At 46.5% G+C, this 71,276-nt stretch overlaps 1 protein-coding gene, 1 long non-coding RNA gene and 1 other non-coding gene across 4 annotated transcripts; 1 reads left to right on the forward strand and 2 right to left on the reverse strand.

Annotated features, from left to right (window-relative positions):
- The first annotated feature begins 2,406 nt into the window (after positions 1 to 2,406).
- On the forward strand, positions 2,407 to 18,460 carry LOC132654261 (uncharacterized). 2 transcript variants are annotated; one of them, XR_009591922.1, is made up of 3 exons: positions 2,407 to 2,486; positions 16,296 to 16,505; positions 17,789 to 18,460. It is a non-coding gene; the product is annotated as an uncharacterized LOC132654261 (long non-coding RNA). The 2 variants fall into 2 exon arrangements; XR_009591921.1 differs by lacking the exon at positions 2,407 to 2,486 and adding an exon at positions 4,212 to 4,331.
- Positions 3,290 to 26,173, reverse strand: Tmem72 (transmembrane protein 72). The gene is made up of 5 exons (XM_021663243.2): positions 25,774 to 26,173; positions 9,842 to 9,908; positions 7,516 to 7,587; positions 6,052 to 6,191; positions 3,290 to 4,801 (listed from the first exon to the last, which is right to left on the reverse strand). Exons 1-5 carry the CDS (start codon positions 25,841 to 25,843, stop codon positions 4,323 to 4,325), a joined length of 828 nt encoding a protein of 275 aa, XP_021518918.1. The 5' UTR covers positions 25,844 to 26,173; the 3' UTR covers positions 3,290 to 4,322.
- Positions 26,174 to 57,497: 31,324 nt separating this feature from the next.
- On the reverse strand, positions 57,498 to 57,628 carry LOC132654431 (small nucleolar RNA SNORA17). Its single transcript, XR_009592081.1, has one exon. It is a non-coding gene; the product is annotated as a small nucleolar RNA SNORA17 (small nucleolar RNA).
- Between the last annotated feature and the right edge of the window lie 13,648 nt (positions 57,629 to 71,276).

Here is a 71,276-nt window from a genome sequence, read left to right on the forward strand (position 1 = left end):
TTAAACTTTGCTTACTTGGTAAAAGTTGCTGTAAATGACACCCTTTGAGCAATGTGTCTTAGAGAGCACTGAGTCCTATATCCGGCCGTTGTGAGGACATTCAAGTGGGGAGTGGGAGTCTCCTTTTGAGAAGGACAGACCACCACCGTGGATCAGTAATGTCTTTCCTCCCCACGCTCTCTCTCGCCCCCCTCTCTCTGCCAGCACTTACATGTAAATGAAATGTGTACCATCCTTGTCTTTATTTAATGAACTCGATAGCTTTGCTCCACTCCCATGTCCTGAAATTGTTTATCGCTGTGGAGTCAAGCTCTGCGGCTTTATCTGAATGGAAGCTGCTGAAGGAAGATGCTTTCAGGCCACTGACTAAAGAGCTAAGCTCCCCGCCTGAAGTGTAGCACCTGTTTAAATGACAGGAACTTCTGGGTGCACTCAACTTGTGTCATAAAGTTATATAAGTTGAGATATAGTTGAGAATAAGGAAAAAAAAAGATGTGTTTGATACGGCCCATGTTTTACTGTAGGAATCTGCCTCTCATTCTGAGCCCACGTCACAGAAAACCGTATCGCAAGCTCAGCCTTGACTGCTTTGCCTCATCTGACTCCTGCTTAGAGGCTCCACACTGGGAAGAACAAACCCAGGAGGCTGTCAGAGCCTGCTCCCTCCTATGCTTACCCATCTAGGAAAGGTGTCTATCTCCTAGGGAAACAGGCCATCATCCATCATGCCTATGCATTGCTGCTGAGGAGTTGCCCAGGAAGAAAGAATGAAAAGCTCAGAGATCCGACCCCATTCAGGACAGGATGTGAAGAATTTCATTCCATGCCGAGTTCTCAGAAACATTGTAAACACATCTTGGGGTGAATAAAAAAAAAAGGGTGTTCAGAATGCCATGGCGCTAGCAGCAATAAACAAAAATGTTGAACCTTAACCCTTGCTTAATAGAGAACTGAAGACACAGACGGTCTTGGGATCAGCGTATCTGAACCCATTCTGGAGCAGCCGGGGCCAGGGTGTAGGCTCAAAATTATTGCATTTGCATGTAGATTCCTTAACAAAGGGCCCATGATCCATGGGCTCTAAATAGGTTAAGTACAGTCTCTGGCCAAATACAGATTAGGAACAACTCCTAAAACTACGAAACTTAAACCTAAACCGAGCACTGCTTGACTCTCCAGCACAGAAGTTCCTGTCCTCTCAGGAGTCAAAGAGAGGCTATGGAGCTCTTCGTCCCTGACGGAAGGCAGGGGCAAACAAACTTGATTTATAACAGATGACTCCAAGCCCTGCTTCCTTCTCTATTTCAGTGGCAAAGGGTATCTAATTGGTCCAAGGGATTAATCATAACTGCTGGCCAATAAATGGCTTTTGCAGACCCAGGAGAAACTCTAGGTAACCATGCTAAAAGATCAAAGGCAAAAATCCAAATAGGGACATCAAAGGATGAACACTGTGTAAAAAATGGTTTGAATTCACAGAACTAGTCCAGGCAAGTCAGTAAAATAAAGGAATAAAGGAACCAGATACTAGGTGGAGAGGAAGGCAGAACCAGCATTCAGAGTTGCAACATGCAGCCGCCAAGATGTCCAGGTGCTCAAAAAGAATTTTCAGATACGCAAGGAAACAAGAAAATGTGATACATGATCAAGAGATGCGAGCAAGAGCTGTGGCTTTTAAGAAGCCCCAGATGTTGGATGTAGTTAACCAAGACTCCAAAACTTCCATTGTAAATTTGTCCGAGAAGCTAAAATAAATCATATTTAAAGACTAAAAAAGGACGTATGGTGCAGAGAGAGAAAGCTGGTGAAGAGAAAAGGGTGGTGTGTGCTGTAGAGTGGGCTGTGATTCAAATTAAGAAGTGCTCAGAATCGTGAAAGTTACAAAGATACAAGGCAGATTAGTGGTTTCATAGGCCAGAAACTGGGAGGTGAGGGTTGAGTCTTAATGGTTACCAGGCTGGATTTCTTTGGGGAGGCGGAGTTGATGAGTGTATTATGATCGTAAGATAGTGGAGAGTATAATGAACCCAGATTATAAATATACTAAAGCCCATTTAACTGTATACCTTAAATTAGTCAACTTTATGACAACGAATCATATCTTAATAAAGATGTTTAAAAAAAGGTAAGAAAAGTTAACCAACCAACCAACCAAGAACCAAAGATTTCTAAAAATATACGTGCTGATGAGAGAGAGACTGCGGTGATTTCGGTGAGAAAGGTCACCCACAGGTTTATGTATTTGAACACTTGGTCTCCAGTTGGTGGCGCTGTTTGGGAAAGTTGTGGAACCTTTAGGAGATGCAGCCTTGATGGAGGAAGTGCCTCACTGGGGGTGGCCTTTGAGGGTTGGTGACCTCATGTCATCTCTTGTGACTCCTGCTCCTTGCCATTTCCTGTGTGTGGATGAAATGTGGCCGGCTGGCTTCCGGTTCCGGCTGCTGGCCAGGCCTTCTCTGTCATGGTGACTCTAGCTCTCTGGAACTGTAAGTGGCATGCATTGTTTCTTCCTTAAGTTGCTTTTGGTCATGGTATTTTATTGATACGGGGGGAGGACACCAAGACTCTCCTCCTGGTTGTGGTTTGTTCCCTCTGGCCCCTGTGTTCGTTCCGGGCGGAAGCTCTATTCCTTGAGCTCCAGCCCTGTAATCCGGAGTTAAGAATCACCTGTTGGGTTTGCTCTGGTCTTGCCTCAGACGAATTCAGGGTGTCATGGTGGTGTTTCGTGTAGTAATAGGGACACACCCACCCACACCTGTATTCCATAAATTTTCTTTTCCCCTGACTGCACTATCTGACATCCCTGTCAAAGAAACAGCTTAAGTGCCCCCGTGGCCAAGGGCGTACAGTAACCCATTAGACGTCTATCTTTTGACTTGAGAAATGAGTTGAGTAGACCTTGCCTACCTACTCCAGCCCTCTTGGCTTGCTTTCTGCCTTCACTCCTCACAGTCTTAGCAAACACATCCTGTATTGAAAGAAGTGTTCTGCACGTCTAGAACACTGGCTATGCTAAGCACTAGGCTGACTCCAACTTCTAGGTTTCCCCACTAAAAAAAACAACAACAACTCATAGCTGCTGAAAACTGTACAATGAATGTTATTTATCTAGACTGTGAAGTGTGTGCTTTGAGGTTCACTCATCAGAGAGCCCTGCAGTGATCCCCCTCCCCAGACACAAACTATAAGAGTCTTCCCTCCTGTTGGTCACACACTGATGTCAGCTATAAGGAATGTGTATCTCTTCTTCCTGGCAATAATCCTGTGGCCCAAACATTGTATTTAGAACTAAAAGGTATTTTATAATTTTTTTTTTTTTTTTTTTTTTTTTTTTTACCAAGAAGTCTCTATCTCAGATTCACTGTCACCTCTGCAGCTGCAGGACGGAAACCATGCCTTCCTGATCACTGTCCTCTCCCTTGTGTCCTTTCCTCTTCTTTCTTCCTTCCTCCCTATTTTGAGCAAACATTCATTTATCACCCATCTTACTTCCAGGTTCCTAAGCATGGTAAAGCTACTTCCCTGTGTCGTGTGGCTCTCTGGAGGCAGTCTCCTGCATCCTGGGTCCTGACCTATAGTGATTATTCCATGCTACACCCTGGCCATTCCTGCTACAGATGGTCATGGGCTCTCAGACTCTTTTAGCTAGCAGATCTCCTTGGGATCTGAACACTGCCCATACAGTGGGGCTGGGGTGGGGAGGGCAGGAAGCCCTTGGCTATCCTTCTGGAATGAGAGATGCTCTTCTGGTCAGCTTTCCCGGCACTGAGCACAGAGTGGCATTGTTTCCCGGGCGATTCTGAAATGCCTGCTGCCTAGCCCAGTCCTAGAGTATGCTGAGAATGCGGCCCACTGCCAGGCTGTCCTCACTTGAGATATGAAGCTTTCTTTCCCATGTTTACCCTGAACTATCTTGCTTGTGCTGCTGACTCACCCCTGGTCCTTTGGTGCCGGTAATGCACTGCAGGGTCCTTGCTGAAGGCTGCAAGGGAGCCTGGATGCAAGGGAGGCTGAACTGATGTCTTCTGTCCCTTTAAGGCTTAGCAAGTTGGGTTAGAAGCCTTGTGGAGCTGTGCTCTCTTTTTCCCACCCCTGGCCAAGGAGGAGGAGCCTGTGCTGATTCTGTATGGCAGGGCTTCATTTGTGCCCCCCTGGAGGTCTCCACAGATCTGGCTTGGTACACCATCTTGTTGTTCCGAATACCCAGCCACCACTGGGATATGAGTAGCTGGTGAATGGAGACCCTGAGTTCCCTGCAGGGGCCATGGCTATTAGAAGTTTTCTGGAAGGTCTCTCCAGCTGTAGATCTCCAGATGAGAAGCTCAGAACAGGTCGGTGGCCATGAGAGAAGGCAGGAAGAGTGGCGTCCGGGAGGGAGGGATAATGGGGGTCGTGTCAGAGCTCATTTCCTCTGGCCCACTGTCACTGTCACCCTGACCTTCGGTGAGGGATGGGATGATCCTGACTACATTGTCTTCAAAGTGTACCTGCTTCTTCTTGGCCAAGGAGTCGGCTGGCTCTAGTGCCAGTTCCATTAGGGTATCTTGGGGCTGTAGGACACGTGGCTTCTTGGTCCCCTTCAGGATGCTCTTCATGTGGACGAAGAACGAGCCAGGCCCCTCCTTGAGGGCCCCATGGAAAGTATAGGTTTGCTCAGTGTCCCCAGAGCCTGTGGTGCTCACAACGCTGCTGGAAGGGTCTGTGTACTGCTCCGTGGGCGCCAGCACCTCTGGAACAGCCTTTCTTTTCTTCCGCTTGCTCAGCAGGAAGTAGGCCAGGGCAGTGACGATTAGCATGGAACCTGGAAGAGATCTGGGAGGTCAAGATACTGCACAGAGGAAAACCAGAGGCTGAGCAAGCCTTTCTCTCCACAGCACCATTGCCTTACCACACTGTACAGGTATGGTTGGTACCTTGATAGGTCCACATCAGACTCAGAGGATGACATGACAAGGCTAAAAGGTTAAAATAGGTCCAGTGGCCAGGGTACCAACGAAGGGCTCTGTCTGCTTCTTGAGGGATCCTTCTGACTTCTATGCCCCAAGTCCCCTTCATGTGGAGAGCTGGTCTTGGTCCTGACTGCCTGACTTTCATCACCACCACCAGCTTCTCTCTGGGGGTAGAGGCCAGGCATATAATGGATTTACTAGTATTGATTCTGTTGTAGATAATTTGTTGGATATCTTCCCACTCCCAGAAATGTGGAGATTCCCCTAGGCCCCACCGAGAAAACTTGGGGAGATGTGAATCTCTCATGGTCGGTACCCATGGCTCATTGGGCTAGCCTGTGGACTCTCAGCTATGATCTCCTGCAAGGAACACAGATCATCTATGGGAATCCAGGAACCTGACTATCAATGCCCACCAGTTCCAGGGTCTCTTCAGTCTGCATCTTCAAGGATCAGGGCTTGTGGCCCACTCAATGTCAGGGTGAATCCTTCTATGACTTTCTTCAGGGGCCATGGCACATAGGCTAAAGAAGAAGACAGTGTAGTCTTCATTGGTGGGGAATGTTTTGGTATTGGAGATGGTCTCTGGGAGAGGCACGATGTGTATATAAATAAAGGGGGATGAAGAGAAGGGTGGTAGAAAAGAAGGGAAGAGACAGATGTGCAGAGGTGAAGACGTCAGGTCAGGGGTTAGAAATTGAGCCACCCTGCAAGGTACGAGGAGGAGGAACAGGAGATAAGGCTGCCATGCTGTTTGGAGGTCCCATAAAGGTGCCTGGAGGTTAGAACAGAATGGGTAGGCATTGACGAGATGCAGAAGGGTCTGGGTTGAGGACCCTCTCTCATTCTTTGAAAGTGGTTGGTGAGAAGACAACCCGGGGTCCCATTAAGGGTCCAACCTCTGGATGGCTATGTCCATGAGGACTTCACCTGAGGGTGTTCCTGCTGCTTGGTCAGCATAGTGGACATCTCGTAGCTATGCTCACATACTGTGTCAGAGAGGGCATACAGGCTGGTGGGAGCTTGGGGAGACAGCATCTGGTCCTACTGCTTAGATCACATCTGTGCTGCCTCCCCCCCCCGTTCCCCTAGGTGCTCCTACCTGGAATGGTCACATGCCAGACGAGGACAGGGTGGAGGAAGCAGGCCACAGACAGCAGCATGTAGGCGAGGAACTTCTGGAAGCAGCCCAGCCAGCAGGCCTTCTCCCTTGCTTTGTGTGCCAGAGACCCCGGCTGACACCTGGGGGAGGGGGCTTCAGGGTTAGCAGGCTCATAGAAATCATCCCATGCAGGTCCCAGCTTCTTAGAAGAATATGGGAACCGGAGGCTGAGCCCTACAGTATTTGTCATCTCTGTAGTGGTCCCTGGCTGAGTATCTTCAAGGACTGGAGCTACAGAATCCCAGGGTCCCCACTGTGGGTTCTATGGTTAGGAGGCTTGCTTGAGACACTCCAGGGGTCCACAGGCTTTCCAAAAGTGGTGGTTTTGGCCAACAGGAAAAGAAAGTTGATGGAAGTCTTGGGGCTTTGGGGGGAGTCTTCCATGGACCAGTAATGGTATGCAGTATAGAGGACTGTTCCCTCTGCATTGTGGGGACTGAACATCGCACAAAGAACAGGCAAGAACAAGGCTGGAGTTCAGTTGTATTGTGCTTGCTGTACCTCGCCAGGCACAGGACAGAACTGGCCTAGAAAACCTTCTCTCTTTCTTTTTTTTTCCCTGACACGTAAGGACTACCGTGTGTCCCCATGATACTGAACAGATTTCTTCAGGTACACTCCCCCAGGTCTCTAAGTAAGACAATGGCTGTCCTTGGACCCTTCATGCTCTGAGAGCATGGCTGTCCACCAGAACTACGTACAGCTCATTGGTGCCCTCTGGTGTCAGTCTGGGGTATATGTGTACATGGACACAGAGGAGCAGATGTGTCCTTGTGTGTTGGGAGATGGAACATTTCTGCACATCCTTGAAATGTCAAGAATCCTTTGAGGTAGAATTCAGTAGAAAGGGAAGCAAGCTGCCACCCAAAGGCTAAGCCTAGGAATCAGCTATTGACCCCCGCTAGGTGCTGAGATCTGGCTCTCGCTGACCATTTGGGGACCGACTATCTAGGCTCTGTTAGCCAGAGTCCAGGGTCTGAGCCCTTACCACACTGATGACCGTTTTGACACCCTGAGCATTGGCTGGACAACAGCAGGGCCTTTATGGCCCGAAGGTTGGAAGAGGCAGAGCTGGTTCCCACACACAGCTCAGTTTCCCACGTGCTGAGCCTCCTGCAGGGTCCTCAACCGATAGTAGACAGTCTGGACACGTGCCCAGAGACTGAGTGCCCTGGGGTAGGGAAAGCTGACGTTGGCAGGGAGTGTAGGTAGAGGCAGGCTCTGACTATCTAGCCAAGAACAGCAGAGAGTGGGTGACTGCGCTGGGCGGAGTTGCTTCTGGAAGGAGAACCAGTTCACAGTGGCCCCAGAAGCAGGACAACCCAGCCATGGCGCCGCAGGTGAGGTATTTCTCTGGAGCTGGGATGGTAAGGGACGTAAAGTTCACTTCTGGGGGCTACTCACCTGAAGCAGATGGCCAGCAGTTGAGCCACAAAGAAGGCCCCTTCACACATGGAGATGGTGACTCCTGTGAACCTGTGGATAAACAGAAAGGCTGGGAGGCCAGCCCTGTTGGTCCCCCATGAATTTATCATGGCTGTCTACCTGCAGCTCCTTTGATTCTCAGACATCTCCACTGACACACTGGCCAGGCTCCCTGCCCCCATCTATTTGTGTCTCCATCAAATATCCCTCTAGTACTGCCTGAATGACATGAAGGTCTGAATTGGAGTGGCCTTATATTTCTTTATAAGTACCCACATTGTTCTGAGTATACAGGAAGTTGGCAGGCTCCACAGGTCCTTTGCACAAGCTAGACCTTCTTGGAAGACCTCCCTTTCCCTCTGTCATCTGTTTGGTGAAGTCTTGTTATTACAATGGCAAAGTCACTAGTCTAGGAGCTTCCTAAGGCTTCCTCTGTATAATTGCCATGTGAGGCCTGGGCCCACCCTGGAGAGGACTCATTTATGGGAGAGTGCCCTGTGACTACCCATCAGAATGAAAGCTAGTGAGAGTAGATGGATGCAACAGGGCACTCAGAACCCACGGTCTGCTAAGGGTCACTGGTCCTGCTTGTTACCTACTGATGTGCATGCAGGTAGAAAGCTGGACTTCTTGTGACTCAGTTTCTCATCTGTAAACTGGGATTAACTATAAGGCTTCACCAATGAAATTATCACAAACTAGATGAGTAGATGTCTATAAGTCCCTTAGAACTGTACTTAGAATGTAACTACCCTTACACAGATGCTGTTTTTCCTCTCTCTGTGATTATAGTATTTAATCTCTACTTTTGCCTGCTCTCCCATGCTCTCATAACTGCATAATTCTTACCTTTTAGTTTTAAAATGAACATAATGATTGAAATGTGCCAATCACAGTTCTAGAAGCCTTAAAGAAACCAACTCCTTTGGTTATTGCAACATTTTTTATGACCAGCAGGTATATTAATATCAGTTATGAACGAGAAAGCTGAGGGTAAGAGCCTTGGCCAGGGAGGTACAGGTCACAAATGGCAGGTACAAGATGGGAGCAACCCCCAAATTCTGGAGATCATGTGACTAAGAAGTACTGAAAGGTATACGCTTTGTAGAAACTCTCAGTAGAGCCATTTCCTACATCCTGGGGCAGAGGGGAATTGAGGCTTGGTGAGTAAGTGACTCATTCAGAGTTTCTGTAAGGTGTTAGTGAGCCAGGGGATTGAGACTGGTGCTGAGCTATGAGTGTCAGAGAACAAGGCATGAGTAGAGGAGTAACTGAGTGAGTGTGAGGGGCGGGAAGACTTAAGGCTGGAATGAACTCAAGAATGACCACCACTGAGTCCCCCCAAGATAGGGCAGAGCCCCAAGGAAGAGGTGCATTGAGGGCACAGGGTGGCCATATTGCCCGACTTGAAGTACACTGGTGAGTTATCAGTGATGGAGAGGAGCCAGGCTCACCCTGGCTGTAGGGACCCAGAAAGACAGTGCCTCAGGGGCAAGGAGATGTGGTGTGTGCTCCATGGGTAGACACAGCACGGAGGCCATAGAGAGAGCCAGAAGTCTCCAGATGCAGCCAAGGGTCAAGAGGTAAGTTAGCAGTATAGACATGAGCTCTGAAGGTGGATCACAGCTAGGAGGTGGCAGATTCCAGGGGCAACCGGGAGCCTGCATTGTGGTAGGGGTAGAATGACACCCAGGGCAAAGGTCAGCCATCAAAGGGAGGGATAAGTTAGTGAGGTCTGGAAAGGTCAAAAGGTCAGAAAGAGGCAGTCAAGACGTTCTATTGCGGGGACACAGAGGTTTCCTCTAGCCTTGGCAGGAAGCTGCTAGAAGCTCAGGGCAGGACTGCAGAGATGCTGAGTTATAGGCTCAGGGACCCCAACTTTCTCACTGATTGCGACACCCCTGTATGGCCATCTATCTCATGCCAAGGTATATTGGTAGGCACAGATGTGGTGGAAAGGTAGAGTCAACTGGGGAGGTCGAGTCCAGTGTCTGAATGTGCGACCGGATACAGGCTGGCTGCTTAGTCCTGAACTTGATCATCTCTACAGCTAGTGCAGTGTACATCTTTCAGGATGCTAAGCTAAATGACAGTGAGTTGTACTTATCACGAAGGGGAAATATATATATATATATGTGTGTGTGTGTTATAATTATATACATAATTAGGGGATATATACACATATTAATATATAACATATTAAATATGTCCTAATTGTATGTGTGTGTTTGCTGAATAAGGAAGTGACTATAGGGATGCACGATGTGTGACTGGGAGGGTTGATGGGTAGATGATGCATACTCACAGCAGATAGAAGGCCAGGCTTTTGAACTTCCCTCGCAGGAAGGTCTCTGTGCCCACTCCAATCAACACTGCAGGGGAAGAGGAGAGGAGAGAGTGGGTCTGGGTACATCACTCCATGGCACTGTCCTGTGAGGGTTCTTGGCTGAGGCATGAGTTTCTTCCTGAGGTCTGAGAGCCAGGGTGTTTTCCTTCCATGAGTGCTGACAGCTGTGGTTAGGTAAAGAGAGCAGGAAGACTTCCAGGTCATCTCCGAAAACCCCAGGGAGAGCCCGGAGAACTCCCCAACCCTAGAGCACAGAAGCCATCCTCCATCCAGGTGCCCTAGAGACTGCCTGAACTAACTAAGGCCAGTGGCTCTTCAGGTTATTGGCTAGTCTCTGTGACGGCTTTCAAGACGCTTGCCGTCCTGGGCCAGGCCAGGGCATGTGCTTTGTGCCTTGCTATGGGTTGAAAGTTATCTAAATGCTCTTGCTTGGATCACTGAGATAGTGGCTGGTATGTAGTATCCCTAAAATTCAGAAGTTGCTCAGCCTAGAATTAAGCAGGTATTCCTTCTGAAAGTGGAGATAGAAAGACCTGGAGAACTCCACAAGGAGAACAACAGAGCCAAAATACCTGGGTTTAGGGGGCCCTGCAGAGACCGATACTCCAACTAAGGACCATGTATGGAGAGAACCTAGACCCCCTGTTCAGAGGAAGCCCATAGACTGTTTAGTTTTTAAGTGGGTTCCCTAGTGAGGGGTACAGGGGCTGTCTCTGACATGAACTCAGTGGCCGGCTCTTTGATCCCCTCCCTCTGGAGGATGCAGCCTTGCCAGACCACAGAGGAACACAATGCAGCCAGCCTTAATGAGACCTGATAGGCTAGGGTCAGATAGAAAGGGAGGAGGTTCTCCACTATCAGTGAACTAGGGAAGAGGCATAGGGGGAGAAGAGGGTGGGTGGCTGGGACTGGGAGGAGACAAGGGAGGGAGCTGCAGCAGGGATACAAAAATGAATAAATTATAATAAATAAATATATAAACAAAATTAAATTAAAAAAGAAATTACTCATTCAGAATTTAAAAGAATGCTCACTGTAACTTTTTTGTTTTGTTTTTGTTTTTTGAGACGGGGTTTCTCTGTGTAGCCTCGGCCATCCTGGACTCACTTTGTAGACCGGTGAGCCTTGAATTCACAGTTATTTCTCTGCCTCGGCGCCCTTGAGTGCTGGGATTAAAGGAAGGCACCAGCACTCCTGGCTGCTTACTGTAAGTTTAAGGAGATATTTACTCTCATGTTAGACTGAGCCCCTCCCACCCCTGACCTCCTAACAGAGTGACAGAGTGCAAAACACAAGACATGGTGAGAAGGACTGGACTGGGTTTTTGGACTACTTGTGTACTGACAAGGCTTCAAGGAGGACCTGAGAAAGAAAAATCAGTGCGTGGGGCTGGAGGGATGGCTCAGAGGTTAAGAGCACTGGTTGCTCCCCCAGAGGTCCCAAGTTCAATTCCCAGCAGCCACGAGGTGGCTCACAACCATGTATAGTGAGATGTGGTGCCCTCTTCTGGCACACAGGCATACATGCAGGCAGAACACTGTATACAAATAAGTAAGTAAATAAAATAATGAGCAACATCATTGCTGAGTGGGGCAGGAACAAGTCCTTTCCTCTTGGGAGGGTAGAGAATGGATTAGTTCTTACCATAGTTCCATTAGCCATTGTCTCTGCCCTCACAACACTCCATCAGGTGTTAAAACAGAATGCCTGTCTCCACTGTGACACACGCTATGTGCTTTTCAAGTGCGGGGCAGAGACGTTGACCCAGTTGGTAGGCACTCACTGAGATGATAAGGTTTATTAGCCTAGAGGAAGATGCAGAAGATTCCAAGGACACCCTGGAGGCTCCCTGTGTGCTGAGGTTCGCACGACAGACACAGGTGAGCAAGGACGGCAAAGCAGCATGGGAAAGGTCTGGATTTATGGTAGGAACTCCTGGCCACTCGGTTGGAAGAGTTTTCAAGGAAACCTTGGCATTTAGCATTTAGTTCTAATCAGTCTGTTTGGGGAGAAATCACCTGTTTTGTCCTAGACTTTTGTCCCTCCCCACCTTTTTTTCTTCTCTGTGCTGGGAAGCAAATCTAGGGTCTTGTATATGTTAGGCAAACTCTTGTCCACTTATCTACATTACCAGACCACTTACTAGATTCTTTAAGTCTGATCCAGAGGCGAAAGACACCATTTGAGGTATCTGTTTTGCCGTGAGCTCAGGAGCAGTTCCTATGATAGTTGCAGCTTTGTCCCTGGCCACACCCCTCATTATGTGACTTAGCCATCCCTTGTCGGTGGAAAAGTCACAAACTGACCTTTTCTGAGTAATGGGATTTTGTAGGCAAAATGCAAGTAGAGACATACAGTGGTCGTGAGGACTGACCCTTCTTTTGTGTCTCTGCCACCACCCAAATTGCCCGGTCGTCTCAGCCAAGGCCAGTCTAGCTAAGCCATCAGTTGTCTGGCCTCTAGGTAGGGAAACAAAGCCAGCCAACATTAACAGAGCTGCCTAGCCTACTCACCTGCATACAGGATAACCTAAAGCTTATTGTTGTACGCCACTGAGGTGTCCAGCTGTTCGAGGACATCATTTTAGCAAGATGACATGCACCTTCGGGGACATACTTGACCTGTGGCAAATCGCACATGTTTCAGGTGCAGTTTGGTAAGCACTGACGTATGTCTGTCTGCAGCCCTGAAAGCATCACTCCGTCAAGAGAATGGGCATTGTTATCGCCCTGAATGCCTCCAGGTACCACACCTGGTACCAGACGTCTTAGCTTCTCTTTCTGTGGTCCACCCCTAAGCAGCTGGTGATCTGCTTCTATCACTAGAGACTAGTTTATGCTTCCTGTGAGCTAGGAGAAATAGCATCGAATGAATGGTGTGTACCCATGTTTGGCTATGTGTTACCTTCAGAGAGTTATTTCCAGGTTCATCTTAGCTGTAGCATGCATTAGTAGCTCGTGCCAATCTATGGCTGACTGCTATTGCTGACGACGGGGTTGCACCTCAGTTTGCTTGTACTTCACACGCATATTATGAATTGAGCTGCCATGGGCGTTCACATGCAGTCTTTCAATGGTTATGTACGTTCTCTTCTCCTGGGTAGATGCTTGGCAGGGGGATAGATAACCAGATCAGATGGCAGCTGCATGCACAACTGCCGAACCGTTTCAAAGCGAGTGCACCGTCTGAGTTCCCACGAGGAGTGTGTGCAAGAATTCCACGGCCTTGCCGACGACGATTCTGTCTTTTCAGTTCTAGTCTTCCTAAAACACACGCATAGTTTCTCGTTGCGCCCCTCACTTGCATTTCTCCAAGGATGCATGATGTGGAACGTCTTTTCGTGTTTGCAAAAAGACATTGTGTTTTGTGTTGGCTTCCAATACTATATTTTACAGGGAAATGTTTTAAAATCTTGAAGGTATCCAATCAGAAGAATTTTATTAATTCTGTCACTGCAGTCTGAACTTTTGGTATTGAAGTAAGAAATCTCAGCCCAACGCAACACAGACTTTTATTCCCATTGTCTAGGAGTGTTATTGCTTTAAGATTTACATTTTAGATTTATGATTCATTTTGAGCCTTTAAAAATAATTTTAGGTAATTTTGTAGAAATGAATATTTAATTGTTTAGGTATCATACATTTATATACTAGTTGCTTTTGTGATTTTGTTGTTGTTGTTTTTTTCTTGGCAAGCTGATCGTTCTGTTTCTCTTCATTGCATTGCTGTGCTGGCTAGAGCATCACAGTGCTGGCTATCTGTGGTAGGGACGGACATCCTTGGCTTGCTCCAACCTTGGGAGAAAGGCCTCCAGCCTTTAACTTTCAAAGAGGGGCATGATTTTTGTATTTATTTATTATTTTTTAATGTGCATTGGTGTTTAGCCTGCATGTCTGTGGGAGGGTGTCAGAGCTTGGAGTTACAGACAGTGGTGAGCTGACGTGTGGGTGCTGGGAATTGAGCCAGGGTCTTCCTAAAAAAATCAGTCAGTGTGCTTAACTGCTGAGCCATCTCTCCAGCTGCTGTTTGTTTGTTTTTATACTTTCTTTTTTTCTGTCTTCCAGAAACATACCGTGGGGCTGGAAAGATAGCTCAGCAGTTAGCAGCACTGGCTGCTCGTCCAGACGACTGGGATTCAAGTCCCAGCACCCACATGGCAGCTCACAACTGTCTGTAACTTTATTTCCAGAGGGTCTAACACTCTCAGACATTAAAGCAGGCAAACCACCAATGCACATGAAAGAAAAATAAATAAATCAACATTTGAAAACAGAAACATATCTCATGACTAGTGATAAACAGCACTTCATAATAAAGTGTACTAAAATCTTTAAGATGCTGAAAAAAAATCAAAGAAAATATCAGAAGATAGAAAGATTTCCCATTCTCATGGATTGTTCAGATCAACATTGTGAAAATATCCATCCTACCAAAAGCAGTTTACAGATTCAACACAATTCTTACCAAAATTTCAATTCAAGTTTTCCTAGGAATTAGAAAAAGAAAGCAGTAACAACATACATTCCATGTATGAACAGGAAAGACCCGGTATAGCCAAAATAATCCTCAACGACAACAGTAACAAAAGTGCTGGGGCTATCAGTGCCCTAGATTTCAAGTCATTCCACAGAGCTGTAAGAATAAAAACGGTATAGTATTCATGTAAAAGCACTCACTGAACAGTGGAATAGAATTGAGGACCCACAAAGAGCCCACACTTCAGTCCTCTGATTTCTGACGAAGAAGCCAGTAGTACAAGTTGGAGAAATGACAGCATAAAAAGGTTTTGTACATCAAAGGGCACCACCGCTAGACTGAAGAGGAAGCCTACAGAACAGACGAGTTCTTTACTAGCTATACACTGGCCAGAGAATTAGTATTTACAACATATAAATAACTCGAAACTTAAGAAAACAAAAAACACAACTGAAAAGGGGGCCCAGGACTAACAGAGAATTCTCAAAAGATGAAATACAAGTGGCCGAGAAACAGTTGTTAAAAATTGTTCATATCCTTAGCCAAGGAGCAAATGCAAATTAAAACTACTTTGAGATTCCTACTTACCCCAGTCGGAATGGCTAAGAATAAGTGATGACAAAATCTGGTATGAATGTGAGGAAAGAGGAACACTTATTTACGGCTGCTGGGAGTGCAGTCAGGTGTAGCCACTGTGGAGATCAGTGTGAAAAGCCAGTAAGAAGCTAACTACAGCTCTACCTTAGCACTCAGCAATACAGCTCTTGGTCACATACCCAAAGGACGCTATCCTGCTACAGAGACGCTTGCTCATTTATGCTCGCTGCGGCTCTATTCACAACGGTCAGGAAATGGAAACAGCATTTAAGTCCATCCGCTGATGGATGAATAGATAATGGAAATGTAGTGAGTATTAAGAAAAATAAAATCGTGGAATCTGCAGCTACGGGTAAGGCTGGAAACAACAATTTTGAAGGAAGAAATTCAGGCCCAGAAAGACAGATGCTACGTATTTCTGTCATTTGTGGATGCTAGCTTTGACTCTTTACATGTGTGTGCTTTATTTGACACACGGGAGTCAGAGGATCATGAAGGACCCGCAGGGAATAGCTTTCAGGGAAGAGGAGGTGGAGTGCACTGATAAAAAGAGTTAAGTGGGAATTATGACAGGAAGAGATAAACTGCGATGGGGAGGGACAGCAGAGTAGAAGAGGGAAAATGGAAGGGATCTGTAACTCTAAAGGCTTCAAAAAAGCCACATGGAAACCCGCTCCAACAGAGACTTTCTAAAATATATCTATACACATACATAAAAAGAGTCCAAGTGGAGTTCTCTTATAATGGGTAGACAATTCCCCTACTAGATACGAGAGGCTAATGAATTAAAAAGCCCATTGCCATGAATGAGTTACTTCTTTTTCATTTGTTGGCCAGTGAGTGTCTATAGGTCCACACCCCTTACAAGTTATTGCCAGTGCTCTTGGTTACCAAAACTTAATGTCAAGGCCCTACTGCTGAAGAGACCACATACATGAGTCATACACAGAACATGAGGAAATCAAGATGGTGCTCCTGGAAGCTTCATTCCTACTGGCTAGCATTCATAGCCTGGAAAATGCTTTTCATGCTACCAAAGGAGACAAATAATCACCCATCTTACCTAGGTGTGTTCTCTGTGGCCTACAAGACCAACAGGCCTGGCAAAGTGTGCTTACTGGTCCTAAAGTGGCAGAAATGTCACAGGAGTAACCATCCACTTTTTTATTTGATTAAAGGTCTGTTCCGCAAGGTGAAACCCATTCCTGGTACCATTATCAGGACAAGGACCTATAGCTAGAGAGATCATAAACCCTAGGAGAAAGAACCTACAAGTATTAATTTGATATACAGACATAGCATTATATCGTTTCCTAATGACCTGCTATTATTCCCATAGATTAAGGAATCTTTCAGTCGTCATCCGGGAAGCCTCTGCTTGCAATAGATGATGATCAGCACAGGAACCCCCAGCTTTCAAAGTGCAGAGAATAACAGACTTCAGAATGTCCCGCCCTGAAGGTAACATATGTGTGGAAAGCCCTGCTCTAAAGGCTCAGGGATCATTGTGGAAAAGCTGTCAGAAAGGTCAACAGTCGGAAGATGCTGGGTGAGTATAAGGAAACAGTATCTTCTGAGCACAGCAGGGAGGCAGCACTGTGAACCCACTGCAGCTGTCACACCATGCACTAGACACGTGCAAGGCTGAACCAGCTCAAAGCCCAGCACAGAGAGGGGAGTTGCTTATGTCGTTCCAGCCGAGGAGCTTAAGAAATCTTGACAATATTCTTAGTTTTTGTGAGAGGAAGGGTCAGTTTTCTCAGAAAGTGTAACCCCTGATAAGTCATCAGTGCTCCAGTGGAAGGGCACACATTTGTAAAAATTCAGGCCTTAGTGGGAGGGGGCACAAAATTGTATGGGAAGAGGTAGGGGTGGTCCATCTGAGAAGAGTTAGGGGCGGGGAAGTGAAAGATGACCAAAACACTTATGAAATTTTCGAAGATCTGATAACCATAAAAAAAAATCATAAGAATTAACAGGAGGTGCATAGACAACAGACAGCCAATTATAAATGGATGACTTAAAGGTTAAGACAAACTGCAGCAAATTTCCCTTGGTTCTGGCATATTATTCTTCATATATATATATATATGTTTGCTGCAAATGTTCAGAATGTTTGCGTCTGTGCAGGGGATTAGTCCCTAGCTTTCTTATTATATAACATCTTTGTCTAATTTTGGTGTCCATGTTGTTCTAGCTCACTTTCTGGTGCAGTTTTAAAAACAGGACCCCAAATCAACTTGAGGGTAGGAAAGGGTTTGCTTTGTCTTACGGCTTGCATACGGTCACTGAGGGGAGCTGGGACCAGAGGACGGCTGTTCACTGGCTTGCTTTTAGGCTCGTGTTCAACTACTTTTCTTATACAGCCCAGGCCTACCTGCCCACGGATGGCACCACCCTCCGTGGTCTGAGTCGTCCTGAATCAATCACCAAGCAAATGTCCCCCACCCACCCACCCAGACATGTCTACAGGACAGTCTGACGGAGGCACTTCCTCCATTGAGGTTTCCTCTCTCCAAGTGTGTCAAGTTGACAACTGAGATTAGTTGTCACATGGGTAAAGACCAAGTCTATGAACTAGGTTGGAGATTACTCCCTGCTTTCAAGTTTCTGTAGCATCTTAGACAGAATTGTATTAGGTCTTCATTGAAGGTTGGTAGAGTTCTCCTGGGAAGCAGTCTGGGCCTGTATATCAGATTTTAGAGGTGAGACTGCTGTGTGAGAGTCCCTGTGAGTCCTCAGCACTGCCGAGGGAACTGTCTCCAGTTAGAACAGCATCTTCCTTGTGGTGATTCAGCAAACATTTTCTTCTTCTTGTGATACATATAACAGGTGCTGCTGCACCCCTGTTTTGCTCAGACAGCGGAAAGAACTACCAGCTCGGGAAATGCAAATCCGGATCACATAAAAATTCCGTCTCACTGCAGAGAGAATGGCCATCATCAAGGAAACAAGGAAACGCTGATGAGGATGTGGAGAAAGAGAAGCGCTTACGTACTGCCAGTAGAGCCCCTGTGGAGATTAGCATGGAGGTCCCTCCAGAAATCCCAAGTAGAACACCGCATGATCTATTCAGATGCACTGTACGTTACCCCATCACGGAGGTAATGTGTATACATGCTTATTACCGGGCTACTCACAGAAGCCAAGGTATGACATCAGCCTAGGTGTCCATCCATACATGAACAGATAAAGAAAGTTTGGTACATGTACACAATGGACTTTTGTTCAGCCTTAAAGAAGAATTAATGGTATCATTTCTTGGACAATGGATAGAATTAGAGACTATAATGTTAAGCTAGATAAACTAAGATTAAGAAGAGAAAGATATTTTCTTTCATATGGGGAATAACACACACACATACATACACAATGGGAAAACACACACACACACACACACGCACACACACACCCACCCACACGATATGAAAATAGAAGGGGATGACTAGATGGGGAAAGGTAGGGATCCAGGGGACAGACAGGTCCAAGAAAAGACAAGAGAGATTAATAGGCCCATGGATATAGACAAAGTATATAATATAAATACATAAAATGTTATGATGAAACCATCATTTTGTTCAATGAACACATAAAAAGGTGACTAAAAAAGAACTGTAAGCCCATGAAAACAAGATCAGAGCTGCCTCCTTCTTTCTCGCTTACACACTGCACGTGCTATAGATTTAGCTACACCCTGTGGAGGGTGGTGGCCACGCCTTTACTCCCAGCACACATGGGATTGAGTGAGTGATTGCCAGAACTCTGAGTACAACTCAAGCTACACCGCAAGTTCCAGAACAGCCTGGACTCCAGATCCCGTCTCAAAGCCACCATTGTAGCTGCTGCCGCCGCCATCACCACCACTCCAGCTCAAGCTGTGATGGGAAGCATACAATTGGATCAGGCCTTCTAAAGCTCACCCCCCCCTCCATCCTAGTCTCCTGGGTCACTTGTTACTCCTTTCCCCTGATTCCTCTTCATCCTTCAAGAGGGGCTATTTCGTTCTTGTCTCACAGACATTGTCTCCTGAACCGGCTTCAGGAATTAGCCTGCTCTGAGCTGGAGCTGATGGCAGCAGTTTTCACTTTGAGCCATTGCTTCACTGGAGTCTCAGGGTAGGGCCAACGGTTGTCCCTATTCTGGAGATGGGAAACTGGAGCTTAAAGAGCTTGTTGTGAGAAGCGTAGCACAGGTCACAGAAGCATGAGGCGTTTACTAGTTTGCCTGCCTCCCTGCTCAGGTCACATGCAGTGCCCTGGGGTGAAGGTCTTGGCTCCTTAATATGTGGGTACACACAGGATAAGACGGAAACACCGAACATTTGCAGAGGAAATGAATCATAATTAGCTTTCCACAGTCTAACTCTAAATCTAAAAAGGAAGACACCGATATAAAGAATGAAGAAGGAAACATTTGACCTAAACCCTGTTGTGAGGCAGGAGGGGGGCAGGAAGAATATTCATCAAGACAACCAGACCAGAAAAGGAAAAAAAAAAAAAGGTTCATTTGGAAAAGCTGGAAACACTTTGTAACCTCACTGGGACAAAAATACCCTCCAGACATGTTGGAGTACATGATTTCTTCAATGGCAGGAGGTGGTCATGCAGATCTGCAGTTAAGGGTTGTTGAAATTAGCCTGCAGTGGAGGTGGGGAGGCTGGAGAGATGGCTCAGTGGTTAAGAGCAGTGGCAGCTCTTGCAGAGGACCCGGGTTGGATTCTAAGCACCCACACAGTGGCTCACAGCCTCCTGTAATTCATGTTCTGGGATCCGATACCCTTTTCTGAACTCTGCAGGGATTAGGCACACACGTGGTGAACAGATGTACCTGCGTGGCAAAAATGTTCATGCAACAAAACTAAATAAATACACAAAATTAGGGGAAAAAAAGACATTAGCATGCAGGGCCCTAGACAGTTACTTAGAAAACATTTTTTTTTTTTGGAAGGCTTTGACCAAGACTGAGGTGAAAACACATATTTGTTGTACCCATTAAGAGATGAGATCACCTGGATCTTAAATGCTGCTTTTGTCCTGGTCTAAACATTTGTAAGTAATTTGTATATTTGTAGGTGGTAAGGAATACTGATATTTAGCAGGTGGCCGTGTCTGTTAAATAGGCAGGTTAATGGGTCGTCAACAAAACAGACAGACAGATAAACAACACAAAACAAGCCTAAAGTGATCTCAGATCGACTCCAAGCACTTGATTTGGGAGAAACAGCTCATCAGTTTGACAAGCAAGTTGCCCACAACAGCTTTGCTTGGTTATTCTGCTACATCCAGTCCTTATGATGCCCTGCATTGTTCCTGCGTGCCCAGTTAGACAAGCCACCCGGACAGAAAGCCTCTGTTTTCCCATTAAATTCAGCACTACAGTGTTCAGGCATTTGTGGGTATAGGAAAGATAGTAACACTGAAGTTAGCTATGTACCTCAGGATGTATAAATGGGAGGTTCTATTGTGACCCTTCTCTCTGGAAACACATGCAGACAGGGTCCAAGAAAGAACTCGGTTGGAGACCTTTGGTATGGCCAGATGAGTCATGAATACAGATTATTCAGAGAGGAGAAATAGCAGACAGCTTAAATACCATTGTCTTCAGCTCCCAAAAGTACTTGGTGTGCTTAAATGTAGCGTTTGCTGTAATATTGTCATGCCTGTGCTCAAAATAGCCCCACGCCCTGCCTGTGGGGCTGTGCATGGTCAGGACTGACCCAGGGTAGAGTCATGTGAGCAGACTATGGAGTGGCTCTGACTGGGCCTCTCTATTGTTCTGTTTTTTTTTTGTTTTGTTTTGTTTTTTTGTTTTTTTTTTAATCCAACATCTTAGAATCATTAAAATGCAGAGAAACCTGCCCCTTTGAGAGAGAAGACTAATATTGGATATAAAACCATGGTGACTTATCTTGAATTGCAGCTTCTTGTAAAACTTAAATCTACCAAGGAAGAGAAAAGTCAAGAGCTTGGCTTTGGGAGGTTACTCCCCTGAGTGTGCTGGTATGAGCAGGCTCTTCTGATTCTCCATCCAGTGTCTGGTGCCCATTCTGAGTGGCAGCGCCTGGCCTTTCCCGTTCCATTTTCCCTAGAACACTTGAACCTTGATTCAGGCAGAGGATGACGAATAAAAGTGGGGGTCTCAAGACTAAATCCCTATCAGTTGGGCTCTGCCTCCCTGCTTCCTTGGCAGGATACCTTGAGGAGAGTGCCTCAATTCACCACATTCTCCTTAGTTTCCCTTCCTGGACAATGGGTACAGTGATGGGCATAGTGAGGCCTTAATGGATAGCACAAAGGATGGAATGAGGTTTTGAAGATAAGTAGCACAGGGCTTGGCTCATGGTGAAAAGTCCAACAATGATGCTATTTGCCAACTACTATTAAAAAGAGGCTGGAGAAATCAAATAGAGATAAGAGCAAGTGCACCGTGTGTGTGTGTGTGTGTGTGTGTGTGTGTGTGTGTGTGTGAGTCTGGGGTGGGGCCCAGGGTGGGGCTGTGTGCAGAGGAGCTTCTAGCATAAACATTTTGTTCTGAGGTAGTTTGGGAGGCCTTAGCAAGTACTGATGACATATGATCACTCTTAGGATAACCCACGCCTCTTTTTGTGTAGGGCCAGCAGGAGGAGGACTTCCTTTCCAGATAAAGGTCCAAAGACAGGATTCTCCTCCTTCCACACCTTGGGGACTGGGCCAGGCATCTGTGCATTGACTTGGAGCTCTTCTCACTCCTTTTCTGGTCTGGGGAAGGGCTGAGAAGAGGTGGGAGGTTACTGGAGATTCTGTGAGGGAAGTGCAGTGAAGTTCAAAGGAGGATAAGTCTGCCTTTTCAACCAAATGCTGAGAACCAATCTTATCAGGCCATTTCTCATGAGGCAAAAGGGGGCCATGTACTTCTGAGTCCTGCCCAGCAGGCATTCATTTACCAGGTCCTGTCTGATGCCCAGTCTATATTAAAAAAAAAAAAAAATCACAAGTTGGGTGAGATGGCCCGCATCTATAATCCCAGAGACTAAGGTAGGTGGCAAATTTGAGGCTAGCCTGGGCTAAATAGAGCCTGCCTTAAAGCAAAAAAACCAACCAACCAACACCGAGTCTCAGGTTCTCACAGAGGATGTGTTTGCTGTGTCTTGGTGAATGTTTTCAGTGATGGATATCCAGATGTTCTCACACCTGCAAAGGATGGGCAGGGTTCCACAGTCTATGCAGACTCTTAGTATGTCTGCATTGTGGACAGGGTCTTGCAGTACTGCAGCTTGGCAACAAACCTCCTAAAGATCACACTCACGTTCACAGGCTGCACACACAACCCTCAAGGCCCCATGACTTTGAACACCAGAGAAGCACTTTGTAAGATCAAGTTAGAGCGGGCTGTGTGCATAATGTCCAAGAAACCACTTGGCTGTTCCAAGGGACAGGATTTTTTTTTCATTTTGAACATACCCTGGCTTGGTGCTGTCTGTCCCCTGTGGCTTGTTTATTCTGGGTTAGCAGGAGCATCTGTCCCAAAAACCGCTTAGAGCAGTGGTTCTCAACCTTTTTAATGCTGCGAGCCTTTAATATACCTCATGTTGTGGTGACCCCCTCCCCAGCCATAAAGGTATTTTTGTTGTGACTTCATATCTGTAAAATTTGTTACTGGAATTGTAATGTAAATGTTTCTGATGATCTTAGGTGACCACTGTGAAAAGGTCGTTGGGCCCCTAAGTGGGTCTCGACCCACAGGCTGAGATCTTCTGACTTAGCGTCCAGGGCTTGAGTTCTATATAGGGCAGCAAAGCCTATGATGCTTCATGAATGGAGTTAGGTGGGAGGAGGCCATGTAGCTAGTGGCTTTCCCTGCAGGGCTTGCTGCAGCTGTAGCCACGGGAAATCGCTGAGTCATGAGTGCCCCTCTGATATCCTGAGCCTGTCTCCAGGGTCCACAAAGGACACTGCTGGGGCAGAGACCGCCACCCCCCGGGAGCCATACAGTCCCTCGAGGTGACACTCTGGAAGTGCTTGTTCACATCCCTGCTCAGCCTCTGGACCATCTATGCTGTTTATGTACAGAGGCTCCTCATCTGCCCCACACCCCTGGGTTTCTGCAAAGTGCCAGGCTCTATCTCAAGTCTCATTTCCCTGGACTTTTCAACAGAGGATTTCAACAAAAGCGGCTTAAGGGAATAAAGAATTTGCAAATCTCATGTACTGGACAGAGTCCCTAAAGGCCAGTGATGTCAAGAGAAACCTGAAACCTGCCAGAGAGCATCAGAGCCCCTTTTAGCTTCCCACTTGCCCCAGTGCTCTGGAGAGCCCAAGGGATATTCACTGAAAGCTCGGCTTTTAGAAGGCAGTGATGGCCTATTTTTAGCCTGGATCTTATATCAAAGAAAGGCGGCCCCTCTTTAGAATTAACAGCAGCTTCTTAGCAGAGATGGAGGTTGTGGTTAGGATGTACAATATGAGTCTCAGCATCTGCATTGATACACTGCTGGGTAGAATCTTTCAGAGGCCCTTTGTGGTAGGCTCCTGTCCTGTTTCTGTTTTCTCCTTTTCCAATGTCCATCCTGTTTGTCCTTCTGAGTGAAGATTGAGACTTATAACCAAATTTTGGGCAGAGTGCAGGGAATCTTATGAAAAAGGGGAAGATAGTAAGACTGGAGAGGACAGGGGCTCCACAAGGAGAGCAACAGAACCAAAAAATCTGGGCACAGGAGTCATTTCTGAGACTATACTCCAACCAAGGACCATTCAAGGATATAACCTAGAACCCTTGCACAGATGTAGCCCATGGAAGCTCAGTGTCCAAGAGTATTCCCTAGTAAGGGGAACAGGGTCTGTCTCTGGCATGAACTCAGTGGCTGGCTCTTTGATCACCTCCCCCTGAGGAGGGAGAAGCCTTACCAGGCCACAGAGGAAGACAATTCAAGACAGTCCTGATGAGACCTGATAAGCTAGGGTCAGATGAAAGGGGAGGAGGACCTCCCCTATCAGCAGATTTGGGAAGGGGCATGGGAGAGAAGAGGGAGGGGGGATTGGGAGGAATGAGATAGGGAGCTACAGCTGGGATACAAAGTGAATAAACTGTAGTAATATAAAAAAAAATAAAAATTTAATTTAAAAAGTGTGCAATATGGCAATATGCTTTGGTGTGAGCATGTGCTGGGCGTGTGTGGCGTGACAGGCCATCCTTAGGCTGAAACCATCTAGACTCACTAACTCCATTAGAAGGGTAGATATGTGCACCTCAGGCAGCTTCCTGGCTGGAGGGAAGCAGTGACTGCGGAGTATGGCTGTATTCTAGATGTGAGATTCCTGGTAGCCCAAAAGGAACAATGTAGGAAACTCGCTCTGTCCAGGGAGCACAGTAGACTTGGAGCAGCAGTAGCTCACACTCTCATGGTGGAGATACATTTAAGGTTGCCTTGCAGGCCTTGTGATCATTGCCTACCTGTAAGAGGCCTTGGGGTGGCCCTTCAACCAGCCTATCTACACGGTCTGAGCAGACCAATTCTTTTGCTTGGGATGCAGGGAAGGCTTTGTCCAGTGCTATTGGGAAATTCCAGGGTCCTCCTACTCCAACCTCCTGTGTGACCTTGGCAAGGTTACGGCTCCAATCTGAATTCACTTGCTCCATCTCGTAGGCTGGAATTTGACCTTGCCTCTTCTGACTCACAGCCCTGCTACTAGAAGAGCCCATTAACCAGTTGACCATGAGCCCAACCGAGCACCCCAGGAATGATGTGGATCCCTACTGGTCCTGGAGTATACCACAAGGGCATCCACTGAGAACCTCTGTTCACATGTTGTCTTGCTCAGGACTGCATCTGCACATCCGTCCAGCACAGAGGTGGGGAAGCACAGCTTCAAAGGTCCACAGGGCCGGACCAAGGTTGTACATACACTAGAGACCTGAGGCTCGGCCCGCATTGCTTTGGTTTGAACTGGAGAAGCCTTTCAATTGGCAGAGACTCTTGAAAAAGCTTTTATCTGGATGCCAAAAAGGATTTAATATGTAATTTTTTCTTTTTGTTTCCCCAAGAGCCTTGGTGCACAGAGCTAATGGCTCAGATCACCGCCATTCAGTTCCTCAGCATAGATTCTGGCCCTCTGGATTGGTGGGGCTAAGGATGAGGTTAGGGTCAGAAGTCATTTCTTTGCCAACCATCTGAAATCCAAGTCAGCTGAGCAGCTCAGGTGATTTCCAGTCCTCTAAGCCCACACCACGCTCCTGTAAATGGCTCATAGCAAAGGGGCTGGTTTTCAACAGTGCATTTTGTCTGCAGGCTATGGGGAGGGTCTATGGAAGCTGGCCATCTTCATACCTAGCGCATCTCCTGAGTGCAGAGCTACCCTGTCAATGGGATGCTCTCCTCACAAGACAGGACTATTGCTGAACAAAGCAAGGTAAACTTAATTGACCATTTTTATAGCTACACATCAGTAAGAATTCTCACATTTTCCCAGCCATTTATACCTTCACCGCCAGTCCCCACTCCAACCTGCTGTCCTCATGTCATGGCCCTTTGAGGGCAGGGGGCAGACATGTTAGCTCATTGATGGCGATGATGAAGGCTCCCAAGGTCTCACGAGAGTGGGCTGCCACTGGGTCTCAACTCTTTTGAGTTGAGAAGGCTCGCTCTTCTACACTTGCCTAAAGCTCTCTTTGCACCTGCTGCTCTCCTGAAGTCCAGGGTTTCCCTCAGGTCTTGAAAGAGAAGCCGAAGGGCAGATGTGGCTAGATGTGCCCACCCTCTCCTGGCTAGAAACCATTTCTCTAGTAGCCTTTCCTGTTGTGCCTCTGAGCAAGGAGCTGGTAGATGAGAGGTAGGATCTTACCTGCAGCTGTGGTGATGCCCAGGAGCCGGCAGGTATATTCCAGCACAGTCCAGAACACCTGGAGCTTCATGGTGCCAGAGGTGTGAGCAGGGTCCCAGAAGGGCAGGCTGTGAAGATTCCTCTGGATCTGAGATGCTCTGGGTGCCTCTGACAAGCAGGAGGCTGCAGGGGCTGGCTGGGAGCCGCTGGGCCTCTCTGGTCTCTGCCTTCCTGATCTATCTAGTTCTGGCTTCCACAGCCTGGCTGAGGTGTGAACAGGGCTCACCTCCTTGGCTTAGCAGCCTATGCCCTTGCCAAGTGCTGCTCAGCTTAATCATTTATCTTGGAAGAATGCTCTGGTTGCTCCACATAGCCCTGGCCTAGCCTGGAGCAGCTTCAGCCTTGGTGCAGCCGCCTGAGATCATGCCGATTAGGGTTGGGCAGGAGGCAGCCTAGAGCTGGCAATTAACTGTTTCTGGCTGGGAGGAGGGAACAGGAGAGCTAGCATCCAAGCCCTTCCTTATCAGGCCGTGCCAAGAAAGTCATACCCACACCTCACACCTGCTGGGGTCCTAGAGGAGACTGGGCACATGCAGATCTGGGGTGGGGGAGAAATGGTAGAGACAGAGACGGAGAGAATGAATATGTTTTTAAATCACCAGCGGGAAGAACTTCTGAAATGAGTTCCAGGCTTTTTTTGTATTAGTGGGCTGAAATGATTTCCTCATCTGCGACCTTCTTAGCTCAGACCACAGCAGTGGAGACCCTCTTGTATTCCTCGGAGGCAGCAGGGATATGAGATGTGGGGAAGCCCGGTGCAGGCTGCATGAATCATTAACCGGGTGACCTTGAGGAAACCCAAAGGTGCCTGTGGCAGAGAGTGAAGAAGAAATATAACTGCACGGGTGTTCTCAAAACAGGAGAGCCCCCTAGAGCCCCGCTGCTCAGCCTCTGAGACTGGCCCTTGTCAGATTTTGCCGGCTCTTATTCTCCACCTGGTCTAGTGAATTGAACAGTGTTGTGTTTTAGCCTTCCTGTCAGCTCTTCTCTGAAATCTATTTCTTGTCTGCTCATGTGGGATGAGAGACATTATAGTCTGATCATTAACTTGTATTGCATAGCCCACCCCTTCCTGTAAGAACCTCTGTGCCCATATGATGCTTAAGATGAGGTATAGGAGTGTATCATATAGTGTTTATTGTGTGTGAGGCCCTGGGTTCCATCTGTAGTTACACACACACACACACACACACACACACACACACACACACACACACACAGAGAGAGAGAGAGAGAGAGAGAGAGAGAGAGAGAGCAAGCACAGAGTAGGGAGTATGTCAAAGACTACGACTTGGAATATTCTTCACTAAACAGAATTTTTTTTTTTTTCAGATTATTTGTCTGTATTAGCTGAGCTTTATCTCTTTTAACCTTCCTGAAATGTGACATGCTCGGGCATCCAGCATCCCCTGTGCTAAATGCAGGTTAGGGTGTCTCTGTGGTGCACACTGAGTTGATCTGAGGAAGGAGCGGGGGCCCGGGCCATGGTAGCTCTGTGGCTTACGGCCTTCTTTGAGAACCTTTTCTCTGAGGAGACCGGGAAGCCCTCATCACACCACAGCTGTCACTCACCTTTTCTGAGCCACAGTGGCATATTTTGGCTTGTGCCTCATACCTCTGTGCTCAGAAGACACGGCCTCATTCCTGGCCAAGGTTTGTGAGGACCGTTTAGTCCACGGAACACGTCCATGGCTTCTCCTTCCCGGCCAATACTTTAGGAATGAGCAGGTAACCCAGTTTTGGACCAACACCCCTGAAGGAGCACCTGCTGCTGGGCTTTTGGGGAAGTCCTCCTTGCTTCTAACAAGGGGCTCTAGGGCAGGCTGAGCTATGTCTCTATGGACTCCTAGTCAGGATGAGGAGTGAAAGGGTGGGGTTCTGTCCCACGAGACAACAAGCAACAGTGGGATGGCTTCGGGAGCTGCTCAGCTTTTGAGATCTGCTTTGTCACCTGGTTACAGTGGTTACAGTAGGATTCCAGCTACAGCAGAATGATCGTTGCCTAATGGAATGGGTTGTGTCTGAATGGGCTCAATTCATGGCTTTTTTTTTTTTTTTCCCTAATCGGGATTTTCTCTGTGCTCTAAGCTCACAGTGGGGCAGGTAGAGAACAAAAGACTGTAAAGTTAAGGCATTCCTCAAAACCCAGAGGTGCCCTGTTTTTGAGAGCTGCCCTTTCTCGCTGATCTGGGACATGGCATTGAGCTGATGGCGTGAGGACCACAGAGTCCATTTCAGAAGCAAAATGGAAGAGGATTTCCAGTGTGTGTCCCTTTAGAAGAAACCACAAAGTGGGCACAGGACCATTAATCCCATTTGTAGAACCCCATGGGGCAGAGAGTAGCCTGTCTTGGCAATGTTCCCCAGACCTCTTGCAGTTTAAAGAAAAGGCTGCTGAGAAGCAGTGGCTAGACCCTAAAATAGAACTTGGATGAGAAAGAAGTGAGGCCCTAGACATGCAAGACTGACCTGGGCATCACTAATGTGCCCAGTGGAAAACAGAGCAGCCGTTTCCTGAGCACTTAATGGAAGGCCCGGGGAGTTTCACTTTCAATAGGTTGGTGAGAGGCAGAGGAGGGAAGGACAGAAGGAAGGCGGAGAACCTGGAGTGGGCAGGGATTCATGAACCCATGTAGTGCCTTTAAAAGTCCTCCAGGTGACAGAGAGTCTTATTACAGCAGGGAGCCATGTAGCTTGTGCCAGCCAGGACCCCGTTGCTCAGGACAGTGGTATTATGTGGATTAAAAAAAAAAAAAAAAAAAAGCCCAATGTCGATTTTGATTTTGTCCTGTGGTATACAGTGGGTGGAAGTTGAAGTGGAGAGCTCTTAGCTCCAAGCAGAGAAATGTGTTCTAGCAACTGATCACCCAGGAGTAGGATAGGCATTGGGGGACGTGATGTGAATGGCCTGAAGCCCATGTGAGTGCTAGGGTAGGAGACTGTGGACGATCTGCCATCTCTGGATCATTCAGAGTGAGAAATCTGTGATTCTGAATGACCATTTCCTGGGAAAGTGATGTGGTGAAGTTGAGCCACGGTCGGTGGTTGCAGATTTTAAAATCATTCTGGTTGTAATCTGGTAAAAAACAAAACAAAACAAAACCCCGTCCTGCCTCCAGGGCAGCAGTGATATTGATTTTCATCGTGACAGCTGATGCTTGTTCAGCCTGCCTGCATTTGATAGAGTCAGTGCTGTGTTCATGTGCAACCCCACTTAAACTCTCAGCTTTGCGTCCAACTAGGGGAGCTTACTCAACATCACAAAGGAAAGCAACGAGGGGACACTGAGTCTGGTCAGGCCTCTGGCTCAGACCCTCCGCTGCTCTCTCAGCTTTTGATTTATAGATGCTTCATCGCGGATGGGGCTGTCCTGCGAGAGGGCACTCTTCCAGGAACTGTGGAGATGATTCAAAAAGATTTTGTCTGAAATCAGCGCTGGGAGCCTCTCTGCTCCCAGATTTGAGGAGCTGGGGACTGATTCCCTGAAGGCTCACACCTTCTGCAGAGGTGGTCTGCTGGACGTCTGGGGCGTCCGCGTGGCTTTGTCTGGGGCTTCTGTTTGTTACTGTACATGGGGTGTTTGTCAGACATCCCAGCCGTATGGGATGGATGTAAATTACACATCACTGACAGGGCACAGAGTTTCCAGATGCTAGGGGTGGCTCTGGGGATCTTGGGGAGTGAGGAAAGGATGAAATGTGAGGATGTGCTACTCGTTTGCCACTGGGCTTGAGGACGCCTCCACAAAGCAGTAGGAAGAGCATGGCCATAAATCAAACCTAGAGCTGTCCCCGGAGTGGTTCTGGGCTGATTTAGACGACCCCTTGATAATTCATATCCTTCCTCAGGTCTTATTTCCAGACCCTTAGCTGGATGTCAGGAGAAGATAATGGTAGTGCATCACAACTCCAGTAGCCTAATTAAAATAATTTTTTTATAAGTTATTCACTTTATATCTGATTGTAGCCCCCTCCCTTGTCTCTTCCTGGTCCCTCCATCCCTTCCTCTTCCCATATGCTGCTCTCCTAGACCACAGAAAGGGGGAGCCCTCCTTTCCTAACATCTATCAAGTCTCATTAGGACTACCTGCATCCTCTTCCTCTGTGGCCTGGCAAGGCCAAGCCACCAGGAGGAAGTGTTTCAGGAGCAGGCAACAGAGTCCATGTCAGAGATAACCCCTGCTCCCTTAACCCACGTGAAGATTGAGCTGCCTATTGGCTACATCTGAGCAGGGGTCTAGGTCCTTTCCAGGCATGGTCATTGGTTGGTGCATCAGTGTCTGTAACTACCCTTGGGCCCAGATTTGTTGGTCTCCTTGTGGAGTTTATGTCCTCTCCAGGTCCTTCTAGCCCCCAACTCCCACCTCCTGCTTTCTCATAAGACTCCCTGTGCTCTGTCCAAAGTCTGCCTCTGAATTTCAGCATCTGCTTCAATCCCCTGCTGAGTGGAGTCTTTCAGAGGACATCTATGGTAGGCTCCCATCCTGTTCCCTCTCTTCAACCACTTCCAATGTCTATTCTATTTGCCCTTCTGAATGAGAATTAAGCATCCTCCCTAGAGTCCTTGTTATTTAGCTTCTTCAGGCCTGTGGATTTTAGTATGGTTATCCTGTATTATATGGCTAATATCCACTTATAAGTGAGTGAGTATAAGCAGATATTAGCCATATAATACAGGATAGCCATGTGTGTCTTTCTGGTTCTGGGTTACCTCACTCAGGATGATCTTTTCTGGTTCCATCTATTTGCATGAAAATGTCACAATTTCCTTGTTTTAAATAGCTGAATAGTATTTTATTGTGTAAACGTACCATAATTTCTTTATCCATTCTTCAGTTGAGGGACAGCTAGGTTGTTTCCAGATTTTGGCTGTTCTGAATAAAGCCACTGTGAACATAGTTGAGCAAATGGCGTTGCTATATTGGTGGAGCATCTTTGGAGTATATGCCCAGAAGTGGTATAGATGGGTCTTGGGGTAGCACTAGTCCCAATTTTCTGAGAAAGTGCTAGATTGATTTCCAAAGTGATTGTATAAGTTTGTGCTCCCATGAGCAATGGGGGAGTGCTCCCCTTTTCCCACATCCTCGCCAGCATGTGCTGTCACTTGAGTTTTTGATCTTAGCCATTCTGATGGGTGTAAGATGGAATCTCAAAGTTGTTTTGATTTGTGTTTGCCTGATGACTAAAGACGGTGGGCATTTCTTTACATGTTTCTTGACCATTTGATATTCCTCTGTTGACAAATCTCTGTTTAGCTCTGTACCCCACTTTTAAAAACTGGGTTATTTGGTTTGTTGGTGTTTAATTTCTTGTGTTCTTTATATTTTTTGAATATTAGCGCTCTGTTGTATGTAGTTGGTGAAGAGCTTTTCCAAGTCTGTAGGCTCTCATTTTTTTCTGTTGATAGTGTCCTTTGCTTTATAGAAGCTTTTCCATTTTAATAGGTCCCATCTATTAATTTGTAGATCTTAGAGCCTGAGCTGTTGGTGTTCTGTTCAGAGAGTTGTCTCCTGTGCTGATGAGGTCAAGGCTCTTACCCACTTTCTCCTCTAGCAGATTTAGTGTACCTGGTTTTATGTTGAGGTCTTTGATCCACTTGGACTTGAATTTTGAGCAGGTTAGTAAATATGAATCTATTTTCATTTTTTCTACATATACACATCCAGTTAGACCAGCACTATTTGTTGAAAACGTTATTTTTTCCCCCATTGTATGGTTTTGGCTTCTTTGTCAAAAATCAAGTGTCAGTAGGCATGTGGGTTTATTTCTGGGTCTTCTGTTTGATTCCATTGATCCACCAGTCTATTTCTATGCCAGTATCATGCAGTTTTTAATACTGTTGCTCTATAGTATAGCTTGAGGTCAGGGATAGAGATAACTTCAGAAGATCTTTTGTTGTACGGGATTGTTTTAGCTATTCTGGATTTTTTTTTTTTTAATTTTTCCATATGAATTTTAGAATTGTTCTTTCAAGGTCTGTAAAGAATCGTGTTGATATTTTGATGGGAATTACAGTGAATCTGTAGAATGCTTTTGGTAGGATGGCCATTTTTACTATGTTAATGTTACAGATCCATGAGCGTGAGAGATCTTTACATCTTCTGATAACTTCTTCAATTTTTCTCTTCAGAGACTTGAAGTTCTTGCCATACAGGTCTTTCACTTGCTTGGTTAGTTACACCAAGATAATTTATGTTTTTTGTGGCTATTGAGAAGGATAGTGTTTCCCTAATTTCTTTCTTAGCCCATTTGTCTTTTGTATACAGGAGGGCTTCTGATTTTTTTTGAGGATTAAAGATGGCAGCACCGGCTGTCAGAGTCCTCTAGCAGAATTGCACAGTTCTAGAGTCCGGAGTGAAGACTGAAAGAAAAATTAATAATCCAACACACTACACATGGGATCTTTCTGAGAGGGCTCTAGTAGAACTAGTCACTCTGGTTTATTCCAATAATCCCTTTTTAAGTCAGAGCAAAAGCACCTCAGTACAATGAATGAATTCACAGAGAAATCAAAACTTCTTTACCTCGACCACCTGTCTGTGTGATCTTCACACAAACAAAAGGTGTGAACTTGATAAGACATCCCACCTGCTGTCTCAAACAAAAGGAGATAGACTTGGCAGTTTATCACTGACTCTGGGAGAAGGCCAAGGTGAAAACATGTCTTTCCACTGAGATCTAAACAACAAAGCAGCCTGGCAGACCAGCAGCTCCCACAACTGACCATGCAAGCTATCTGAACAGCAGTGAGAGCAGAGTAGCTGACAGGCGGTACTATGGACCCCCAAACCCTAACATCTGTGTTTCCCAGGTGAGACCATGGGAAAATGGAGGGTCCAACTTCAGGCCACATGGCTAATTCCAGGAAAAGTCCCCATGCTCTCACCCTGCATTGTTGCAGCCCTTGGCCATCCACTTAGTCCCCCCATTTGTGGATACATTCTGTCTGGTATCTGGGACAAGGCTCCAAGCTGGGGCCATGTCCACTCTCACTCTTCTGCAGAGTACTTCTGGGTACCGGCGGCTCGAGGCTCCCATCTCGGGCTCCCACCTTCACTGTCCTGTGGACTGGATATCTTCTGGTACAGGGGGCACACGGCTCCAAACTCAGGCCCATTGTCACCATCCCATGGACACCTTCTCATATCAGCGGCCCCAAGTTCTAAACTCAGGTGCTCACTCTCACTGTCCTGTGGAGAGTGCCAGGGTACTGAGGCTCCAAAATAGGGGCCCGTTCTCACTGTCCTGGGGTGAGCAGCCCCAACCTTGGGCCTCCTGAAGCTCAGGACCCACAGAAGCAACCTCAGACACTTCTCCAAGGCTCAACCTGACTCCCAAAGGAGACCAGCAGGACCTCTGAGCTCACAGGCTCCCTAAAAAGGCTATGCCCAGCAAGCAGACATGCCTGAACACAGTGCCTGAACAGGAAAGGCAGTGGCAGGGCAGCTGACTCCAGGACTGCTCTTAGCAAAAGTAGGATCCCTGAACTCCTGAGGAATCCACTTGGTCCCCTGGGTCAAACCATCTGATGAGACCCACATGCAATTTTCTGAGAACCACTAGTCTGAGATCATTGCTATCACTTTGAGAAGAGCTCCTGCAGTTTCCTGCCCAGGCCTCTTTTTTATATCCCGAGAATGTCAGTAGGCAACAGAATTTAATAGCCCATGCCACAGACAATCAGATGGCTAAAGGTCAGCATAAAAACACAATCAACAAAAGTCAGAAAAATATGGCATCCTCAGAACCCATTTATCCCAAAGCAAGACACCCTGGATGTCCTAACACAACTGAAACACAAGAAAATGAACTTAAATCTATGCTTGTGAAGATGATAATGAAGGAAATGAATAAAATCCATAAAGAAATACAGGAAGACACAGTCAAACAAATTGAGGCCTTTGGAGAGGAAATAATTAAATCACTGAAAGAAATACAAGAAAGTTCAAACAAATGGGTGAAGGGACTGAACAAATCATTTAATGAAAGGCAGGAAAATACAAAGAAACAGGTGAAAATCAACAAAACGGTTCAAGATCTGAAGATGAATATGGGAACATCAAAGAAAGCACAAACTGAAGAAATCCTGGAGAGGGAGAATTTAAGGAAGAAAACAGGAACTACAGAGGTAAGCGTCACCAATAGACTTCAAGAGATGAAGGGAAGAATCTCAGGTGTAGAAGACACAATGGAAGAAATTGATGCATTCATTAAAGGGAAAGTATCCATCGTTGGTATGAGGAAGGGACCTCTTTGTTAATCGGAACTTTGAGGGGATACAGGAGTCTGACTCAGGAAAAAAACCAGGGTGCTGCCTGCAGATCCCAATGGACCCTCTAAGAGGGCACATGGGCCTGGAATTGAGGATTGGCATGAAGTTCGGACATGTCATGGACACTCTTTGCCACTATTTCCTTGATGATGATTCCAATTTCTCTTATTATTATTATTATTTTTGTTTCAATTAACCTAAAACCAACTCTATGGTAATATCTAAAGAAAAATGAGAATCCCATTAGCAAATTTTGGAAAGAAGTCAGTCACAGGACTAAAATCATATTTCTTTAAGTTCATTCAGCCACCGTTGTCCCTTGCTAATCCACATATAAAAAAAAATACTTCCTAGCATCACTAAAAACAAAGTCAGAATCAAGCTTGTTTTGAAATCACAGTGACTTCTAGATGAAAGTGGTTGGCTAGTGGTGTGCATGTTGGCTCCTCCCCAGTGGAAAGGTGTGTGAGAGTTGAAGAGGGGTGCATTCCAGGGAAACAAAAGGTGGTGGGGTAATCCTGGTGAATGAGGATGGAAGAATGATGCCAGGCTATGCAAAACTCGGGAGCTTCCTTCACACATCCTGTGAGCTGTGAGAGCGATAGCCTGCATGTATCCCAAGAGGCTCAGCACCAGGGACACCAAGAAACCAGGGGCAGAGATCACACTTGGGGCTAAAAAAGGGAGACAGTTGAGAGTCTCGGCAGTGGCTCTTATTTGTCCTGACTTGTGATTTTCCACCATTGCAGCGGTGTGAAAGTCAGACGCATTCAGGGAAAGTGACTCTGAATCTTGACTTTTGTTCGTGTGTCCACCTGGTCTATGATATCCCCGGAGATAGAGCCAGCCACTCAGTTTTTTTCAGGAATCAGGCTGAAGAGTTAATAGGATCCCAAAGCCAAGCAAGAGGAACTCAGGAAAGCCTCTAGTGGCTGCCCCCCTGGGAAGCTGGCTAGACCCCTGTAAAATATGGATGAAGGGGAGGGACCGAAGACAGTTGCAGTGGATATTATGTAGTAGATTTTTTCAGGGCAGGACACAGGACCTCTCTTCATGGGTTCCATTCCACAGGGCAGACGTCTTGACTCTGGGGAGCTGTGCATGGAATTAAGCAGGCCTTACAGGCACTCATGTCTTTTGACCTTCATGAGACTCACACTTTCCTGAACATCACCTCAAACGTAGGGTCTTATTTATACCCAAACCTAGTAATCATTTCTCACAAATCCTAATGTCCAGGTCCCACCAGCCTCTAATTCAACCAGTGTCAGGGGTGGGGCTCAGGCGCAGGGCTGTTTTTCACTCTCTGTAGGTGTTTCTTGGTACACACAACACCAAGGCAACATTGCAAAGGACTTCTCCAACGATAGTCCCCAATATTGACTGCATGGTAAAATCAGCTGGGAAATGCTAAAAAAGAAAGTAAAATGAAGAGCTTGCTTGACCTATGAATCAGAGTTGGGTGGAGGCAGACTTGAAGCTTACAATCTGCCCCTGGGTAATTCTACTGAGGCCAAGCCAGCCTTGAAACTCTCCAGGCTAATAAGATACGAATCTCTCTCTCTTCTCTCTCTCTCTCTCTCTCTCTCTCTCTCTCTCTCTCTCTTTCTCTCTCTCTCTCTCTCGTGACTGTGTAGATTCCGCACCGTGCAGGCTTGGGGCAGTCAGGTTAAAATCCCAGTACCTGGCAAATATTTGCCTTGGCCTCTACAAATGGGATCTTAATTGTGTCCAGCAATTAAAAGCAGAAGGAAAGATCGGTCCCCATGTATAAGCCCACAGTGTCACTCCAGAGGTGGCCTGGGTAGCTGAGCTTGCCTCTGGGTATTTAGTTTAATTTGAGACAGACCTCATTATATATCTCAGACTCATCAGGGACTTACGGCGCAGTCTAGGCTGACCTCACACTTGAGGTCTCCCGGCGTCAGAATCTTACATCCTGGCGTTACAGATCTATGTCACCACATTTCACATGAAAGTTTTGTTTTCCCATTTTATTATGGTGCTGGAGACCAGGCTCCAGGGTCTTGTGTATTCTAGGAAAGTGCTTTGCTCTATCACCAAACTGTTGTGTCTGCTCTGCCTTCCTGGAGAGCGTCTGAGGAGGAAAGTCCAGCACTCATATTTTAATTGATAACAAAGTGAGCGTCCGGGTGGCCTTTTCCAATCAGGTGAATCTGCACGGCCCACTCAGAGGAAATGCTGACCAGGTGTTTAGAGGGCACCCGGGACACACTGTTTGGCATATTAAGGTGTCTGAGTGAACAGTGGCTTAGGAATTGGACAAGCATCAAGCTGACACTGGCCAGGGGTCCTGCCTGATAACGAAGCAACAGGAAAAGGCCTCCATTACTGGACCTGGAAGGGAGACAAAGAAATGACATGGTTGTTTGACGTGAAGTAGTAGCTTCATTGAGAACATCCCAGCAGCAAGTCCCTCCTTCCAGGTTTCTAATTAGTTACGCTTAAATAGTAGAATGTCTTTACCCATGGGATGTGAGGCTCTGGCTGGTCTAAGATGGCTTTTTTTATAGTAGGTTTGTTAGTCAGGATTCTATCACTGTGATGATAAAAGCTGATGTCATTAATTAAAAAAGCCTTTATTTATTTATTTTTTTCTCACCATTCTGGAGGCTTTATGTGGCTGGAATCTTTGCTTTTGGGTCTGTGACAAGGCAGCACACCATGGGCAAACTCTGCGTGTTGCGTATTCAGTTAGGCGTTCATCCCTGGGAGAGGCTAATTCCTCTCTCTCTGAAGTCATCAGCTGCCTGCAGTTCTTTGTCCAGGAAGGGAGCGAGCCCCACGAGATTCTCCCCTCCACATTAGCGTGTTTGTTTACATTGCCATTGTTCAGGTCTCGGCCTTGGTTATGCACGACCATTTCATAGCAGACATGTCGGTACTCTGGCTCTTAGAATCCTTCTGCTCCTTCTTCGGCAATGCTCCCTGAGCCTTAGATACGGAAGCTGTGAGGCAGGCGTGTCCCCTGGGACTTGGGTCCTCATGATCTGTTGATCTCTGTGCCCAGTTGTGGCTTTCTGTGATGTTCTCTGTTTCCCGTTGAGAGGCACCTTTGGTGAGGGGTGAGAGCTGCATTTGTCTGGAGGCGTAACGACAGAATGGGGAATGGAGTAAGGGATTGTGCTGCTCTAGCAAAGCGGCCCCTCTCGTAACTTGATGGAAGAAGATGCATGCTGCTTTCTTCCTCTCCCACCCCAGCCACTGTAGTAAACCCAGGGTAGGCTGCTCGAGGAAGTACCTTTCTGTCACTGTAACAAAATACCCGCGATAACCAACTTAAAAAGTGAAAAGGTTCATTTTGGTTCTCAGCCGTAGAAGTTTCAATCCATGACCACCTGATACCGTTGTTCTGGTTCTTTGACAACATGGTGGAGATGTATGGTGGAGGTGGTCTGTTTACTCCACAGCATCCAGGAAACAAAGTGAGAGTGGAGGAGGCTAGAGTTTCACGATCCCTTTTAAAGATACAGCCCAAAAGGCCTAACTGCCTATGAGGTGTGCCACCACTGCCTACTAGTTACAGAGCATAGGGACCAAGCCCTCCAACCTGAGGGATTGGGGTGAGTCATTTAACATACAAACTATAGTATAAGGGGAAGCAATGAGCTGTCCCATCTGTGAGATTATCTCCCGGCCTGTGCTGACGCCGGCTCAGCAGCAGATATCACAGGCATCACCAAAGAGCTGAGCCTAGCTGAGATCATAAACCACAGAATTAAGAGTGAACTTGTCCCTTAAGTGGGAAATTGGCTCTAAAATGCAGACTGCCTGGCGATCACCAAATCTCTGGTGGCTCTATAGCATGGCGCTGGGCTTGACTCTAACCTCCACACATCCTCCTGTGTCTTTACCTCATTGTAGGGTATTTGCAGTAGACAGATGGTATAAAGTCTTATACTGTATCATTTAGGGAGTAACAGCAAGAAAGTCTACGTGTTTTGTATGGACTACAGTCTTTCAAAAACATGCATTCTTCTGTTTAACGTACAAATGTGGAATCTGAGGGCACAGAGAAGCAATTACAGCTGTTTGTTTTAAGTCATATAGCTTTAAAGTGTTTGCTCTTCAGGCCAGGCAGACATAGGGGCTCCTACCTGTCCAGGCTCTGCATAGGGGAGATTCCTTAGCTGCTAAGCCTGGTAGAGAGAAATTCCATCTTTCCACAGAAGCAGGTGTATCCCTTATTCTCTCCATCACAGGACCCCTTGTTCACTCTCAGCCCTAGGCTGCTGTTAGCAGATTGGAGCCGAGAGGTGCTGTCTGTCTTCTGGATTTTGTGGGACTTGGTTGTTGTTCCCTGGGCAGAAAGTACAAGGAGCGACCCTCTCAGGGTAAGGGTCATCATAGTGCTCACTTCCTGGAGTCCCTGCTGTGTGAAATAAAAATACAACTGCGATAGAGGAAGCAGGGCACGCTGCCTGCCTGGATTGGGGAGTCGGGTCGAGAAGGATGGCTAAGACTTCCGGATGTTACTTAGAATAGCACATGAATTACTGGCCAGGAGTTGTTTATTTCTGGAATTTTCCGTGCACTATTCTGGCCTGTGGTTGACTACGGGTAATGGAAATCCCAGAAAGCAGAACTACTTCTAGAAGCCCATGGCTTGGCAAAGGAGGAACACGGGCTCTAAGAGGGCTTGTTATGGGGTGATGGGTGAGTTTACCCACGTGCTTCCTCCTATGAGGCACAGCTTCACAGAGTGACAGGGATGGTCCTCCAAGACCGTGCAACTCACCACCTGTCCTCCTAGGACTCCCCTGATTTGAGTGGAACAGAGGAGACTCTTGGGGCAGAGATGGGGTGCCTATGAACCTTCCCCATGTTCCATTTCCCATGTGCAGCAAGCTTGATGAGTGCTTGTGTGTGTGTGTGTGTGTGTGTGTGTGTGTGTGCGTGCGCGCGCGCGCGCGCATGCCTAGGTGAGCAGCGGTTGTGTTCTCTGGCTGTGAGGACTCCTTCAGGGGAAGTTTCTCACGCCTTGCTAATCCTGCCTGACTTACCATGGAGCTCCTCATGTTTGAGTTCCCTTTTTGAGACTGCTGGGACACAATGGTGTATTTCGTATCTCTGCTGCAGAGCTATCACATATGAGCCCCTGCATTGGCAGACTTACATTTTGTGTCTGCCAAGTAAATAAGCTGGGATTCAGATGCTAGACTTGTCAGTTGAAATCTCAGAGTCCCGAATTTGAGGAAGGGCAGGTGCAGTCCTTAGTGTGGAGAGATGAAACCCCTGGGCCTTGGGCTCACTGTGAAGTGGAGCTGAAAAGTGCCTTCCAGCCCTGACCCCTCTCAATTATAAAACTAAGGCAAACACTTACAGAGTAGGACAAATAATCCATTAGAAACCTTCCCCAAGCCCCTCCTTCATGATATTTTGAGATCTGTTGGCATGTAACTCATTAACCAAGGAAAACACCTTCTTGCTTATTCCTTTCAGATGGTGGAATGTCAACATGAGAACAAGCTGGGATTTATGTCCACAGTGTTGACCGCCGTTTGGCCCTTGCTTGGATTTCACATTGTAAATTATACTTTTGAGTGTGTCCTGCTCCAGGAGTTAGGTGATTTATTGTTGGAGGTTATGCTGTGTGGAAGATATGTGGGGCTCTATATGATTCTGGTCAGGGACATTTTACAGAGCCCAGTATGCTCAGCCTTGCTATCTTCTGTGGCTCCGTTAGAGCTTTCTTGTCTGGGTTCATGGGGTACAGCAGGTTGGGATAGGCAGGCCAGTGGTGGCATTGTTTGGGGATTCACTGTTGCGGGCTTCTGTGGCAACAAATGACCAAGGTTTGTAGACAGGATGGCAGCATCCTATGCCCTCTGATTCTATGAAAGGAGACATAGACAGCTACAGATTTGTTGGGACTCTATTTGGCGATGTCTACAATTTTCCATAAAGTATAGAAAACGTAGAATGACGCAGAGTACAGAAAGTTTCACAGCACACAAATGTGTGTTATACACGGGCAATGGAGAGGGCACTATGGCTTGGATATGATTTTTCCCCTAGAGGTTCATGTGCTGGAAGCTTAGTCTCCAGTGTAGCATGGAGGTGGTGGGAACTTTAGGATGCAGGCAATAGTGAAAAGCAGTTAGCTCATGGGGGCTCTGCACCTTACATGGATTGATGCGGTCTCTTAAGAGTTAGTTATGAATATTCAAGATCTTGTCTCTCCTGTATGTGGCTATTTCTATTGATGCTTCTCTGATACAGCCAGTGACCTGCAACAATCTGACAGTGTTGTGACAGTGGACCTTTAATGTTGGACCTGAATCTTGAGACAAGTAAACCTTTCTACTTCATGACAAGTCTTAGGTATGACAAAGACTCTGAATGGTTATCTAGTTGTTTTTTTATTGCTGTGATAAAACACCATGACCAAAACCAATTTGGAGAGTTTTTTGGTTTATACTTCTATGTCACATCACCAAATGAAGTCAGGGCAGGAACTAAACAAGAGCCCGAAGGCAGGAACTCTGGGAATTGCTCAGTCTGCTTTTATATATGAATGAACCAGGACCACCTTCTCAAAGGTGGCATCACCCATAGTGAGCTGGGCCTCCTCATGCCAATCAATATTCAAGAAAATGCCTCACAGACTTGCCCAGGAGCCAACCTGGTGAAGACATTTTTTTTTTCAGTTGAGGTTCCCTCTTCCAGAGGACTCTAGCTGTTGTCGAGTTGACAAAAAACTAACGAGCACAGCAACGTCGATATTAAATGGAAACAGATGCAAGATGTGACCCAGCGATGTTCTAAGTTGCATCCAAAAATACGAAAGACAACTTTACACCCATTGTATAGCTATCATCAAAAAATAATGAGTGTGGGTGAGAATGTGGAGAAATCGGGGTTCTTGTGCATTATGAGTAGGAATGGAAAGTGGCATAGTCACTGGAGGAGCATGGTGGCTCCCCAAAAGCTATCTGTTGAATTATCGTGTCCCCCATCAATTCCACATTTTGGAAAGCTAAAGCAGGAAATGCTGCAGACACAAAGGGTCAGGTATTGCCTGAGCCCACTTACTTGAGGGATTTAAAACAGGCACAGAGACAGGAAGTGAAATGGGGTTTGTTGGAAATTTGTTAAGGTGAGTTTGTGTTTAGTGGGCAGAGGCCCTTTGTGAGAAGCGTTCTGAAGGTGGGTAGTATGATAACTGCCCAGAGCGTGGACGGATGCAGTGCTGTGGCATGGCACACGTTAAGATGCTCACCTGACTGTGCTGTTGAGACAATATACCTCACGCTATCTTGCCACAGTATTTACAAGAGAAGCTAAAGTATGTGGGGTCATTCACCAGGCCTGCAGAAGTTTCTAGCTCATTCCATTTGCGCTTTCCCATGATACCTTTGGGCAGAGAATGCTTGGTGGATATCACTGGCTACATTTTAGAGCCAAGCAAATACAGGCATGGGGACTCTGATCTTAATCTATCACCCCCATTCACTTTCGTTGTGGCATACACGAACCTATTGTCTTTTATATGTCTGCTATCACTTGTCTTCCACTGGCATATTCAGCTTTCTCAAGGCAAAGACTTATGGGACCATCACATCAGTATTCCCAAGGCATGGCACACAAAGTATTTGCACTGAATGAGAACAAATGACCTTCCTCACCCACCTAGCCTTTGAGCTGGCAAGGAGCAGACAGGGCTTTACATTCTCCTCCTGCTCCTTGTCTTCATCAATGCCTCAGGGTGGGGGTGGAAAAAATGTGAGTGTCCTTCATGCCTCAACCCAGAGCAAATGGCCCTGAACAGCTATGGTTGGAGCAATGGGTCATCTCTTGAGATCTCTCTACATTTTTGGCTGGAACTCCTCCCAGCATCTTACCTTACCCTCTATTAACCTTTGCCCCAGAGACAGCAGGTGAACCTGTGAGGGTATGATTTCTCCAAAAGAGGTTGTGCCCTGGCATTCCATTCTACCTTCGTTTCTCACCCATGGTGCTGTCTTGAGTAAGCTTCTACAAGGAACACAGTGCATGCACATGGTCAGGACTCAGTGCTGCCTGACCTAGCATCTCTCCTGCTCCCTGTTCCTGCATAACTGCAAGGCAGGAAGTCTGTCCTGCACCCGGCAGCATGGAGTTGTCAGGACAGCTGGGGCCAGAGCTCAGTGTCTCATGGCATCCTGCAGCATGGCATACATGATATCTGACCCCGCTTAACTTACTTCTCGGAGGAAACGGGAAACAGACACCTGAAGCAAAACCCAAACTTACTCAGACAAAAGAAGCACTGAGTTGGCACATCAGGACAGGCTGTCATCCAGGAAGCCAGGAAGTTAGAACAGGCAGAGAGAGAGAGAGACTGAGAGAGAGAGAGAGAGAGAGAGAGAGAGAGGGACTGGAGAGAAGGAAAAGGAAAAGAGAGGTCCATCCCCACCACAGTTTATAGCGTCACCTTCTTGGAAGAAAGCTGTGCTTATCTGTGTAGTCAGGATAGATGGGTTCCAGCAATGCCTACACCATTTAAATAATTCAAGTGGATTAAATTCTCTGAACAGCCTGGCTTCTAAATCTACCTCATGCTTGCCCACAAGTGGGACAACCACACTCTGATTTGGATTCAGGTTGCAGAGAGTGCCAGGGGAACATTCAGAGTCCAAGAATCCACAAGAGAGCACCTTCCAACGTCAGAGTGAAGGTGTCTGTCCATGGAGCCGAAACTCAGCTCAGCGTTGAGTCTTGGATTCAGACATCTTTTTCATTTATGGAAAGCAGAGAGCAGATGGCTTTGGAGAGCTCCCGGAGTCCGATAAAATGTCACTCAATGATAGTCCTTTGGTTTTTCCATTATGAGAAATGTGAGGAATTGCTAAGATTTGTGGTAGACAATAAGAAGATCATTGCCAAGGAATTTTTCTTTGTAATCAATTGAGTGTCTCTGTTATTCATTTCAAAGACATAGAGTTGAAATGGTAGCAGAATATCTTCTTGCTGGAGGGGAAAATCATAGCTTTTTTTTTTTTTTTTTTTTTTTTTAAAGAGTGAGGATGGTAAACCAGTGACTTGGTTTGACCTTGGGGCCAGGATTGAGTCCTTGGCACATCCCCTCAGTACTCCGGAAGGGTTCTGCCTGGCACTTAGGAGATGTTGCAGTCTCTTTGCACTAGGACAGACATTTTTTTCCCTCTGGATTTGTGTCTTTGCCCCCCCCCCCCCACTAGCTCGGACACACCTCCACACCTCTGAGCCCTTGCCAGGCTACTCAGGAGACAAGGTTGTGTGTCTTCTATTTTGCTAGGGAACCTTGTCTGCAGCCACGTGATGACCTTATCTCATGGTGGGTGTGCTGGTTAGGTTTTTCTTTCTTTTCTTTTTCTTTCAACTTGGCACAACACTAGAGTTACCCAAGAGGAGGGAACCTCGATGGAGGAAGCATCTATGGGATTTGGCCTACAGGCAACTCTATATGACATGAATGTTGATTGGTGTAGGAAGCCTAGTCCACTGTGGTTGGTGCCACCCTTTGATGGAAATAAAGATATGAACATAAGCCGCAGAGAAGCCAATAAGCAGTGCTTCTCCATGGCCCCTGCCTCAGCTCCTGCTTGAGTTCCTTCCCTGATTTCCCTTAATAATCAACTGTGGCTGGAACATGTAAGGCAAAGAAACCCTTTCCTCCCCAAGTTGCTTTGGTCATGGTGTTTAGCCCAGTAATAGAAAATAAACTAGGTCGGTGGCCTACTGTCTACCTAGAGGACAGTAGTAGTAACGGCACGAATATTTCCAGATACAAGAAGCTAAGCACAGGCGCAGTGGTTCTGTATGCCTTTTTTCCTCCCCCTCTGAGCTCATAGTGGGTAGGGACCGTGTTTAATACACCTTAATCCTCAATGTTCATCACGTCCGAGTTAACAGAAGTCTGACTTGCGATCAGTGCCCTGAGGAGTTGCCTAAATTAATCTATAACCATGGCATTCACCAAGTCGACTTCATTTTTCATTACTATTTTAATGAAATGGCTTTAGTGGTTTATCTTTTGCAAGCATACCTATCTTCCTGTTGGAAGTGTACCCTCCCATACGAAATGAAAAGTATCCACAGGACACTTGCTCAGGTTTTCTGCTCAGCTCAGCTCAGCTCTCTTCTGTTGGGCTAAGATTAGAGGATACACTGGACAGTTGTGACCAGAAACTCCTTTGTCCACAGTGACCATTCTGACCCAGAGAGCTGTCATTGGGTGTCTCTCCTGCTCCTATAGGCTCTCCCTCAAGCAGTCCAGAGATTAACCTTCTACAGTCATCATGCTAAGTGGCCAGATAGTCTATTCCCATTGACGTAACCAAATACCTTTGACCGGGTATGTAGGAGAGAATTGGACTTTATTTTTCATAGTCACACATGCTATAAAATACAATATCAAGGTGAGGCCAGATTCAGTGTCTGACAGAGACTATGCTCTACTTCCAAATGATTCCATTCAGCTTCACCCTCACATGGAAGAAGGAAGTGCTGAAGCCTGTGTGTTCACATGGTAAACGTAACAAAGGGTGTGAATAAGGTCCCTCAAATATCTTCATTAGTTTCTAATCCCCTTCGTGACCGCTCTCATGATCCAATCTCCCTCAGTGGTCTCCTTTATGCTATTGCCTTAAGAATTAAGTTCCAACCTGAATTTTGGAGGGACACAAACATTCACATCATACTGTTGGATATTGTAAGTAGTTGTTCAAACTGCAAAGGTGAAGTTTAAATACTAAAAGTATTATAAATTGTCTCTCAGAGAGCTGCAATCACTTTGTACTGTTTTTACTCAGGATTGATATCAAGAACAGGGCTTGGTTCCTTGTACACGTGGAGACAGAGAAGTCCAGGATGAAAGCAACAGCAAGTTAAAACATAGCCTCTGTTCCCAAAGTGGTGCCTTGTCTCTCTCAGGAGGAGGAATGCTATATGTGGCAGAGAGAGCCAATCCATAAGGTCTCCACAGAGGCAGAACACTAATGAAGGTATCTCCCCAAAGTCCCCACTTCCTGGGACATTTTGCTTCACTTCCAACATAATAATTTTGGAAGGAACACATTCAAACCATAGCAAAAGCTGGGGGAATGCCTATCATTGAGTTTTACTCCTGCCCCAAAGGGCCTTCTTCATGTAGTTAAGGGGTGCTGGGACTCACATGGGTACCTTCAACCCTGACCTATATTAGAGGCTTTCTAAGGCTCTGCTGAACAGGTCTTTAGATCCATGTCTTTGAAGCAGAAGTTAAAACTTTCCTACTTCTCTCTCCTCTCTGCAAAAGAAGTTTTGGGGAAATTATTTATTTAAAACCCCATATAAAGTTCTCTTTTATCCATCATTCATCCAAAAGAAGGATGGTTGAAAGAGAACTTCATACGGGTTTTTAAGTAAACAGTTTCACATAATTCCATACATGGTTGTAACTTCTTAAAGGAAAGACAAGGTTCAGGAAGATAAATGAGAGAGATGGAGGGATAGACAGAGAGTGAGAAAGAGGGAAAAGTGGGGAGAGAGAGAAGACAGAATTGATTATTCCTACATCTTTCTCATTTCTATACTTTTCACATCCCCCGAGAAGGCTTTGCAGGTGTGTGGTGAGGGAAGGCCACTTCTCCTCCACCCCTCCCCCACTGCATAATGATGTGATTCATATTGTCAGCTCACGATGACTGACCACCTGGGTGCCTTGCTGGGTGTTGGACTTTCCGTGTCATCTTAACCTGGCCTTGGCTTTAGACTGCCTTCTTTGTAGAGTGCTTCCAGTGTGCCTGCCCTGCCGGGTGGTGGGGTTCACAGATGAGTGATGGGACTTGCTGTGTCTGGGATGTTTTCATTTGTGAGCCCGAACCAAGAAGAGGCAGGGAAGGGCGGTTATTTAAAGGAGACAGTCTGTAGACGGTCCCCGGCAGACTTCACAGGTGGAGTTACAGCTGTGCCCACACAGACATCCAAGCTCCCCGAGGAAGTCACAGGCGACTAATTCAACTCTAGAGCTCTGGATCCGAACTTTGGTTGTATTTAGTCTTTTAATAGCTCAGGAATGCCCTTCCACCCTCTCTGCAAGTTGAAAGTCTCTGATCTTCCCTGAGAAGAAGTTTAAACTGAGTGATTTAGACTAAAATACTTCTGCCATTGGTAAAAATCCAAGATTTAGGCTACCCATTTGGAGAATTTTGCTAACCAGCTTTATCTGTATAAGCTATATTAGAAATGAAGCATAAAACATCTTAAAACATCCAGAGAGATACAGAGCCCTCGTTTATCTCTTTCTAGTGAGGTACCAGACAGGCATCTTACTCCTGTATCTGTCGGTCAATCACAGCATCATAGCTGTTGTGGATTTTATGTAGATGCGCTCATGAAGTGTCCACATGGGGACACACTATTGTGTTCGGCTTCTTGAAAATTTAAGATTCACCAAATTTATTAGTTATTCAATAATTTTTTTTTTTTGCATCAAACTTTGATCATCAGTTTCAGGGTTGTTTCCAGAACACTTTTTTGTTTGTTTAGTAATATGAAAAAAGGTGCTGTGGATATTCAAGTGTAGTGATATTTATAGATGCTAGGTTTCAGTTCTCTAGAGATTGTGTAGTGCAGGCCACATCTTTTTTTTTTTTTAAATGTGTTTGAATGTTTTGTCTGCATAGATGTATGCCACATGTGTGCCATGCCTGTAGAAGCCAGAAGAGAGCATCAGATCCCCAGAACTGGAATTATATTCAGTTGTGAGCTGTCATGTAGGTGCTGGGGACTGAACTTGGGTCCTCTGCAAGTCAGTGTTCTTAACAGCTGAGCCATCTCGCCAGTCCCCTCGGAGTACGTCTTAATGGCTTCATACTGTGTAAAATAGTAGCCGTGAGGCTCTGTGTTGCCTTTGGTTAATATATTTAACAAATTATTCTTGTGTGTTACACATTTTGAGTATAAAATCAGGGAAAGGATGACGTTGCATCTCACCGTTCACATTAACCCCAACACCTGTTGAGTTCCAACCACCAGACTGATACTGACTTTCCAAGGTAAAACAAAACAACAATAACAACAAAAAGCCCACGCATAAACCTATCAGTGAATATCAGGATATATTAAAAATGCATCAGAAAACAATCAGCCAACCAACCAACCAACCAACCAACCAACCAACCAACCAACCAAGGAGGTGTAAGAACCCAAGCTGCATAGCAGATAGTGGCAGAGTTCAGCACTCTAACCTGGACTCTCATAAAGAAGAGGGCCCCTAAAACTGTGATGGCAAAGATCCTGGTGGCCTGCCATCTGACTACCTGGTTATAGATCAAGAGAAGGACAGTCAGAGGATTTCTGACCTCCAGGGTTTCAGCTCAGGTTGGGCTCTCCTGCTGGCATGGCCTACTTACCTGTTGGTTCATCTGGCCCAGTCCTGTGTTTTACCCGCATGGTCCTGTTCTTGTATCAAGGCTTCAAGTTAGTCCTGTGGTCCAACAATGGCCCTGCAGCTGTTCCAAGTTTCCCAGAAGCTCTCTAAAAGGTTCTCTAATATATCACCTCCCCAACCCTCTTCTCACATCCGTATTGACATCCACCCATGCCTCCAGTCAGGCATCTGATACTCCTTGAACTCTGGCAGGGATCGCTATCTTTAACTTTTGTGTAACCCTCATGTATGTACATATATACATACAAACACATACATATACACATACATGTGTGAGTGTGTGTATGTATGTATGTATGAATGAGCGTATGTGTGAATGTGTGTGTATGTCTTTCTGTGTGTGAATATGTGTATGTTAGAGTAGTATGTGTTTCTGGAATATCATGCTTACCACAGCACTAACCATCTAAGAGTGGAATTGCTGGGTCACAGGGCAAGTGTATGGTTAACGTCACAGAAGTTGACCCACACTGATCTCAAGTAGGAATACCATTGTGCAGCTGGGAGCTGAGTTCTAACTTGAGTGTGAATGGGTGTCTGTTCTGAGAGCCTTTTGCTCAACCACCAGTTTAAAATCATACTTGTTTAGTACCTCACAGAGTGCCTTTCACATAGTCTAGGACTTGCTGATGTTTTGGGCTGTTTATTTGACAGATTGGGGGTGTGTGGGTCAAGGTCAGGCAGGTAGCACCGGCACCCACTATGCACCTGGCTCAGGCTGTGTCCTATAAAGAAAGTGTGCACTTCCTTGGTCTTTGTCTTTTTGCTAACACCTGTGGAGTTTTCTGAGGTGCTGGGCTGTTCTTGTCATTCACAAGGAACTCCTTTGAATATTCCCAGGTTATGCTAATGAGCTGAGTCTTGGTGGAGCCTAGAGAACATGGGGCAAAGGGAGAAATGGGGCAAGGGGCAAGAGGCATGCGTAACAGCAGTCTTGACCTACCTGCTGTCCGTTGATCTCTGTACCTAATCTGGGTCCTGAAAGGTCTTGAAGGTGATCTGAGATAGTTCTCATTACTTTATGAGACAAGGTAGTTCCTGCCTCACAGATAGCCCTGGTTATCTGTGAGAGTGGAGAACAGCAGGGGATAGAGAATAAAGAAAGCATCATGAGAGAGGCAAGAGCAGAGCAGAGCAGAAAGATGAAGAGCAGTAACAGCAGGGTTAAAAGGAAAATGAGTAGCTGGGGGAAGGGAAGTCAATGAACTGGAGGGAGTTTAGTGGAGGGGAGGAGATGAGAAGGGCTAGGATGCCAGCCAGCATGGATTCTGAAGTGTGGAACAGGTACTTGTGGTACTGAGGAAGCCTGAAGGCCAGCATGGGCTTTGATACACTAATGGGCACCACAGGTAGCCATGTGTTCCTTGTGCCAGAGGTAAAGGAAATAACTCCTTTTGATAAAGAGGAACCAGCTTCACAAGTTCCCCAGGAGTGAGGCCTTTACTCAACCATCAGAAGTCCTAGATAGTGCTGGTTTTGCTCATTTCTAGATAATTGGCCTGCCTATTGGAGCTTCCTTTGGTCCTAGCAATGTGAATCTCTCCCAATGGCTTGTTCATTCGAATCTTCAAAAGTAAAACTATGATAATTAATTGTGGTTATTGTGTCAAATGAATTTGTCAGTAGTTTCAGCAAATTGTCAAACTTAGGAACAGTAGGGACCTAAATTTGTCATCAGCTGAGCAGAAGTGCTGCCTGCCTAGGGACACCCTTTGTGCCTGAAGTGGGGGCATCCCTGTAATTGACCTCTTATGGGTTCTGTTCAGTCTCTGGGCAATTGGAGTCAGCATGAAATTAAAGACACCCATTTGGTGTCAGAGAGCTGGTGTTTGTGTCAGGGCAAACCACATGAATTGACTCTGGCTATAGGTTCTGCTACCATTCCACTCCTGTGGGACCACAGCTGAGTTGTCTTTTATACAAGCAGATGAGTCCGCATTAGGGCTTCAGAGACTCTGAGAAGTGTGCTGGTGCTTGTGGGAATGAATGCAACAGCCTTGGGATGTGAGCTGGGAGTTTCTGGGTTTGCCAAAACCTTCTATAAATCACCTTAGGACACACACAAAGTCTAAATTCCAAAATGTGTCAACAAAGCCAACGAGGCACAAGCAGAAGATATATGCAATGCCAGCTGTAAGCGGAGAGATATGGCATGGGAGAAGTCCGGACAAAGACTAATGAATATGTAAATATCAGAAATGAGCAAGACTAAATGTTCCTGCAGCGATGACTGGAGACATTTAATGAGTGTTGTTTGTGTACTCTGAAATATGACTAATAAGTACAGAATCTCTATTTTGGCCTCATTATTGAGGCAGGATAAACATACCCATTATAGCCATGTGGAAATTTTGCATATGTTTCCTAGAGATATCTCAGCTTCTCTCTGTCATGCCGAGTTGCCGGGCCTGAGGTCTGTGAATGGCATGACATCCAGAAGACTTCGTCAGGGACACTGAGCTCCAAGGAAGTCCTTCCTCTGCTTTGCCCTGGAAAGCAGCAGTGATGGCTGAGGGGCATCAAGCCCACTTGGAAACAGCACCTGTCTGGAACCACTGGAGGGTGGGCATTCAGGGCATCCAGTGCCATAGATTTTTGTAAGAAGCATCTCTCCACATCTGTTTCACCACTTGTTGGCAGATGAGAAGCTGAGTTCTGAGCTTAAGTTCTTTGCATAAGTCAAGCTTATCTCCTTGGGTATTTGCTGCCCTCTGGGATGAAAGCTGTAGGGTAAAAATCACCTCTGCAAAGGAGGGAAAGCTGGGATGTCTTAGGAAGAGAAAGATCCCTACAAATACAAGGAAACAAGCCTGGGGGCAGTGAAGAACGTTCTCCCTGGCCAAGGTCAACCCGGTGGAAGGCTGCGGAGGGCATACCTGTGGTATAGTCTGTGCAATGCTTTCTGCCCTACTTTGGGACTGGGTGGTTGTGTTCTTATTCTTAGTGTTACACTGACCTAGTTTAGAAACACTCTGGTGTTTCATATCATTGGCTTCTCTATTTTATATTAGTCCTTGATCATCCAAGGGCCATATTCCCTTTGTCCTGTCGGGAATGTTCAAATTGGCTGTGGCCTATGTGCTGCCATTTTTTATTCTTCATTGGGGCTTGGAAAAAAAGGATCTTGCGTGTTGAACACTGCTGTCCCAGTATGATGGTACCCAGTAAGGCCCCCTGAGTCCTGGGAGAACAAGCCTCACCTTGGTCTGGACAGTGGTGCTATTTCCAGTGATGTCAGGAGTCACCGACACTGTATTATTGCCTACCTTTTATACAGACATCTGCATGCTGGGGTCTGAGGGCTCTTCCTGCCTCACAAGGGACACCATCTGAACAAAAGAACAATCGCCCTTTAGAGGAGTGGGAGGACAAAAAGGAGGCGTTCGAGCCAGGGTGGCAAACAAGGGGAATGTCAATGCACCTGAGGTGAATGGAAGTTGAAGACAGCTTTTAGCAGCGTTCACTGTAATGGATTCTGCTTTTTCTGTCTCTGGGCAGAAATGGGAGGGGATACCACTGACGGTGACAGAAGTGGGGGGTTCCATCTTATGAAGCCACCTCATATCTGATCAGAAAGTGTTAGGTCACTCCCGTAACCTCCACGCCATTACTGCATCAGCAGGCCTATCATAGTAGGTACAGTCATCACTGTAGCTTGCGTGGCTCACACCTGGATGAGGCTGATGTTTACTTTTGACACCTGGTAGCAGGAATATTCCCTTCCAGCATGATGAAATCGGAGATAAAGCTTCCAAATGAGTACCAGCTTGATTTCCCCATGTTCTGTGAGTTCAAAATGTGCTGGTTTTGGCAATGGGGTCTCACTGACAAGTTCTGGAGGCCGGCCAAGTGTATTAGCAAAAGCCAGTAATGTTTGTGGGATCTATGGGTCTATTTTAGGGTAGCTTCATTAAACTATTTCTTTATATATGTTTTTATTTTAGGAAGCTTCCATCATAGTAGGTTTCCAAATGGCTTTTTTATATGTCTACTTTTATTGAAAATATTTTTTCTTCACATAATATCATTATGGTTTTCTCTCCTTCTATTCCTCACGGATCCTCCTCCACCTCTGGATCTACTCCTTTTCTGTCTCTCATCACATCCCAGGACTTTTTGTCTAGGGGTAGCGTAGTCCATAACGGAGTGGGTCCTCCTACATCAATCATCAATTAAAACATCTCACAGACTTTCTTAAAGGCCAATCCCATGGAGGTATTTTCTCGATTAATATTTCTTCAAGATGACCCCAGCTTGTGTCAAGCTGACATAAAAACATAGTTTGAGAACTCTCTGTTTAGTTCTTTGACCCATGTTTAGTTGTTTATTTTCTTGATATTTAGTACTTTGAGTTTTTTGTATATTTTCGATACTAATCCTCTGTCAGATGTGTAGCTGGTGATAAAGTTTTTTAACATTCTGTAGGCTCTTTAGGTATTTGTAGGGTTCTGTATGGAGGCTTATTTTTAGTTTCATGTGGTCCCATTTGTTTATTGTTGCTCCTTTTTTTAAAATAAACTTTTAAAAATAATGACACAGAGTTGGAAATTGTAACTTCATTTATTGATGAGGAAACAAGGTCTTAGATAGAATTTGATCTGCCCAAATCATAGAGTCCCCAGGGTAGAGTAGAGACCATACCTCTCCTTTCCTGGTTTCAAGTAGAAGGTCATGCTCTGTAGGACTTTACTGAGTACTGCTGTTGATCTCTAAGGCTTGACTGGTTCCATGCAAATCACAGCTTCATGGCATGTAAAGGTGATTTGTTTTATTACACAAACTGGTGGCATTTCTTACTGATGGAAGGATGAGAGGGATCTTTGAGCTTCTGACCAACGACCCTCGCCTCACCTGCACCATCTGAGTTCACACGGAACATGATCTTTGCTCTTAAGATGGCTGATTCTCTAGCACCCAAAGCCACTTTTCTCCATGGAATGCAAATCATCCCTTGGCGTGGAGCCCTGCCAGGGCTGGAAGAATTCAAGGTGACATTCAGTTCCAGATTAGCTGATGTGGGAACAGTTTTTGCTGCTGATGAAGAGACCTTCCGTTTTATTACTTGTTTATTGATTTATTCATTTATTTTCTGAAACTACAAAATAACGTTAGTGACACAGTTCTGGACTTCTGCACATGAGGTACCTGAGCACTGTGATATCATTTACACAATATGCTCATAATACTTAATATTTCTCAAGTATTTTGTCTATAATTTAGGGCTTATAGAGCTTCACTGTGGGGGCTCAAAATTTGCACACTATCCAGGAAATCCTCACTGAGGACTTTCTGTCATGGACTCACACAGCTGGCCCTTTACTCCTGGACAGTACTGTCTGCATGTTCTTTGTGGACCTGAATCAAGCGAAGAAAAAAGACCGATATTAGATGAATAACTAGGTGGGAAACAACCCAAGTTAATGGTCCCATCTCAAGGGTGTGAACGTTGAGAAATAATGGATAGAAATAAAGGGCTAAAGGGGCCTGACTTCACCCACTTGTACAAATTATGAGAATCATGAATTTTCCCAACACAGATAGTCCAAGCCCTAGTGTCACGTGCTATATAAGCCTCTCCCAAGTAGAGCAGGGTGACACTTCTCTATTGCATTGGATTATAACTTAAACATGTAAGAATATGTTTTTAAACATAATCTTATGAGGAGCTCAAGTCTGGGTGGATATTTTTCTGAGGATTCACATGATTATTTCTTGTTGCCAACTTAGCAGTTTGAAAATCTTCATACTGTCATGCAGAGGATACAAATAAAATACATGCATCTCTGAGATGATTGTTCACGATGCTGCTTGTTGCCATGTAGGACACAGTCAGATGACACAGTGGAGGTTCTCAACACCATTGACATCATAGAGAACTTTTTATGAAAATGGTCCTATTCATCTATTCCAGAAGTTAGGGATAGAGCTCTCCAGAGGGTGCTGTACAAGTTCGGTGTGAGCCCTGTTGCTATAGGAACACAGCCAGCCCTAGGTACCTGTGGGAGATTGGTCCCAATACTTTTCGGGTCTTGAAAGTACACACCCCTAAACCAAAGATGCTGCATTAGTTACTTTTCTGTTGCTGTGATAAATCATCATGACCAAAAACAATTTTCAGAAGGAAGAATTCATTTGATTTATGGTTCCACAGGGATTTGAGTCTGCCGTGGTGGGAGGCATGGCAGCCAAGGGCTTGGAGCAGGAAGCTGAGAGTTCATATCTTCACGTGTAAGTATGAAGCAGAGGGAGCTGGAAGCAGAACAAGGTCATGTGATCTCAAATCCTGCTCCGGGTGATGCACTTCCTTCCATAAGGCTGGACCACCCAAATCTCCTCCAAACAGTGCCATCAACTAGGAACCAAGTTGTCAAATACCCAAGTCTATAGGGACAGCTCATTCAAAGCATCACAGATGCTCAAGTCACTTATGTGAAATGATGTCACATTTACATCTAATCTCTGCCTATTCTCCTGTATGTTTAAACTCATCTTTGGGTTAACTACAATAGCTAATGTGATACATATGCCATGCAAATAGTTGTACTCTGTTATTTAGGGGCTACTGGCAGGGAAGAAGGTCTGAACATGCTCAGAACACACAGAGTTTTCAAATAAATATTTCAGTGCACAGTGGGTCAAATCTGGATGCAGGGGGCTTACCGTCCTGTCTTCCGGGTCTCTGACAGCATGGTGGTTAATTTTATGCACCAAGATGGCCAGGATACGATGTCCTAGCGATTGGTCAAACACTGGTCTATAGGCGGCTGTGAAGGTATAATTTCAAGATTTAAAAGCAGAAGAATATGTGCGGCCTTATCCAGCCCACCGAAGGATTTAACAGAAGCAAGGTGGTTCTCTGGGGAGAGCCCCTGCCTCCAGACTGCTCTGGAGTTCTGCAGGATCACTTCCTGTCCACTAGTCTGCTTCTCAAGGTCAGGCTTGCCAGTCCCCACAGCATGTAAGCTACCTGCACATCTCTGTTGTCCTCAGGGATACAAGCATTTCTCAGGAGCTTCGTCTCCCTGGAGATCTTTGGAGGCAACACGAGAGTCTGCTCTTTGAGGCCTCCTCACTGGCCTAAGCTCAGCTGCATGACCTGAGTCCAGCTGGGCCTCAACTGGCTGTTGTCCACAGGCTGGAATTAGTGCAAACACAAAAATTAATTTCAACCTAGGGCTTAGGGAATTAATAGGGGATTTGGCATTTCATAGATACAACTGATTTTCATCAGTCATTTTGTTGTTAGATCATTCCTTTCTGTTAAAGCCTCTTTATTGAAAAAGTCTAGCTTTCAGTGGGCAGGGAAAAGCCAGACAGGCTTCAGTGTAAATCCTTGTGCTCTTATCCTCTGAACAGCTTCAAGGAAGAAACTTAACCCACACAAACAATGTTTTCCCTGTCAAGGAAGCTACAATTTTTCTTTTCCTGCCTTTGTTTCAGAAAGCATCTTGCTACTTGGTCAGGCTGGCCTTGAACTTGGAATCTTCCTTCCCCTGCCTCCTGTGTGCTGGGATAACAGGTGTGTAAGACCATGCTCCTGGCATGGCATAGCCAAAGTGCCAGTCCCTGCAAAGTTTGTGGTATGCGCCCAGCAAGCGGTAGCTCTCATTACTGTGGCTTCACTTAGGTCATGTCATGGAGACATAATGAGAAGGTATCACTGCTAGCTGGTGTTTGGATGACTAGTTTCTGGTTAATTTTGAATTTATGGCAATGTGGCAGAGACAACACAACTGACTGCAGACATGTTAGTATGATTATTTCAGGTTGGAGCTAAGTACCTACTTCAGGGGACAGCCACAGTCTGTCGGAGACTCACGTAGCTGTGTATAATTCTAGGGATGTCAGAAAGTGTGGCCAGGCTTCAGCTTCTGTTTCTTGCTGGGCAGAGAGCCGACCACCAATGTAAGCAGAGTAGAGTGTGAGCAAAGTCAGTGGCACCAGGCCCTTCTCTACTTGAAGGCGCAAGTAGAGAAAGTGCAATTCCAATACATTTGAAACATGAGCATAAAGAATAAGTTTGGACTAAGAGTCCAGGCTGGTTTCCTAGAACCTTCAGCAAGACTTTAAATAAAAATTACGTTGTGACATTCTCATCTTAATCCTCTGCTCAGAGGAAAAGCTTTCATTTTTTTTTTCACAAATATTTATAATTTGAATAGATTTTTTTTTAGAAATCTTTTTTATTAGGCTCAAAAAGCTTCTTTAATTTTAGTATTTAAAAAAAAACCTTTTATTTTTTTTGTGAATTTCACACCGTGCACCTCAATCCTACTCATCTCCCTCTTCCCTTGTACCTGCCCTCCACCCTTGCAACCTCCCTCCCAACAGAGAGAGAAAAAAAATCTCATTGTGGAAGCTGTAGTGTGTCACAGCATGTCTCACAGTCTACCATTTTGTCCTCACTTATTTGCTTGCAGATGTTCATTGCAAAGACCTGTTGGTTTGGTGCGAAGCCCCTGGCCTTTGCTACTCTATCAGTACTGGAACCTCACAGGGACTCCTCTCGGATATCCTGTTGCTGCCCCGTGTCATGGAAATCCTGCAGCTTTGGATCTGTAGGACCAGCCCCTTCATGCACTCCAGCAGGTCATCCTTAGGGTAGATGTTGGGCTGGGCCAGTTCAAAGCCCTGGATCTGGGCCTGAGAGCTATCGGAGCTGGTCAGTCTGCCGGCTCTCCTGCCCTCAGGACTGGCTGACTAGCAAGCACCACTACCTGGGCCAGCTCTACCCTGCTGCCCAGGCAAGATGCAGAGCCAGCTCTCCCAAGTGCTGCAGCCGGTGAGGGACATGGACAGTTCTCCCACTCTCATGGCCCTGGGGCCAGGTCTCCTGCCTGCTGTAGCTGGTAACGAACAAGGAAGGGGAGGAGGACATAGCTCCCTCGACCTTACCACCACCCAGCAGACAAGAGGCAGGGCAGGCTCTCCCACACTCATGCCCTCATGGCTGGCTCATCTGCAACCTCCACATCCAGAGCCAGCTCTACTGTGCTGCCCAGGTGAGGAGCAGGGCCTGTTCTCCTGAGCGCTGCAGTAGGTGAGGGGCAGGGACAGCTCTCCCACTCTCATGACCCACTCGCTGAAGGTGGTGAAGGGCAAGGGGGGAGGAGGGTATCTCTTCCTCATCACACCACCACAGTGGTCACGCCAGGTCTCCCACACTCAGGCTCATGTCCTGGGCGTCTGGCACGCTCAAAACTCCCACAGTGTGTGGGGCTGTTTTCTAGAGTACTGCAGCTAGCTAGAGGCAGGGTCAACCCTCCTGCCAGCATGCCCCGAGGACCAGCTCTTCCATGATGCCCAGGGGTGGAAAGGTGTGGGGCCAGTTCTGCACAGCCTTCAGGATGTCACTTAGCAGCAGCCCAGACCAGGGACATTCATTTGGCCTTTGGTGGAAACAGACCCCTGCTGCTTCAGAGTCACAGACCCAGATGTGGCCCCAGGTGGCAGCACAGGCCAGGAACCTTCATGGTCCCAGGTGGCATCACCAACTACTCATATCAGGCTGTTCCTCACTATCCCTGAGTCTCCGGCTCTGCCTCTCTTCATTGTACCCCCATCCTTCTCTTTCTTTATTCCATGTCCCTACCATTTACTTGCTCCTCTTAGAGGCATCCGGGTCTCTGAGTGTCTGGGGCATCTCAGGAGTGGTCTCAGGAATGCTATGCCTCACTTGTGCATTGTGGCACCAGACAGGGGTCATCTTGGGCATGGTCTTCCCTCAAAGGCCTGCGTGGCACTCAATTGGTGGTTGTCTCAGGCTAGCCTCCTGTCCAGGCCCCATGGTGTTGGTGTAGGGGGCATCTCTGGCTCACTCCTCACCCGGCCTGCCTGTGTGGCTCCATTCAACGGACATCTGTCTCATGCTCAGTTCTGCTGGGGCATCAGTCCCAGGCAGGGTTTTTCTAGTCTCCGGCTTGCTCCTGGTCCTGGGAGCCATCTGGACCAGTGTGGCACCCGACTGGTGTTCATCTCAGGCTCGCTCTTTCCAGGGAATGTTAGGCTACTAATCATTTAGACCTTCAGAGGTCAGAACACTGAGCACAGACACAGCCTCTCACCTCTCTGCCACCTACTGACGCACATGCGACACAGCAGCCACTCCTGCAGCCTTCTAGGGGTGAGTCTGGTGTTTATTTTTCTGTGTCAGAAAAGCTGTTGACATTTTGGAGATGCTTTGTCGTGATACTAGTGATTTTTTTTTTAACTAGAAAAACACAGTGAAAAACAAGGGTGGATTTTCAGGTTATTACCGAATGTGCCTTGCATTCTTGGGATGTACCCTAGCTGGCCATGATGCAGTGTCTTTTATATTGTCGCATTCAACTTGCTGAAATTAGGCTTTCAGTGCGTATGTGCACATGTGCAGTAGTGCCTCTGCTCACGGGGGTGTCTGCCTGTAGCTTTCATTGCTTGTAATGCTTTTGGTGTGTTATCAGAGTAAAGCTGTCTCTTACTGATACTGGAGAAGTAGCCTGTTCTATACTCTTGACTTTGGGTGGAATCAATATTAATTATTTTAATTAATGTCAGGTGATGAGGCCATCTGAAGCTGATATTTTCTTTGTGGGATTTTTTTTTTAAAGTACAATGTATAAGAATAGAGATGGGAAAATTTAACATGGTATGCTTCATTCTAAGCACACGTATTTCCTCTAAAGACTTTGGCACTCTAACTTGTTACTATATTAAGTTTTTTAAAAAATAACATTCTCTTCTTTTCCTTTGACCACCAGTAGAATCTACAGGGAAGTCAACACCCCTCTTCTTACTATTAACAACGGGGCCACTCTCCCCTCCCTTCCTTTCCCTAATCTTCTCTTCATCACTTCTCCCCTCTCCTCCAACAATCTGACCATGTTTTTGTTTGTTTGTTTGTTTGTTTTTGTTTTTGTGAGCCACGGTCTTTCTCTGCAGCTCTGGCTGTCCTGGAACTTGCCATGTAGACCAGGCTGCCTCAAACTCACAGAGATCTCCCCCTGCCTCTGCCTCCTGATTACTGGGATTACAGGCATGTGCCGCCATGCCCTGTGGTTTATCAATTTTATTGACTGTCTCAAAACAAATTCTCCAGCCATTAGTTTCTTGTTTTCCTGTCTTCTACTACACTGATTTATGATATAATTTTGTTTCCCCCTTCCCTTTGGTTTCTTCTGTATCTAATTTGCTCGTTGTTCTCATTTCTAAAGGTGAAGCTGAGGTCATAGATTAGAGACCGTTCTTGTTTTTTAAACCTAATTTGGGGCTATAGTTTTCTTTCCAAGATTTGTTTTCCCCCCAGTTCTGTTATGCTGTGCTGTGCTTTGGCAATCGCTTCCTTAAGCTTCCTTCTAATCTTGCCCCTTAGAAGGCATGGGCACTTAAATATTGACTGTTACACATTATTGCTTTTTCCTTATTTTGTGCTGGCTGTTTTTGCTTCCTGTATATACATCTGAGCTTGCTGTGAGCTTCATTCTTCTTGTCTTGGCCATAGAGGACTCCATCTAGGTTCTGCCTGTAAGATTCCTTAGGGCGGCTGTTCTCAACCTGTGGGTCATGCACCTCTTCGGAGGCTGAAGGAACCTTTCACAGGGGCGACATATCAGATATCCTGCATATCAGATATTTACATCAAGACCACTACAGTAGCAACATTCTAGTTATGAAGTAGCAACAAAAATAATTTTATTGTTGGGGTCACCACAACATGAGGAATTGTATTAAAGAGTCGCAGCATTAGAAAGGTTGAAAACCGCTGTCTTAGGAGGACCTGCGCTTACTCTCTGCCTTGCCTGAAGCAAGGGTTCCTGATGGTTCATGGGCCCTGCTGGTCCGGCTTTCTGTGTCTGACTGAACGCAGATTCTCTCTCAGTCCTTTCCAGTAGCCATCCCCTCATCTGCACCTATGGACTATGCTGGGTCTTACAGTGGCCTCTGCATCTCCGAGTTCACACAAGGACCTCCTCTCCAGGCTCCCCACCCTGCTCCCTCGGTGCTCTGACTTGTGCAGCCGTAAGCTCAGTCACAGTCACACTTTCTGAGTCATGGACTGGATCGTCCCTAATCATGTGGCTCTTTGTGCTGTGATTAAAACAAAACAAAACAAAACAAAACAAAACAAAAAAAACTTACTTCAGCATTTTTTTTTCTCACTTTGTTATGTCATATGGGAAGGTCCCTTTAAACTCATCTTGGCTATTTAATCTAATGACAATCTTATAGATGACAGGGACTGTTATTTTTCTTACCGTACAAACAAGGGACACTCCAACTGGCTGTCTTACCAACTCCTTAGGGTACCTGTTGCTGAGAAGCCTGTATAGGCTTTGATCTACTTTTGAGCCAGGGCTGCAGACTTATGACATCAACAGTGTCCGCTAGGGGGCGGCAGAGGCCCGGTGTGCTCTAGCTCATTCCTGGGTTTTCCCTTTGCCGCCTCCCTCCCTCTGTAATTTTTTCCAAATCCCCTACTACTCTGGGGATTTCAAAGCTCAGCGTGGTTGCTGCACAATTTCTCTTCTTGGACTGTGGGCTGAGACACTCCTTACAGTTTTCTGTTGCAAGTAAACAGGGAACAGAAGTCACCATGGCTCCTTAATGAAGACGTGCAAAGACTGACAGCTGGGTCAGGATGCTCCCGAGTTTTCTGGCTGTCTTCTCTATGGTTTGCTTGGCTTTGTTTTCAGACCATTGCCCTTCTTAGCTAACCAGCTGCCTGCTGCTGTTCTAGCCTCACATCAAACACGCAGAAAAAGAGAGGCTTTCCCAGCCCACCAAGAAGTCTTACTTGATGGGATCAACTATGGGGTAGACCGGCTTTCTCCAAACCCTGCTCACAGCCGCCCACCTCAGCAAGGGCTTTCTCACATCAAATACTGTTGCGCAGTCAATGTCTGTGCTAAACAGGCCGAGAGTCTGCAATTATCTCAAGCTAATGGGAGCCGACCTTCGCAGCTGGGGTGCAGGCCAACACCCTCAAGCACACCGTCTGCAGGCCGTAGGAGCTGAGGCAAGCCAGTGAGCTTTTGTAGATAGTCATCACGGGGTAGTTCAGGAGCCCACAGAGTGTCAGGCTCAGACCTAAGACCACGACAGGCGTTCTCTGAGCCAGCTGGTACCTACGGGCTCACTGCGCAGACTCAGGAGCGGCCCACAGCCTCAGAGAGTTTTCAGATCCTGCCCTGCAAAGCCAGTGAGGTGGGGGCTGGGACCTGACCTATTTGTACTCTGGTTCATTTGCTGTCTCAAATAGATTTATTACCCGCCAGGCATAATGCTAAGCACCAATAGGTCTTCAGAGAATGTACTGTTTACTTGGAAGGGAGGAAAGCCAATAGGTACAGTACGGTACTGAAGAGCCTGTGGGACGGACGGACACACGGACGGACACACGGACGGACACACACACACACACACACACACACACACACACACTCGAGGCTAAAGGAGCTGGAGCACTCAGTGACAGCGTCTTCTTCAGCTCGTGGAGGCTGAGCAGTACCTCGGAGAATGAACATCTTTATGATTTGAGGGACCAGGAAAATGACCCAGGCACGGGAAGAAGGGAAGGGCCTGTCAGTGGTTGGAGGAAACAGGAGCAAAACACCAGTAAGAGAGGAAGTCGGAAGGCTTGTTACTTCCTTTGTCTCCAAAACACGAACCGATTCATTGATGTTACTTGACAGTTTCAAATCCTGAAATACTGAAACGGTGAAAAAAAAAAATTGACAAGAAACCAAACCAAAACACCACCTGTACCCCTGCGTGTGATGAAGGCTTTAGATACTGGGTCCCCAGGCACAGTTGGTAGAGGACAGCTGCAGTTATCAGGTGTGTGCAGGACAGCTTCGGTTCCCTTCGCACTCCTCTGTAGCTTGTGCAAATTGAGTAGAGTTCCAGGTGTGGTTGATTTGACCACACCTGGAAGGAGATGGCTCTTCGGCTCCTCAGAATGCCAGGTTCACGAGGTCAGGAAGGTAGATTGGTTTCTCCACTCTTGAAAAAAAGAAAAAGGTTGTTTTTCTAACAGATTGAAATATATACACATGGTCAGATGGTATAAGTCTCTAGTTGGCTAGGTAATGAATTTAGCAACTCTCTACTCTCTGCGATGCAAATGCACCATCCATGACCGGCAGAGACAAGGTCTCAGAGTTCTGAGCATTGCCACAGCCTTTCGTCAGGCACAAGGGCTGACCCTCAGGGGACAAAGCACAGTAGGAGCCACCTATACTTTACCTTGGGGTTGCTATGACCACAATATCTGAAAGGAAGCAGCCCTAAGGAAGGAGGGGTTTATTTTGGCTCATGGTTTAGAAACCAGGCCTCAGTTGCCTGGCCCCATGCGCTCCAGTGGAACATCAGGTCAGCTGGGCTGTGTGTGGAGAACAGCTGGTCAACAGCTCTGTCCTAAAGGTCTAGTGAATTCCTCTGTCAGACACACCCTTCAGAAGGCTCCACAGAGAGACAAGCTGTGAAACAAGTGCTCAAAACACAAGCTTGCTGGGGACATTTCACACTCAAACCGTGGTGCATCAGAACCTTCATGGACTGCAGGTTCCTGAGGACGCCGGAGTCCCGAACACACTCTGTCTCCTTGATCACACCCTAGATCTTCTTGGTTACACCCAACAGCCCAGCGGGGTCCTATTCAGTTCAGAGTCAGCATGAGGTCAAATTCTTGACTCAGTTTGATGCGTTAAACTTTATAGAGCTGATCTTTTGTATCTGCGGGTTCCTTATCCATTGACGAAATCGACTGCAGGTTGAAAATAGTTGGGAGAAAAAGTGAACCTGTAACTGATCATGTGTGGACTTTCTCCCTTACTGCTATTTTGTAAACAGTGGATTATAATAGCTATAACCTAGCATTTACATTATAAAAAGGATTATGAGTTATCCAGAGGTGATGTAAAGTCTGTGGGAGGATTGCTCAGGGTATAAACATACTGTGTCACTTCAGAGAGTGGACATGAGCGTATCCGGGGGTCAGGACACTTGGACAGCCTCGAACGACTCCTTCACAGATGCCAAGGGGGATTGAAGGTTCTTTTCTTCTACAGCCATGGCGTTGTGCTTGCCAAAACTTCCCAACAGTTTGTTTTTATTTACTCATTTATGCAAAACTGTTTTTTATTGCTCTGCTCTGTTTCTTATTGTACACAACACTGAGTTACATAAGGATATTCTCATACAAGCATGCAATGTACTTGGAGCACATTTCCTTCCACAGGTCGCTACCCCCCCCTTTTTTCCTTTTTTTCTCTTCTCATTAGTTGTTTTGTCCCTATAGACAATTCTGGTTCTATTTTAATATCTCATTTTCTGTATCGATATAAAAATCTAGAAATCACAGATGAGAAAAAAAAGCATATTTTTTTTTTTTCTGTTTTTGAGACAGGGTTTCTTTATGTGCACCTGGCTGTCCTGGAACTCTGTTTATAGATCAGGCTGGCCTCAAACACATGGAGATCTGCCTGCCTCTGCCTCCTGAGCGCTGGGATTAAAGGTGCGTGCCACCACACCCAGCAACCAAATATTTTCTTAAAGCTGAATCCTTTCACTTAATATGATCATCTTCAGTGGCTTTTTTTTTTTTTTTTACAAACAATACAACTTCATTCCTTCTTTAGAGTTAAAATGATTCCAGTGTGCACTCCACATTTTCCTTAACCTTTCCTCTGTTGGCTCCACGGTTCAGCTACAACAAACACTGTCACAAATAGTGTCTCTTGGAGGTTTTTGGGAAAATCCCAAGCAATGGCAGAGCTGGGTCACATGGAAGACCTATTTTTAGCTTTTTGAGAAACCTCTGTATATGTATTTCTCCAGTGACTGGACTGTTTATATTCTGGATGGTAGTATGCAAGAGGAGCCCTTTGTTTGCATCTCGGCCAGCATTTGTGGGTTGTTTTCTTAAGGACTTCCATTCTGAGGGGAACGAGATTCTAGTGGACTGTCAGTGTATTTTAGTTTGTACCCCTCTGCTGGCAACTGATACTAGACATTTTTAAAAAATGTTTATTGGCTATTGTCTTACTTTTTTTGAGGACTGTCCACTCATTTCCTTGGCCCATTTATTTATTGCATTGTTTGACAGAGCATTTAATGTTGTGAGTTTTGTGTTGATATGAACCTGTCAGCTGTGTAGCTAGGAAAGGTTTGCTCCCATACTCCAGGTGCCTCTTTACTCCACTGTGCCCTTTGCCATGCAGAAGCTTTGCAATTTCATGAGGTTCCATTTATTAATCACTGGCATTTTTTCCCTAAGTGACCTTAATGTGAAACATAAAATTGTGCAGATTATTAGAGGAAAGAGTAAAGAAACAGTTCACGATAAATTGAGTTTTTATGCAAGATTATACTGTGGTCCTGTGAGGTCCCATGATGTACAAAACAGACACAGCTATGTTCATAGAATATTATTCAAAAAAATTAATACACAAAGTGTAAGGGACAGAAGCCAGGAGAGATAGCTTGGTTGTGTGATGAGGAAAGCTTTCCAGAGAAATGAGCTCTTATCCTATAGGTGGATAAGAGTGAGGGAGGGCCTCTTGTGAGCAGATACCTGAAGAAGGATGTAGAGGGGTGTGTGATGGCCTGAAGAGTCTGAGGTGTCTGGGAATTTTGAGCAGAGAGATATTTCATCTGGGAGACAGAACTTTTCTCAAGCCTATGAATGACTTACCTGGGAGGTCCAGGAGACAGGACACTTCCAACAGAAATCCAGCTCTCTAGCTACCCTGCAGCAGAGATACCAGTGTTCTCAGGAGGCCGGAGATCTATCACAGTGGCCACTACGGGTAGGTCGGAGAAACAGTTCCTCCTTTATCTTCTTCTGTATCCAAGGGTGGGTCATCATGAATGCCTCTCACCTGGTCCTAGGCCACGGGTTTTGTGCTCCGGAGACATCCCTGAGTTGCACAGGAGAGCATGGCAGGGACCAGCCGATGATGGGGACAACAGTGTTGAAAATGACGCACCGGGGAAGTTACCGAGCCTGTGTGTCCTGTCTCCACTGCTTCCTGGTTCAAGTTGTGCCTCCAGGTCTCAGTTTTCTGTCTTATAAAGCAGGGACGACAACCTCCTTAACCAGCTGTTCCACGTAGTTGTCAGTTGATACTTGTGTTACATATCAAAAAAATAAGCATAAAAATCATTAAGCGATTTGGAAACAACGTAATTGTGCTCACCGTTTTAAACAAGTTGCAGCGGCTTTTGGATGTCATGTGGTACCAAGATGACTGGCCCTGTGGCCAGGACCACCTGGAGAGGGTCAGGGTCATGCTTAGAGCATAACCTCTTGGGACAGGGAGCCCTCAGGTCCTGACCAAGTTGGTGTGAATCTCAACACATTCCAGGAGCCACACGGAAAGAGGGCCGGGCGGAGTGGGACCTACCTTCCCTCTGGCTGGAGGATTGGAGGTGGAGTCTGCCAGCCTCTGACCTGTCCAGGCAATGTCTGGACCCTTCTTACTTTTTTCCTCAGTTTTTGGGGGTGGTGTGTGGCCCAGAAACCTCTGAGGATGGTTTGTACCCTAAGGCTAGAAAATGGAATTCTGGGAGAACGGATCTGGTGGGAACAGCTTACGAGAGAGGGAAAGAATAGTCAGGGGCACAAGGCAAGAGTCCAGGACAAGGAACTTCCACTTGGAACTCTGAAAAACATTGCTGGTGCCTGGAGCCCTGACTGCACAGAAACGGAAGCCCCGTGAGACAGCGGCTGGCTGGCTGAACCTGGGAACAGCACCTGAGCCTGCACACTGAGGATCCCAGAGTCCCGGATGGCTTGCGCTTCCTGGTCTGAGCACCTTTCCCATTTTGGCTGTTTACTTTCCACAGGATTCTAGGAAGCATTATTTCTAGTTAGTAACAAATGCGGGAAAGGAGCTCAGGAAGGCTAAGTCACCTGCCCAAGGAAAGAGGGAAGCTTGCTGCGTCATTGTCGAAGTGGAGTGCCGGTTCCTGAAAACCTGCGGAAGATGCATCGCGCCTCTGCAGGTATTTCTAGCGATTTCTTACTCACACACTCCGAATCTCGTCGGAGGTCAGCTGAGTGACAGACACTCAGGTCCTCAGACATCCATCTGCAGAATTTGTGGGCCTTTGAAAACCACCCAACCACCACAGAGGGTAATCAGCTGAAGGGTGTGTGTCACACCCTTGCCAAGAACAGCAAGCCAAGTGTGCACCTGCAGAGGCGCAGACAGCGCCTTTCACTGGTCCTGCCTGTATTTCTCAGCTGTTAGGACGGAGGCAACACTGTCTCTAAAGCAGTGCGTTTTGGAGATAGCTTTTGCGTTTTGTGGTCTTACAGGCATTTTTAATGTTTACTCCTTATTTTCGAGATTATACCGTAATTACAGCATTTCTCTCCTCCCTCTCCTCTCCCTGAAACCCTTCCACGTACCCCTCCATATTTTCCTTCAAATTCTTGGCCTCCTTTTCGTTAATTGTTATGCATTCACATATGTATGTATGTATGTATGTATGTATGTATCTATCTATCTATCTATCTATCTAGATTGGTAGACCATGATTTCCAGGGTTGTCTCTGAGGGGGGGCCTGCCTCTGCTTTCCTTTGTATCCCCCGGTATTGTTGGTTTCCTCCCTCCCTTCTTACAGTTCCTGTCTGTCAGTCATGGGCTGGCTTGAGGACAGGTGCCTCCTGTCTCAAGTTTCTGACCCTGTTAGTGTGAGCTGAGCTTGGTGCTCGCCACCTGACAACTCACCTTCTTCCCCCGTCCTCCCCAGAGGTGCTGCAAATTCACTGTGTTAGTTACGTCTCCTGTTGTGGTTAAACTCCGCAACCAAAGGCGACTCATGGAGAAAAGAGTTTATTTTGGTTTATGGTTCCAGAAGGAGAAGCCGTGATGGTGGGAGGGGTGGCCAAAGCAGCAAGCCAGGAGATTACGTCTTCAGCCATGAACACAAAGCACAGAGAGACCACAGGAAGTGACGGGGGGGCTATACACTCTCAAGTAACACACATCCTCAGGCGAAGCTCCATCTCCTCAAGATCCCATTACCCCCAAGACAGCACCACCAAGTGTTGGATTTGAGTGGGACTGAACTGCCCTGATTCTTTTGAAAACCCGGAGATGGCAATGAAAATTTCTTTGTAACCTGCGCAGTGCAGAGACCCCTTACTTTCCTCCCCAGTGCTGGGACTGAACCCAGGTCTTTGCACATGCTAGGCAAGCACACTATCACTGACATACCCCAGATTCTTTGGTCTGTGTGGAGGCAGGGCTCCCTTAGTGCCCCAGGCTAGCATGAACTTCCTCTGTAGCCCAGACAGTTCTCAAACCTGGGATCTTCTTGCCTTAGCTTCCAGAGTAGCTGGACCGGAGATGAGACTCCATACACTCTTCTCGCCTTCCAGGAGAATGTGGGAGCTTTTGAGCTGTTTTCCTTACCAGTCCCCTGCAGTTCATGCTTCCGACCCTAGGTGGCAGAAGCTCCTTCAGGTCCCACCTTAGTCCTGGGGTCTAGGCAGAAGGTCAACTCTGAACTCCAGGCTGAGGTCGGAATGGGCCCAATTAGCTGAGCAATTTGCCGCCTCGGTCAGCAGAGAAGCCCCCTGGGGCGCACACAGTGACTGAGGCGCATTCCTATTTCCTGATCAAGGAGAATGTTTGCCGTCTCTTTCGTGCTGCCGCCCGAGGTCATACCATCCAGACACTTGGCTTGTCTTCCTTCCCCTCCATCCCTCCTGACCTTTCCTTTTCTTCACCCTGCTTCTCCTCAGATGCACCAATGGGTCTAGTCAGAGAGAGAGAGATCAAGTGTCCACCCGAATAAAGACTCCTCTGTGCCCGCTGGCTGGACATTGGTCTTACTGTCCATACCCCATTTGGCCACAGCCTGACTTTTTTTTATAAATGTGTGAAGGGTCAGAATGAAAAGGGCTCAGACGGGAACATCTAGTCCAATGGGCTATTTGTACAGGAGTTGTCCCAAGAAGGGAGGCAGGGAAAAGGCGAGCATTCACTGATCATCCGCTGTTTGTAAGGCCCAGGCTGGTCGTTTGGTGACCCTGACTACGTCATCCAATAACTCCAGGGAGGACACTCTTACTTACTTGACAGGTGAGAAAAAAATATATATATTTCAAACAGGAAAGTGTTTGTTGCTTTTGCGTGATGATCACCGAAGACCTAACAGAAACAGTTTCAGGGAAGGGAGGAAGTCTGTTTTGGCTCATGGTTTCAGAAGGTTTGGACTGTCATGGTGGGGAGATGGTGGTAGAGCAGAGCAGTTCATGCCAAGCCAGGAGGAGAGAAGGCTGGCACTTAACTAGCTCCCTCTGCTCCCCTTCTTAGTCTTTCTAGGCTCCCACCCCACAAAATGGTGTCACTTGTGTCCAGGGCATGTCTCCACTCTTGGTTAGTGCCCTCTGGAAATTCCCCCACAGGCTTATCATCTGCTAGGTGACTTTTAAACCAGCCAAGTTCACTTGAAGATTGCCCACCGCATTAAGACCAGACGTTTGGCCTCAGGATGAGGGCAGGGCATTTGGCTCAGGAGTTTTTTTCTGTGGGTAAAGATGTGTCAAGGACCCAGAAAGTTGAACAAACACAGCTTGGGAGATCAAGTCTGTTGGTCTGCCATGGCGCCTCATCAGCAGGTGGAACAATGGTGTCAGTTGTGAGGCTGCGAAGATGTGGTCGTGGATTTGGCTGTAAGATGGATTCTTCCTTCCTCATAAGTTTTCCCCTGCCAATTACTCTTTAGTAAGGCAAATAGGCATCACTAATTGGCTGTCACTTAGTGGTTGTCAAATAAGAAGATATGCAAGGAGGGAGGAGGCTGTGTTGTGGAGAATATGGGAGGAGTTGAGGGGTGATGATGGATGACGATAGTCAGTCATATGTATGAGATTCTCAAGAATAAAGGCAAATTATCTTTAAAAGAACACATAAAGGCACTGCCTCTCATTTAGCATGCACTTGGGCAGTGAGCCATCACTTCTTGGTCTGTGTTTGTCTAGCCATGGGGACCTCACAGATCTCCTCACATATGGAGCAGGGATTTAGCATGCACTCACTGTCAGGCCCTTGGTCTTCAGTGGCTGCATGTGCCTCTGAGATGTATCACAGATGCACCTATAACTGCTCTTGCATGCCACCAGGCACCATTCCCTCCACGGGCCCGTTCCTCTCTCTCCAATGCTTCTTATTCAGCCAGCATGTCTTCCCATCTCAGAGCTGCTGCTGGCCGGACTCCTTGCTCACTGTGACAAGGTCATAGGGTTTTGCATATAGAGCTGGTCTGTCATGGGGCCACAGATACGCTTCTGCCCTCCTGGAAATGACTGGTACAGGCTCAGAGAGCTCTTGCACACTGTCTTAATGCATTTTGTGTGTGTGTGTGTGTGTATTTGTCATAATATCGGAACGCTATAGATTAACTACAAGATAGAGGCTTATTTGTCTTTCTGGGTCTGGAGGCAGGAGGTCTAAAAGCATAGATGTCATCTGTTGGCAAAGGTTCATCTGGCTTCATCGGTTGGGAAAGGTCATTACGATGCAGCAAGTTAGAACAAGGGTCCCAACTTAAGTCTCTCTGCTTCCTGTCAAGCCGCTAATGCCCTGCACTCATGACCTCATCTAATTCCACCCATCCTCCACCTATAGGCCCCGCCTATAAACACCTGTAAGTTTGAAGATTAGATTTCTTGGAGGTTACACATACCCAGACCACTGCACAGACCCAGCATGCCAGTTGTACCACTGTTGACTCACTTGGCTTCTGTATGCTTCTGTCTGCCGTCTTGGCTACATTAGAAAATGTGCTAATCATCTTGTCCAAAAGCCCGCACCTCCTTATAATTCTGTTTAGCACAGCACAAACAATTGCTTATTTCCATTTTTTTTCCCTTTGGGCAGCTTGGAGTGAGGACACTGCCCAGTTCTGCATGTCTGGACATGAGATGCGTCTCACTCTGTATAGTCTGGCTTCTGTCGGAGGAACCCCAGGCTCGTGCTGAGAGAGGACTCTCGTGAGGGCGTGCATCTCTGCATCTCCCAGAAGAGCACACATTTCTGGGCTCATTTGTCCTGCCTTTGTTTGTTCATCCAGTGCCAGTGGTTGAGTCCAGGATGGTGTCTAAGCTGGAGATGGTCTGAGGAGCAAAACCCAGATATGGCCTTGACCTGGGAACATTTGTGAAAGGAATTTTGGAGGCAAAGGATATAGCGAGGCTTGAATTTCTGCTTTCAAGTGAAGGCGTTAGAAGGGAGCTGTAGGCTAGAGGAAGGGAGACTGTTGGTCTGGACGAGTGTAATTGTGGCAGTAGAGTGTAGATTGGTGATGCTGAGGACAGAGCGGGCAGGCGGAGGAGAGCCCTGGAGGCCGGAGGCTGGAGGAGAGCCTCGGAAGGCTGAGGTACAGCTTTGTCCTAGAGCAGCAGTTCTCAATCCGTGGGCCGCGACTCCACGGGGGCTGCATTTCAGATGTCCTACATATAAGGTATTTACACTGCAATTCATAGCACTAGCAAAATGACAGTTATGAAGTAGCCATGAAATGATCATATATTTATTTGGAAATATTTTATACTTGGTCATCAGCATAACACGGGAAACTGTATTAAAGGGTCCCAGCATTAGGAAGCTTGAGAACCACTGGTCTAGAGGTCTGTTCAGCTTACAGCAAATCCTGAACTAGCAGCCGCTAATGCTGGTGTAGGGGTTCACTCCAACCCTGCCCTTAAACAGGAGAGTCCTCAGATGCCCGGGGAAAAGGATAGGTGAGAGGCACAGCCAGGACAGAGATTTGTGCGGACTCATGGGAATGTTGGGGCCTGCCCCTCTTCCTTTTGTGTTCTTAGAACAGAAGGCTACAGACTGGGCAATTTATAAGCAATAGCCATTTGTTTGACTCATGGTTCTGGTGGCTGGACAGTCAAATACATAAACATTGGCATCCAAGGATTGGCTTCTTGCTGTGGCATCTGGTGACAGACAGTGTTAGGAATGAACACACACACACAAACAAGAGACAAGAGAGGGCTCTGCGTGCTTTAGAATATTTCCTTATTTTTACTCTATGCATATGAGTGTTTTGCCTACGTGTGTGTATGTTTACCGCAGTGTGCCTGGTGCCCATGGAAGCAAGGAAATCGTAGGGCATTGGGTCCCCTGGAATTGGAGTTATGTATAGACAGTTGTGAGCCACCATACAGGTGCTGAAAATTGAACCCAAGTCCTCTGGAAAGGCAGTTAGTACTCTTCTTTCCAGCCTTTAACATTTATTTATTTATCTATTTATTTATTTATTTATTTATTTATTTATTTATTTATTTATTTTTAACAATGATCTCACTCCCTCATTAAGGATCCGAACCCAATTTCAAAGCCCTAATGACCTCCAATTAGGTCGACCTTCCAATGTGGATGGATTCCTGAACTTCAGAGAAACCACAGCATGGACTTAGGACAGCACTCTCCTGTGGACAGCTTGCCAGGCTTAGGGGCTTGCTCTGGGGAGGAGAAAGGGGGGGGGTCCAGGGCTCCAGTTTCTAGTGACATTGGAGGCTCAAGACTCTCTTAGAAGGGGTTGAGAAAGTGAGGAAAAGTGGGTGGACCCGGAAGAGCGGGGTTCCACCTCAGGCCCTGCCTCTGCTTTCAGTGAACCTTCAGCGCCTGTTTTAGCAAAGGCAGGAGGGCAGGGAACCTGAGGGCAAACGTGGTGCAGATGTCTCTGGAGCATGGCAGATAATGAGATGCAAGCATGAGCCCAAACTGCTGTTTGCAGTCCAGCCATTCTACTTCCCCTTCCTGGCTC

This window comes from Meriones unguiculatus, chromosome 5 (assembly GCF_030254825.1).
Source record: "Meriones unguiculatus strain TT.TT164.6M chromosome 5, Bangor_MerUng_6.1, whole genome shotgun sequence".
Lineage (NCBI taxonomy): Eukaryota > Metazoa > Chordata > Mammalia > Rodentia > Muridae > Meriones > Meriones unguiculatus.

Coding starts and splice junctions, on each gene's coding strand:
- Tmem72 (XM_021663243.2), bottom strand. CDS start 25,843: ATGAAGCTCCAGGTGTTCTGGACTGTGCTGGAATATACCTGCCGGCTC. Junction 6,192..7,515: donor CTGCTGGCCATCTGCTTCAG/GTGAGTAGCCCC, acceptor CCCCTCCCCCAG/GTGTCAGCCGGGGTCTCTGG. Junction 4,802..6,051: donor CTGGCATGTGACCATTCCAG/GTAGGAGCACCT, acceptor GATCTCTTCCAG/GTTCCATGCTAATCGTCACT.